The sequence below is a fragment of the Ranitomeya imitator genome, chromosome 2 (assembly GCF_032444005.1).
Source record: "Ranitomeya imitator isolate aRanImi1 chromosome 2, aRanImi1.pri, whole genome shotgun sequence".
NCBI classification, from domain to species: domain Eukaryota; kingdom Metazoa; phylum Chordata; class Amphibia; order Anura; family Dendrobatidae; genus Ranitomeya; species Ranitomeya imitator.
The window spans coordinates 260,034,959-260,107,047 of record NC_091283.1 but is presented as its reverse complement, the minus strand read 5'-3'; the positions used below and the strand labels follow the sequence as shown (position 1 = coordinate 260,107,047).

The window sequence follows — 72,089 nt, the reverse complement described above, 5'->3', positions numbered from 1 at the left end:
AGCGAAGTCTCCCTAAGCTAGAAGATCGTTGGGTACAGCCGGGACCAGCTGCTTCGAAAGCATCACCAAACCAGGGATTCAAGCTTCAGGAGGCTAATTTGCATATTCCAGGTGCCTTCTGGGAGAAGCGAAGTCTCCCTAAGCTAGAAGATCGTTGGGTACAGCCGGGACCAGCTGCTTCGAAAGCATCACCAAACCAGGGATTCAAGCTTCAGGAGGCTAATTTGCATATTCCAGGTGCCTTCTGGGAGAAGCGAAGTCTCCCTAAGCTAGAAGATCGTTGGGTACAGCCGGGACCAGCTGCTTCGAAAGCATCACCAAACCAGGGATTCAAGCTTCAGGAGGCTAATTTGCATATTCCAGGTGCCTTCTGGGAGAAGCGAAGTCTCCCTAAGCTAGAAGATCGTTGGGTACAGCCGGGACCAGCTGCTTCGAAAGCATCACCAAACCAGGGATTCAAGCTTCAGGAGGCTAATTTGCATATTCCAGGTGCCTTCTGGGAGAAGCGAAGTCTCCCTAAGCTAGAAGATCGTTGGGTACAGCCGGGACCAGCTGCTTCGAAAGCATCACCAAACCAGGGATTCAAGCTTCAGGAGGCTAATTTGCATATTCCAGGTGCCTTCTGGGAGAAGCGAAGTCTCCCTAAGCTAGAAGATCGTTGGGTACAGCCGGGACCAGCTGCTTCGAAAGCATCACCAAACCAGGGATTCAAGCTTCAGGAGGCTAATTTGCATATTCCAGGTGCCTTCTGGGAGAAGCGAAGTCTCCCTAAGCTAGAAGATCGTTGGGTACAGCCGGGACCAGCTGCTTCGAAAGCATCACCAAACCAGGGATTCAAGCTTCAGGAGGCTAATTTGCATATTCCAGGTGCCTTCTGGGAGAAGCGAAGTCTCCCTAAGCTAGAAGATCGTTGGGTACAGCCGGGACCAGCTGCTTCGAAAGCATCACCAAACCAGGGATTCAAGCTTCAGGAGGCTAATTTGCATATTCCAGGTGCCTTCTGGGAGAAGCGAAGTCTCCCTAAGCTAGAAGATCGTTGGGTACAGCCGGGACCAGCTGCTTCGAAAGCATCACCAAACCAGGGATTCAAGCTTCAGGAGGCTAATTTGCATATTCCAGGTGCCTTCTGGGAGAAGCGAAGTCTCCCTAAGCTAGAAGATCGTTGGGTACAGCCGGGACCAGCTGCTTCGAAAGCATCACCAAACCAGGGATTCAAGCTTCAGGAGGCTAATTTGCATATTCCAGGTGCCTTCTGGGAGAAGCGAAGTCTCCCTAAGCTAGAAGATCGTTGGGTACAGCCGGGACCAGCTGCTTCGAAAGCATCACCAAACCAGGGATTCAAGCTTCAGGAGGCTAATTTGCATATTCCAGGTGCCTTCTGGGAGAAGCGAAGTCTCCCTAAGCTAGAAGATCGTTGGGTACAGCCGGGACCAGCTGCTTCGAAAGCATCACCAAACCAGGGATTCAAGCTTCAGGAGGCTAATTTGCATATTCCAGGTGCCTTCTGGGAGAAGCGAAGTCTCCCTAAGCTAGAAGATCGTTGGGTACAGCCGGGACCAGCTGCTTCGAAAGCATCACCAAACCAGGGATTCAAGCTTCAGGAGGCTAATTTGCATATTCCAGGTGCCTTCTGGGAGAAGCGAAGTCTCCCTAAGCTAGAAGATCGTTGGGTACAGCCGGGACCAGCTGCTTCGAAAGCATCACCAAACCAGGGATTCAAGCTTCAGGAGGCTAATTTGCATATTCCAGGTGCCTTCTGGGAGAAGCGAAGTCTCCCTAAGCTAGAAGATCGTTGGGTACAGCCGGGACCAGCTGCTTCGAAAGCATCACCAAACCAGGGATTCAAGCTTCAGGAGGCTAATTTGCATATTCCAGGTGCCTTCTGGGAGAAGCGAAGTCTCCCTAAGCTAGAAGATCGTTGGGTACAGCCGGGACCAGCTGCTTCGAAAGCATCACCAAACCAGGGATTCAAGCTTCAGGAGGCTAATTTGCATATTCCAGGTGCCTTCTGGGAGAAGCGAAGTCTCCCTAAGCTAGAAGATCGTTGGGTACAGCCGGGACCAGCTGCTTCGAAAGCATCACCAAACCAGGGATTCAAGCTTCAGGAGGCTAATTTGCATATTCCAGGTGCCTTCTGGGAGAAGCGAAGTCTCCCTAAGCTAGAAGATCGTTGGGTACAGCCGGGACCAGCTGCTTCGAAAGCATCACCAAACCAGGGATTCAAGCTTCAGGAGGCTAATTTGCATATTCCAGGTGCCTTCTGGGAGAAGCGAAGTCTCCCTAAGCTAGAAGATCGTTGGGTACAGCCGGGACCAGCTGCTTCGAAAGCATCACCAAACCAGGGATTCAAGCTTCAGGAGGCTAATTTGCATATTCCAGGTGCCTTCTGGGAGAAGCGAAGTCTCCCTAAGCTAGAAGATCGTTGGGTACAGCCGGGACCAGCTGCTTCGAAAGCATCACCAAACCAGGGATTCAAGCTTCAGGAGGCTAATTTGCATATTCCAGGTGCCTTCTGGGAGAAGCGAAGTCTCCCTAAGCTAGAAGATCGTTGGGTACAGCCGGGACCAGCTGCTTCGAAAGCATCACCAAACCAGGGATTCAAGCTTCAGGAGGCTAATTTGCATATTCCAGGTGCCTTCTGGGAGAAGCGAAGTCTCCCTAAGCTAGAAGATCGTTGGGTACAGCCGGGACCAGCTGCTTCGAAAGCATCACCAAACCAGGGATTCAAGCTTCAGGAGGCTAATTTGCATATTCCAGGTGCCTTCTGGGAGAAGCGAAGTCTCCCTAAGCTAGAAGATCGTTGGGTACAGCCGGGACCAGCTGCTTCGAAAGCATCACCAAACCAGGGATTCAAGCTTCAGGAGGCTAATTTGCATATTCCAGGTGCCTTCTGGGAGAAGCGAAGTCTCCCTAAGCTAGAAGATCGTTGGGTACAGCCGGGACCAGCTGCTTCGAAAGCATCACCAAACCAGGGATTCAAGCTTCAGGAGGCTAATTTGCATATTCCAGGTGCCTTCTGGGAGAAGCGAAGTCTCCCTAAGCTAGAAGATCGTTGGGTACAGCCGGGACCAGCTGCTTCGAAAGCATCACCAAACCAGGGATTCAAGCTTCAGGAGGCTAATTTGCATATTCCAGGTGCCTTCTGGGAGAAGCGAAGTCTCCCTAAGCTAGAAGATCGTTGGGTACAGCCGGGACCAGCTGCTTCGAAAGCATCACCAAACCAGGGATTCAAGCTTCAGGAGGCTAATTTGCATATTCCAGGTGCCTTCTGGGAGAAGCGAAGTCTCCCTAAGCTAGAAGATCGTTGGGTACAGCCGGGACCAGCTGCTTCGAAAGCATCACCAAACCAGGGATTCAAGCTTCAGGAGGCTAATTTGCATATTCCAGGTGCCTTCTGGGAGAAGCGAAGTCTCCCTAAGCTAGAAGATCGTTGGGTACAGCCGGGACCAGCTGCTTCGAAAGCATCACCAAACCAGGGATTCAAGCTTCAGGAGGCTAATTTGCATATTCCAGGTGCCTTCTGGGAGAAGCGAAGTCTCCCTAAGCTAGAAGATCGTTGGGTACAGCCGGGACCAGCTGCTTCGAAAGCATCACCAAACCAGGGATTCAAGCTTCAGGAGGCTAATTTGCATATTCCAGGTGCCTTCTGGGAGAAGCGAAGTCTCCCTAAGCTAGAAGATCGTTGGGTACAGCCGGGACCAGCTGCTTCGAAAGCATCACCAAACCAGGGATTCAAGCTTCAGGAGGCTAATTTGCATATTCCAGGTGCCTTCTGGGAGAAGCGAAGTCTCCCTAAGCTAGAAGATCGTTGGGTACAGCCGGGACCAGCTGCTTCGAAAGCATCACCAAACCAGGGATTCAAGCTTCAGGAGGCTAATTTGCATATTCCAGGTGCCTTCTGGGAGAAGCGAAGTCTCCCTAAGCTAGAAGATCGTTGGGTACAGCCGGGACCAGCTGCTTCGAAAGCATCACCAAACCAGGGATTCAAGCTTCAGGAGGCTAATTTGCATATTCCAGGTGCCTTCTGGGAGAAGCGAAGTCTCCCTAAGCTAGAAGATCGTTGGGTACAGCCGGGACCAGCTGCTTCGAAAGCATCACCAAACCAGGGATTCAAGCTTCAGGAGGCTAATTTGCATATTCCAGGTGCCTTCTGGGAGAAGCGAAGTCTCCCTAAGCTAGAAGATCGTTGGGTACAGCCGGGACCAGCTGCTTCGAAAGCATCACCAAACCAGGGATTCAAGCTTCAGGAGGCTAATTTGCATATTCCAGGTGCCTTCTGGGAGAAGCGAAGTCTCCCTAAGCTAGAAGATCGTTGGGTACAGCCGGGACCAGCTGCTTCGAAAGCATCACCAAACCAGGGATTCAAGCTTCAGGAGGCTAATTTGCATATTCCAGGTGCCTTCTGGGAGAAGCGAAGTCTCCCTAAGCTAGAAGATCGTTGGGTACAGCCGGGACCAGCTGCTTCGAAAGCATCACCAAACCAGGGATTCAAGCTTCAGGAGGCTAATTTGCATATTCCAGGTGCCTTCTGGGAGAAGCGAAGTCTCCCTAAGCTAGAAGATCGTTGGGTACAGCCGGGACCAGCTGCTTCGAAAGCATCACCAAACCAGGGATTCAAGCTTCAGGAGGCTAATTTGCATATTCCAGGTGCCTTCTGGGAGAAGCGAAGTCTCCCTAAGCTAGAAGATCGTTGGGTACAGCCGGGACCAGCTGCTTCGAAAGCATCACCAAACCAGGGATTCAAGCTTCAGGAGGCTAATTTGCATATTCCAGGTGCCTTCTGGGAGAAGCGAAGTCTCCCTAAGCTAGAAGATCGTTGGGTACAGCCGGGACCAGCTGCTTCGAAAGCATCACCAAACCAGGGATTCAAGCTTCAGGAGGCTAATTTGCATATTCCAGGTGCCTTCTGGGAGAAGCGAAGTCTCCCTAAGCTAGAAGATCGTTGGGTACAGCCGGGACCAGCTGCTTCGAAAGCATCACCAAACCAGGGATTCAAGCTTCAGGAGGCTAATTTGCATATTCCAGGTGCCTTCTGGGAGAAGCGAAGTCTCCCTAAGCTAGAAGATCGTTGGGTACAGCCGGGACCAGCTGCTTCGAAAGCATCACCAAACCAGGGATTCAAGCTTCAGGAGGCTAATTTGCATATTCCAGGTGCCTTCTGGGAGAAGCGAAGTCTCCCTAAGCTAGAAGATCGTTGGGTACAGCCGGGACCAGCGAAAGCATCACCAAACCAGGGATTCAAGCTTCAGGAGGCTAATTTGCATATTCCAGGTGCCTTCTGGGAGAAGCGAAGTCTCCCTAAAGCTAGAAGATCGTTGGGGTAGCAGAGCCGGGACCAGTCTTGCTTCGAAAGCATCACCAAACCAGGGATTCAAGCTTCAGGAGGCTAATTTGCATATTCCAGGTGCCTTCTGGGAGAAGCGAAGTCCTCCCTAAGCTAGAAGATCGTTGGTACAGCCGGGACCAGCTGCTTCGAAAGCATCACCAAACCAGGGATTCAAGCTTCAGGAGGCTAATTTGCATATTCCAGGTGCCTTCTGGGAGAAGCGAAGTCTCCCTAAGCTAGAAGATCGTTGGGTACAGCCGGGACCAGCTGCTTCGAAAGCATCACCAAACCAGGGATTCAAGCTTCAGGAGGCTAATTTGCATATTCCAGGTGCCTTCTGGGAGAAGCGAAGTCTCCCTAAGCTAGAAGATCGTTGGGTACAGCCGGGACCAGCTGCTTCGAAAGCATCACCAAACCAGGGATTCAAGCTTCAGGAGGCTAATTTGCATATTCCAGGTGCCTTCTGGGAGAAGCGAAGTCTCCCTAAGCTAGAAGATCGTTGGGTACAGCCGGGACCAGCTGCTTCGAAAGCATCACCAAACCAGGGATTCAAGCTTCAGGAGGCTAATTTGCATATTCCAGGTGCCTTCTGGGAGAAGCGAAGTCTCCCTAAGCTAGAAGATCGTTGGGTACAGCCGGGACCAGCTGCTTCGAAAGCATCACCAAACCAGGGATTCAAGCTTCAGGAGGCTAATTTGCATATTCCAGGTGCCTTCTGGGAGAAGCGAAGTCTCCCTAAGCTAGAAGATCGTTGGGTACAGCCGGGACCAGCTGCTTCGAAAGCATCACCAAACCAGGGATTCAAGCTTCAGGAGGCTAATTTGCATATTCCAGGTGCCTTCTGGGAGAAGCGAAGTCTCCCTAAGCTAGAAGATTGTTGGGTACAGCCGGGACCAGCTGCTTCGAAAGCATCACCAAACCAGGGATTCAAGCTTCAGGAGGCTAATTTGCATATTCCAGGTGCCTTCTGGGAGAAGCGAAGTCTCCCTAAGCTAGAAGATTGTTGGGTACAGCCGGGACCAGCTGCTTCGAAAGCATCACCAAACCAGGGATTCAAGCTTCAGGAGGCTAATTTGCATATTCCAGGTGCCTTCTGGAGAAGCGAAGTCTCCCTAAGCTAGAAGATTGTTGGGTACAGCCGGGACCAGCTGCTTCGAAAGCATCACCAAACCAGGGATTCAAGCTTCAGGAGGCTAATTTGCATATTCCAGGTGCCTTCTGGGAGAAGCGAAGTCTCCCTAAGCTAGAAGATTGTTGGGTACAGCCGGGACCAGCTGCTTCGAAAGCATCACCAAACCAGGGATTCAAGCTTCAGGAGGCTAATTTGCATATTCCAGGTGCCTTCTGGGAGAAGCGAAGTCTCCCTAAGCTAGAAGATTGTTGGGTACAGCCGGGACCAGCTGCTTCGAAAGCATCACCAAACCAGGGATTCAAGCTTCAGGAGGCTAATTTGCATATTCCAGGTGCCTTCTGGGAGAAGCGAAGTCTCCCTAAGCTAGAAGATCTGTTGGGTACAGCCGGACCAGCTGCTTCGAAAGCATCACCAAACCAGGGATTCAAGCTTCAGGAGGCTAATTTGCATATTCCAGGTGCCTTCTGGGAGAAGCGAAGTCTCCCTAAGCTAGAAGATCGTTGGGTACAGCCGGGACCAGCTGCTTCGAAAGCATCACCAAACCAGGGATTCAAGCTTCAGGAGGCTAATTTGCATATTCCAGGTGCCTTCTGGGAGAAGCGAAGTCTCCCTAAGCTAGAAGATCGTTGGGTACAGCCGGGACAGCTGCTTCGAAAGCATCACCAAACCAGGGATTCAAGCTTCAGGAGGCTAATTTGCATATTCCAGGTGCCTTCTGGGAGAAGCGAAGTCTCCCTAAGCTAGAAGATTGTTGGGTACAGCCGGGACCAGCTGCTTCGAAAGCATCACCAAACCAGGGATTCAAGCTTCAGGAGGCTAATTTGCATATTCCAGGTGCCTTCTGGGAGAAGCGAAGTCTCCCTAAGCTAGAAGATTGTTGGGTACAGCCGGGACCAGCTGCTTCGAAAGCATCACCAAACCAGGGATTCAAGCTTCAGGAGGCTAATTTGCATATTCCAGGTGCCTTCTGGGAGAAGCGAAGTCTCCCTAAGCTAGAAGATCGTTGGGTACAGCCGGGACCAGCTGCTTCGAAAGCATCACCAAACCAGGGATTCAAGCTTCAGGAGGCTAATTTGCATATTCCAGGTGCCTTCTGGGAGAAGCGAAGTCTCCCTAAGCTAGAAGATTGTTGGGTACAGCCGGGACCAGCTGCTTCGAAAGCATCACCAAACCAGGGATTCAAGCTTCAGGAGGCTAATTTGCATATTCCAGGTGCCTTCTGGGAGAAGCGAAGTCTCCCTAAGCTAGAAGATTCGTTGGGTACAGCCGGGACCAGCTGCTTCGAAAGCATCACCAAACCAGGGATTCAAGCTTCAGGAGGCTAATTTGCATATTCCAGGTGCCTTCTGGGAGAAGCGAAGTCTCCCTAAGCTAGAAGATTGTTGGGTACAGCCGGGACCAGCTGCTTCGAAAGCATCACCAAACAGGGATTCAAGCTTCAGGAGGCTAATTTGCATATTCCAGGTGCCTTCTGGGAGAAGCGAAGTCTCCCTAAGCTAGAAGATTGTTGGGTACAGCCGGGACCAGCTGCTTCGAAAGCATCACCAAACCAGGGATTCAAGCTTCAGGAGGCTAATTTGCATATTCCAGGTGCCTTCTGGAGAAGCGAAGTCTCCCTAAGCTAGAAGATTGTTGGGTACAGCCGGGACCAGCTGCTTCGAAAGCATCACCAAACCAGGGATTCAAGCTTCAGGAGGCTAATTTGCATATTCCAGGTGCCTTCTGGGAGAAGCGAAGTCTCCCTAAGCTAGAAGATTGTTGGGTACAGCCGGGACAGCTGCTTCGAAAGCATCACCAAACCAGGGATTCAAGCTTCAGGAGGCTAATTTGCATATTCCAGGTGCCTTCTGGGAGAAGCGAAGTCTCCCTAAGCTAGAAGATCGTTGGGTACAGCCGGGACCAGCTGCTTCGAAAGCATCACCAAACCAGGGATTCAAGCTTCAGGAGGCTAATTTGCATATTCCAGGTGCCTTCTGGGAGAAGCGAAGTCTCCCTAAGCTAGAAGATTGTTGGGTACAGCCGGGACCAGCTGCTTCGAAAGCATCACCAAACCAGGGATTCAAGCTTCAGGAGGCTAATTTGCATATTCCAGGTGCCTTCTGGGAGAAGCGAAGTCTCCCTAAGCTAGAAGATTGTTGGGTACAGCCGGGACCAGCTGCTTCGAAAGCATCACCAAACCAGGGATTCAAGCTTCAGGAGGCTAATTTGCATATTCCAGGTGCCTTCTGGGAGAAGCGAAGTCTCCCTAAGCTAGAAGATTGTTGGGTACAGCCGGGACCAGCTGCTTCGAAAGCATCACCAAACCAGGGATTCAAGCTTCAGGAGGCTAATTTGCATATTCCAGGTGCCTTCTGGGAGAAGCGAAGTCTCCCTAAGCTAGAAGATTGTTGGGTACAGCCGGGACCAGCTGCTTCGAAAGCATCACCAAACCAGGGATTCAAGCTTCAGGAGGCTAATTTGCATATTCCAGGTGCCTTCTGGGAGAAGCGAAGTCTCCCTAAGCTAGAAGATCGTTGGGTACAGCCGGGACCAGCTGCTTCGAAAGCATCACCAAACCAGGGATTCAAGCTTCAGGAGGCTAATTTGCATATTCCAGGTGCCTTCTGGGAGAAGCGAAGTCTCCCTAAGCTAGAAGATCGTTGGGTACAGCCGGGACCAGCTGCTTCGAAAGCATCACCAAACCAGGGATTCAAGCTTCAGGAGGCTAATTTGCATATTCCAGGTGCCTTCTGGGAGAAGCGAAGTCTCCCTAAGCTAGAAGATCGTTGGGTACAGCCGGGACCAGCTGCTTCGAAAGCATCACCAAACCAGGGATTCAAGCTTCAGGAGGCTAATTTGCATATTCCAGGTGCCTTCTGGAGAAGCGAAGTCTCCCTAAGCTAGAAGATTGTTGGGTACAGCCGGGACCAGCTGCTTCGAAAGCATCACCAAACCAGGGATTCAAGCTTCAGGAGGCTAATTTGCATATTCCAGGTGCCTTCTGGGAGAAGCGAAGTCTCCCTAAGCTAGAAGATCGTTGGGTACAGCCGGGACCAGCTGCTTCGAAAGCATCACCAAACCAGGGATTCAAGCTTCAGGAGGCTAATTTGCATATTCCAGGTGCCTTCTGGGAGAAGCGAAGTCTCCCTAAGCTAGAAGATCGTTGGGTACAGCCGGGACCAGCTGCTTCGAAAGCATCACCAAACCAGGGATTCAAGCTTCAGGAGGCTAATTTGCATATTCCAGGTGCCTTCTGGGAGAAGCGAAGTCTCCCTAAGCTAGAAGATCGTTGGGTACAGCCGGGACCAGCTGCTTCGAAAGCATCACCAAACCAGGGATTCAAGCTTCAGGAGGCTAATTTGCATATTCCAGGTGCCTTCTGGGAGAAGCGAAGTCTCCCTAAGCTAGAAGATTGTTGGGTACAGCCGGGACCAGCTGCTTCGAAAGCATCACCAAACCAGGGATTCAAGCTTCAGGAGGCTAATTTGCATATTCCAGGTGCCTTCTGGGAGAAGCGAAGTCTCCCTAAGCTAGAAGATCGTTGGGTACAGCCGGGACCAGCTGCTTCGAAAGCATCACCAAACCAGGGATTCAAGCTTCAGGAGGCTAATTTGCATATTCCAGGTGCCTTCTGGGAGAAGCGAAGTCTCCCTAAGCTAGAAGATCGTTGGGTACAGCCGGGACCAGCTGCTTCGAAAGCATCACCAAACCAGGGATTCAAGCTTCAGGAGGCTAATTTGCATATTCCAGGTGCCTTCTGGGAGAAGCGAAGTCTCCCTAAGCTAGAAGATCGTTGGGTACAGCCGGGACCAGCTGCTTCGAAAGCATCACCAAACCAGGGATTCAAGCTTCAGGAGGCTAATTTGCATATTCCAGGTGCCTTCTGGGAGAAGCGAAGTCTCCCTAAGCTAGAAGATTGTTGGGTACAGCCGGGACCCAGCTGCTTCGAAAGCATCACCAAACCAGGGATTCAAGCTTCAGGAGGCTAATTTGCATATTCCAGGTGCCTTCTGGGAGAAGCGAAGTCTCCCTAAGCTAGAAGATTGTTGGGTACAGCCGGGACCAGCTGCTTCGAAAGCATCACCAAACCAGGGATTCAAGCTTCAGGAGGCTAATTTGCATATTCCAGGTGCCTTCTGGGAGAAGCGAAGTCTCCCTAAGCTAGAAGATCGTTGGGTACAGCCGGGACCAGCTGCTTCGAAAGCATCACCAAACCAGGGATTCAAGCTTCAGGAGGCTAATTTGCATATTCCAGGTGCCTTCTGGGAGAAGCGAAGTCTCCCTAAGCTAGAAGATCGTTGGGTACAGCCGGGACCAGCTGCTTCGAAAGCATCACCAAACCAGGGATTCAAGCTTCAGGAGGCTAATTTGCATATTCCAGGTGCCTTCTGGGAGAAGCGAAGTCTCCCTAAGCTAGAAGATCGTTGGGTACAGCCGGGACCAGCTGCTTCGAAAGCATCACCAAACCAGGGATTCAAGCTTCAGGAGGCTAATTTGCATATTCCAGGTGCCTTCTGGGAGAAGCGAAGTCTCCCTAAGCTAGAAGATCGTTGGGTACAGCCGGGACCAGCTGCTTCGAAAGCATCACCAAACCAGGGATTCAAGCTTCAGGAGGCTAATTTGCATATTCCAGGTGCCTTCTGGGAGAAGCGAAGTCTCCCTAAGCTAGAAGATTGTTGGGTACAGCCGGGACCAGCTGCTTCGAAAGCATCACCAAACCAGGGATTCAAGCTTCAGGAGGCTAATTTGCATATTCCAGGTGCCTTCTGGGAGAAGCGAAGTCTCCCTAAGCTAGAAGATTGTTGGGTACAGCCGGGACCAGCTGCTTCGAAAGCATCACCAAACCAGGGATTCAAGCTTCAGGAGGCTAATTTGCATATTCCAGGTGCCTTCTGGGAGAAGCGAAGTCTCCCTAAGCTAGAAGATTGTTGGGTACAGCCGGGACCAGCTGCTTCGAAAGCATCACCAAACCAGGGATTCAAGCTTCAGGAGGCTAATTTGCATATTCCAGGTGCCTTCTGGGAGAAGCGAAGTCTCCCTAAGCTAGAAGATCGTTGGGTACAGCCGGGACCAGCTGCTTCGAAAGCATCACCAAACCAGGGATTCAAGCTTCAGGAGGCTAATTTGCATATTCCAGGTGCCTTCTGGGAGAAGCGAAGTCTCCCTAAGCTAGAAGATCGTTGGGTACAGCCGGGACCAGCTGCTTCGAAAGCATCACCAAACCAGGGATTCAAGCTTCAGGAGGCTAATTTGCATATTCCAGGTGCCTTCTGGGAGAAGCGAAGTCTCCCTAAGCTAGAAGATCGTTGGGTACAGCCGGGACCAGCTGCTTCGAAAGCATCACCAAACCAGGGATTCAAGCTTCAGGAGGCTAATTTGCATATTCCAGGTGCCTTCTGGGAGAAGCGAAGTCTCCCTAAGCTAGAAGATCGTTGGGTACAGCCGGGACCAGCTGCTTCGAAAGCATCACCAAACCAGGGATTCAAGCTTCAGGAGGCTAATTTGCATATTCCAGGTGCCTTCTGGGAGAAGCGAAGTCTCCCTAAGCTAGAAGATCGTTGGGTACAGCCGGGACCAGCTGCTTCGAAAGCATCACCAAACCAGGGATTCAAGCTTCAGGAGGCTAATTTGCATATTCCAGGTGCCTTCTGGGAGAAGCGAAGTCTCCCTAAGCTAGAAGATCGTTGGGTACAGCCGGGACCAGCTGCTTCGAAAGCATCACCAAACCAGGGATTCAAGCTTCAGGAGGCTAATTTGCATATTCCAGGTGCCTTCTGGGAGAAGCGAAGTCTCCCTAAGCTAGAAGATCGTTGGGTACAGCCGGGACCAGCTGCTTCGAAAGCATCACCAAACCAGGGATTCAAGCTTCAGGAGGCTAATTTGCATATTCCAGGTGCCTTCTGGAGAAGCGAAGTCTCCCTAAGCTAGAAGATCGTTGGGTACAGCCGGGACCAGCTGCTTCGAAAGCATCACCAAACCAGGGATTCAAGCTTCAGGAGGCTAATTTGCATATTCCAGGTGCCTTCTGGGAGAAGCGAAGTCTCCCTAAGCTAGAAGATCGTTGGGTACAGCCGGGACCAGCTGCTTCGAAAGCATCACCAAACCAGGGATTCAAGCTTCAGGAGGCTAATTTGCATATTCCAGGTGCCTTCTGGAGAAGCGAAGTCTCCCTAAGCTAGAAGATCGTTGGGTACAGCCGGGACCAGCTGCTTCGAAAGCATCACCAAACCAGGGATTCAAGCTTCAGGAGGCTAATTTGCATATTCCAGGTGCCTTCTGGGAGAAGCGAAGTCTCCCTAAGCTAGAAGATCGTTGGGTACAGCCGGGACCAGCTGCTTCGAAAGCATCACCAAACCAGGGATTCAAGCTTCAGGAGGCTAATTTGCATATTCCAGGTGCCTTCTGGGAGAAGCGAAGTCTCCCTAAGCTAGAAGATCGTTGGGTACAGCCGGGACCAGCTGCTTCGAAAGCATCACCAAACCAGGGATTCAAGCTTCAGGAGGCTAATTTGCATATTCCAGGTGCCTTCTGGGAGAAGCGAAGTCTCCCTAAGCTAGAAGATCGTTGGGTACAGCCGGGACCAGCTGCTTCGAAAGCATCACCAAACCAGGGATTCAAGCTTCAGGAGGCTAATTTGCATATTCCAGGTGCCTTCTGGGAGAAGCGAAGTCTCCCTAAGCTAGAAGATCGTTGGGTACAGCCGGGACCAGCTGCTTCGAAAGCATCACCAAACCAGGGATTCAAGCTTCAGGAGGCTAATTTGCATATTCCAGGTGCCTTCTGGGAGAAGCGAAGTCTCCCTAAGCTAGAAGATTGTTGGGTACAGCCGGGACCAGCTGCTTCGAAAGCATCACCAAACCAGGGATTCAAGCTTCAGGAGGCTAATTTGCATATTCCAGGTGCCTTCTGGGAGAAGCGAAGTCTCCCTAAGCTAGAAGATCGTTGGGTACAGCCGGGACCAGCTGCTTCGAAAGCATCACCAAACCAGGGATTCAAGCTTCAGGAGGCTAATTTGCATATTCCAGGTGCCTTCTGGAGAAGCGAAGTCTCCCTAAGCTAGAAGATCGTTGGGTACAGCCGGGACCAGCTGCTTCGAAAGCATCACCAAACCAGGGATTCAAGCTTCAGGAGGCTAATTTGCATATTCCAGGTGCCTTCTGGGAGAAGCGAAGTCTCCCTAAGCTAGAAGATCGTTGGGTACAGCCGGGACCAGCTGCTTCGAAAGCATCACCAAACCAGGGATTCAAGCTTCAGGAGGCTAATTTGCATATTCCAGGTGCCTTCTGGGAGAAGCGAAGTCTCCCTAAGCTAGAAGATTGTTGGGTACAGCCGGGACCAGCTGCTTCGAAAGCATCACCAAACCAGGGATTCAAGCTTCAGGAGGCTAATTTGCATATTCCAGGTGCCTTCTGGGAGAAGCGAAGTCTCCCTAAGCTAGAAGATTGTTGGGTACAGCCGGGACCAGCTGCTTCGAAAGCATCACCAAACCAGGGATTCAAGCTTCAGGAGGCTAATTTGCATATTCCAGGTGCCTTCTGGGAGAAGCGAAGTCTCCCTAAGCTAGAAGATCGTTGGGTACAGCCGGGACCAGCTGCTTCGAAAGCATCACCAAACCAGGGATTCAAGCTTCAGGAGGCTAATTTGCATATTCCAGGTGCCTTCTGGGAGAAGCGAAGTCTCCCTAAGCTAGAAGATCGTTGGGTACAGCCGGGACCAGCTGCTTCGAAAGCATCACCAAACCAGGGATTCAAGCTTCAGGAGGCTAATTTGCATATTCCAGGTGCCTTCTGGGAGAAGCGAAGTCTCCCTAAGCTAGAAGATCGTTGGGTACAGCCGGGACCAGCTGCTTCGAAAGCATCACCAAACCAGGGATTCAAGCTTCAGGAGGCTAATTTGCATATTCCAGGTGCCTTCTGGGAGAAGCGAAGTCTCCCTAAGCTAGAAGATCGTTGGGTACAGCCGGGACCAGCTGCTTCGAAAGCATCACCAAACCAGGGATTCAAGCTTCAGGAGGCTAATTTGCATATTCCAGGTGCCTTCTGGGAGAAGCGAAGTCTCCCTAAGCTAGAAGATCGTTGGGTACAGCCGGGACCAGCTGCTTCGAAAGCATCACCAAACCAGGGATTCAAGCTTCAGGAGGCTAATTTGCATATTCCAGGTGCCTTCTGGGAGAAGCGAAGTCTCCCTAAGCTAGAAGATCGTTGGGTACAGCCGGGACCAGCTGCTTCGAAAGCATCACCAAACCAGGGATTCAAGCTTCAGGAGGCTAATTTGCATATTCCAGGTGCCTTCTGGGAGAAGCGAAGTCTCCCTAAGCTAGAAGATCGTTGGGTACAGCCGGGACCAGCTGCTTCGAAAGCATCACCAAACCAGGGATTCAAGCTTCAGGAGGCTAATTTGCATATTCCAGGTGCCTTCTGGGAGAAGCGAAGTCTCCCTAAGCTAGAAGATCGTTGGGTACAGCCGGGACCAGCTGCTTCGAAAGCATCACCAAACCAGGGATTCAAGCTTCAGGAGGCTAATTTGCATATTCCAGGTGCCTTCTGGGAGAAGCGAAGTCTCCCTAAGCTAGAAGATCGTTGGGTACAGCCGGGACCAGCTGCTTCGAAAGCATCACCAAACCAGGGATTCAAGCTTCAGGAGGCTAATTTGCATATTCCAGGTGCCTTCTGGGAGAAGCGAAGTCTCCCTAAGCTAGAAGATCGTTGGGTACAGCCGGGACCAGCTGCTTCGAAAGCATCACCAAACCAGGGATTCAAGCTTCAGGAGGCTAATTTGCATATTCCAGGTGCCTTCTGGGAGAAGCGAAGTCTCCCTAAGCTAGAAGATTCGTTGGGTACAGCCGGGACCAGCTGCTTCGAAAGCATCACCAAACCAGGGATTCAAGCTTCAGGAGGCTAATTTGCATATTCCAGGTGCCTTCTGGGAGAAGCGAAGTCTCCCTAAGCTAGAAGATCGTTGGGTACAGCCGGGACCAGCTGCTTCGAAAGCATCACCAAACCAGGGATTCAAGCTTCAGGAGGCTAATTTGCATATTCCAGGTGCCTTCTGGGAGAAGCGAAGTCTCCCTAAGCTAGAAGATCGTTGGGTACAGCCGGGACCAGCTGCTTCGAAAGCATCACCAAACCAGGGATTCAAGCTTCAGGAGGCTAATTTGCATATTCCAGGTGCCTTCTGGGAGAAGCGAAGTCTCCCTAAGCTAGAAGATCGTTGGGTACAGCCGGGACCAGCTGCTTCGAAAGCATCACCAAACCAGGGATTCAAGCTTCAGGAGGCTAATTTGCATATTCCAGGTGCCTTCTGGGAGAAGCGAAGTCTCCCTAAGCTAGAAGATCGTTGGGTACAGCCGGGACCAGCTGCTTCGAAAGCATCACCAAACCAGGGATTCAAGCTTCAGGAGGCTAATTTGCATATTCCAGGTGCCTTCTGGGAGAAGCGAAGTCTCCCTAAGCTAGAAGATCGTTGGGTACAGCCGGGACCAGCTGCTTCGAAAGCATCACCAAACCAGGGATTCAAGCTTCAGGAGGCTAATTTGCATATTCCAGGTGCCTTCTGGGAGAAGCGAAGTCTCCCTAAGCTAGAAGATCTGTTGGGTACAGCCGGGACCAGCTGCTTCGAAAGCATCACCAAACCAGGGATTCAAGCTTCAGGAGGCTAATTTGCATATTCCAGGTGCCTTCTGGGAGAAGCGAAGTCTCCCTAAGCTAGAAGATTGTTGGGTACAGCCGGGACCAGCTGCTTCGAAAGCATCACCAAACCAGGGATTCAAGCTTCAGGAGGCTAATTTGCATATTCCAGGTGCCTTCTGGGAGAAGCGAAGTCTCCCTAAGCTAGAAGATTGTTGGGTACAGCCGGGACCAGCTGCTTCGAAAGCATCACCAAACCAGGGATTCAAGCTTCAGGAGGCTAATTTGCATATTCCAGGTGCCTTCTGGGAGAAGCGAAGTCTCCCTAAGCTAGAAGATTGTTGGGTACAGCCGGGACCAGCTGCTTCGAAAGCATCACCAAACCAGGGATTCAAGCTTCAGGAGGCTAATTTGCATATTCCAGGTGCCTTCTGGGAGAAGCGAAGTCTCCCTAAGCTAGAAGATTGTTGGGTACAGCCGGGACCAGCTGCTTCGAAAGCATCACCAAACCAGGGATTCAAGCTTCAGGAGGCTAATTTGCATATTCCAGGTGCCTTCTGGGAGAAGCGAAGTCTCCCTAAGCTAGAAGATCGTTGGGTACAGCCGGGACCAGCTGCTTCGAAAGCATCACCAAACCAGGGATTCAAGCTTCAGGAGGCTAATTTGCATATTCCAGGTGCCTTCTGGGAGAAGCGAAGTCTCCCTAAGCTAGAAGATCGTTGGGTACAGCCGGGACCAGCTGCTTCGAAAGCATCACCAAACCAGGGATTCAAGCTTCAGGAGGCTAATTTGCATATTCCAGGTGCCTTCTGGGAGAAGCGAAGTCTCCCTAAGCTAGAAGATCGTTGGGTACAGCCGGGACCAGCTGCTTCGAAAGCATCACCAAACCAGGGATTCAAGCTTCAGGAGGCTAATTTGCATATTCCAGGTGCCTTCTGGGAGAAGCGAAGTCTCCCTAAGCTAGAAGATCGTTGGGTACAGCCGGGACCAGCTGCTTCGAAAGCATCACCAAACCAGGGATTCAAGCTTCAGGAGGCTAATTTGCATATTCCAGGTGCCTTCTGGGAGAAGCGAAGTCTCCCTAAGCTAGAAGATCGTTGGGTACAGCCGGGACCAGCTGCTTCGAAAGCATCACCAAACCAGGGATTCAAGCTTCAGGAGGCTAATTTGCATATTCCAGGTGCCTTCTGGGAGAAGCGAAGTCTCCCTAAGCTAGAAGATTGTTGGGTACAGCCGGGACCAGCTGCTTCGAAAGCATCACCAAACCAGGGATTCAAGCTTCAGGAGGCTAATTTGCATATTCCAGGTGCCTTCTGGGAGAAGCGAAGTCTCCCTAAGCTAGAAGATTGTTGGGTACAGCCGGGACCAGCTGCTTCGAAAGCATCACCAAACCAGGGATTCAAGCTTCAGGAGGCTAATTTGCATATTCCAGGTGCCTTCTGGGAGAAGCGAAGTCTCCCTAAGCTAGAAGATTGTTGGGTACAGCCGGGACCAGCTGCTTCGAAAGCATCACCAAACCAGGGATTCAAGCTTCAGGAGGCTAATTTGCATATTCCAGGTGCCTTCTGGGAGAAGCGAAGTCTCCCTAAGCTAGAAGATTGTTGGGTACAGCCGGGACCAGCTGCTTCGAAAGCATCACCAAACCAGGGATTCAAGCTTCAGGAGGCTAATTTGCATATTCCAGGTGCCTTCTGGGAGAAGCGAAGTCTCCCTAAGCTAGAAGATTGTTGGGTACAGCCGGGACCAGCTGCTTCGAAAGCATCACCAAACCAGGGATTCAAGCTTCAGGAGGCTAATTTGCATATTCCAGGTGCCTTCTGGGAGAAGCGAAGTCTCCCTAAGCTAGAAGATCGTTGGGTACAGCCGGGACCAGCTGCTTCGAAAGCATCACCAAACCAGGGATTCAAGCTTCAGGAGGCTAATTTGCATATTCCAGGTGCCTTCTGGGAGAAGCGAAGTCTCCCTAAGCTAGAAGATCGTTGGGTACAGCCGGGACCAGCTGCTTCGAAAGCATCACCAAACCAGGGATTCAAGCTTCAGGAGGCTAATTTGCATATTCCAGGTGCCTTCTGGGAGAAGCGAAGTCTCCCTAAGCTAGAAGATTGTTGGGTACAGCCGGGACCAGCTGCTTCGAAAGCATCACCAAACCAGGGATTCAAGCTTCAGGAGGCTAATTTGCATATTCCAGGTGCCTTCTGGGAGAAGCGAAGTCTCCCTAAGCTAGAAGATTGTTGGGTACAGCCGGGACCAGCTGCTTCGAAAGCATCACCAAACCAGGGATTCAAGCTTCAGGAGGCTAATTTGCATATTCCAGGTGCCTTCTGGGAGAAGCGAAGTCTCCCTAAGCTAGAAGATTGTTGGGTACAGCCGGGACCAGCTGCTTCGAAAGCATCACCAAACCAGGGATTCAAGCTTCAGGAGGCTAATTTGCATATTCCAGGTGCCTTCTGGGAGAAGCGAAGTCTCCCTAAGCTAGAAGATTGTTGGGTACAGCCGGGACCAGCTGCTTCGAAAGCATCACCAAACCAGGGATTCAAGCTTCAGGAGGCTAATTTGCATATTCCAGGTGCCTTCTGGGAGAAGCGAAGTCTCCCTAAGCTAGAAGATTGTTGGGTACAGCCGGGACCAGCTGCTTCGAAAGCATCACCAAACCAGGGATTCAAGCTTCAGGAGGCTAATTTGCATATTCCAGGTGCCTTCTGGGAGAAGCGAAGTCTCCCTAAGCTAGAAGATTGTTGGGTACAGCCGGGACCAGCTGCTTCGAAAGCATCACCAAACCAGGGATTCAAGCTTCAGGAGGCTAATTTGCATATTCCAGGTGCCTTCTGGGAGAAGCGAAGTCTCCCTAAGCTAGAAGATCGTTGGGTACAGCCGGGACCAGCTGCTTCGAAAGCATCACCAAACCAGGGATTCAAGCTTCAGGAGGCTAATTTGCATATTCCAGGTGCCTTCTGGGAGAAGCGAAGTCTCCCTAAGCTAGAAGATCGTTGGGTACAGCCGGGACCAGCTGCTTCGAAAGCATCACCAAACCAGGGATTCAAGCTTCAGGAGGCTAATTTGCATATTCCAGGTGCCTTCTGGGAGAAGCGAAGTCTCCCTAAGCTAGAAGATCGTTGGGTACAGCCGGGACCAGCTGCTTCGAAAGCATCACCAAACCAGGGATTCAAGCTTCAGGAGGCTAATTTGCATATTCCAGGTGCCTTCTGGGAGAAGCGAAGTCTCCCTAAGCTAGAAGATCGTTGGGTACAGCCGGGACCAGCTGCTTCGAAAGCATCACCAAACCAGGGATTCAAGCTTCAGGAGGCTAATTTGCATATTCCAGGTGCCTTCTGGGAGAAGCGAAGTCTCCCTAAGCTAGAAGATCGTTGGGTACAGCCGGGACCAGCTGCTTCGAAAGCATCACCAAACCAGGGATTCAAGCTTCAGGAGGCTAATTTGCATATTCCAGGTGCCTTCTGGGAGAAGCGAAGTCTCCCTAAGCTAGAAGATTGTTGGGTACAGCCGGGACCAGCTGCTTCGAAAGCATCACCAAACCAGGGATTCAAGCTTCAGGAGGCTAATTTGCATATTCCAGGTGCCTTCTGGGAGAAGCGAAGTCTCCCTAAGCTAGAAGATTGTTGGGTACAGCCGGGACCAGCTGCTTCGAAAGCATCACCAAACCAGGGATTCAAGCTTCAGGAGGCTAATTTGCATATTCCAGGTGCCTTCTGGGAGAAGCGAAGTCTCCCTAAGCTAGAAGATCGTTGGGTACAGCCGGGACCAGCTGCTTCGAAAGCATCACCAAACCAGGGATTCAAGCTTCAGGAGGCTAATTTGCATATTCCAGGTGCCTTCTGGGAGAAGCGAAGTCTCCCTAAGCTAGAAGATCGTTGGGTACAGCCGGGACCAGCTGCTTCGAAAGCATCACCAAACCAGGGATTCAAGCTTCAGGAGGCTAATTTGCATATTCCAGGTGCCTTCTGGGAGAAGCGAAGTCTCCCTAAGCTAGAAGATCGTTGGGTACAGCCGGGACCAGCTGCTTCGAAAGCATCACCAAACCAGGGATTCAAGCTTCAGGAGGCTAATTTGCATATTCCAGGTGCCTTCTGGGAGAAGCGAAGTCTCCCTAAGCTAGAAGATCGTTGGGTACAGCCGGGACCAGCTGCTTCGAAAGCATCACCAAACCAGGGATTCAAGCTTCAGGAGGCTAATTTGCATATTCCAGGTGCCTTCTGGGAGAAGCGAAGTCTCCCTAAGCTAGAAGATTGTTGGGTACAGCCGGGACCAGCTGCTTCGAAAGCATCACCAAACCAGGGATTCAAGCTTCAGGAGGCTAATTTGCATATTCCAGGTGCCTTCTGGGAGAAGCGAAGTCTCCCTAAGCTAGAAGATTGTTGGGTACAGCCGGGACCAGCTGCTTCGAAAGCATCACCAAACCAGGGATTCAAGCTTCAGGAGGCTAATTTGCATATTCCAGGTGCCTTCTGGGAGAAGCGAAGTCTCCCTAAGCTAGAAGATTGTTGGGTACAGCCGGGACCAGCTGCTTCGAAAGCATCACCAAACCAGGGATTCAAGCTTCAGGAGGCTAATTTGCATATTCCAGGTGCCTTCTGGGAGAAGCGAAGTCTCCCTAAGCTAGAAGATTGTTGGGTACAGCCGGGACCAGCTGCTTCGAAAGCATCACCAAACCAGGGATTCAAGCTTCAGGAGGCTAATTTGCATATTCCAGGTGCCTTCTGGGAGAAGCGAAGTCTCCCTAAGCTAGAAGATTGTTGGGTACAGCCGGGACCAGCTGCTTCGAAAGCATCACCAAACCGCGCGCCTTACGGCGCGCGAATTTTTGCCTGTAGGACATTATTGCAAGAGAGCTTGGCTGAGTAGATTACACAAGAAGGAAAACACACAGCAAGTCAGCAGGATCTAAGAGCAACATGGCAGATGTGACAACCTACATGGTGAGCTGCAGCATGTGCTACATGTTCACAGATCGACCAGAAGAAGAATCCAATTTCACCTGTCAGAAGTGTAGACTAGTGGCCCTTTTAGAAGAAAAGGTGCAGGGTCTGGAAGAAAGAATAGCAACTTTGAAACTCATCAAAAAGAATGAAGACTTTCTAGACAGAACAGAAGCATCTCTACTGGTCACAGAAGGTGCAAAAAGTGTCAGAGAACCTCCAAAAGCAGATGAGTGGAAGCATGTGACCAAAAGAAGCAAGAAGACCATGGAGAAATCACCAACCACACAACTGAAGAACCGATATCAAATCTTTGTAGAGGATGAAGATGGCACACCTAAGAATGAAGCAATACCAGCAAGCAAAAAAGAAAAGGGCACACAGCAACAAGTGACAGCAAAAAGTACAGCCAAGAAGCAACGAAGAGTGGTGGTGGTGGGAGACTCACTACTGAGAGGCACAGAAGCAGCCATCTGCAGACCGGACATAACTGCAAGAGAAGTATGCTGCCTTCCAGGTGCGATGATCAAGGATGTGACCGATAGGATACCAAAGCTCTTCAGCTCCAAGGACGTCCACCCATTTCTTCTGATACATGTTGGCACCAATGACACGGCAAGGAAGGACCTACCGACAATCTGCAAGGACTTTGAAGAGTTGGGGAAGAAAGTAAAGGAACTGGATGCACAGGTAGTTTTTTCTTCTATCCTTCCAGTAGATGGGCATGGCACCAGGAGATGGAACAGGATCCTTGATGCAAACAACTGGCTAAGACGATGGTGCAGACAACAAGGATTTGGATTCCTGGACCACGGTGTGAATTACTGGTATGATGGACTCCTCGCCAGAGACGGACTACACCTCAACAAACCTGGGAAACACACATTCGCCAGAAGACTCGCTACACTCATCAGGAGGGCGTTAAACTAGAAGAAGAGGGGACGGGAAGAAAAACATTAGACTCGAACAAAGACGACCCAGGAAAACATACTCAGAAGGGAGGTAAGAACATTTCTAAAACAATCCACAGTGAGGAGATTGGAACAAAACAAAATCCTCTAAACTGCATGCTCGCAAACGCCAGAAGCCTGACAAACAAGATGGAAGAACTAGAAGCAGAAATATCTACAGGTAACTTTGACATAGTGGGAATAACCGAGACATGGTTAGATGAAAGCTATGACTGGGCAGTTAACTTACAGGGTTACAGTCTGTTTAGAAAGGATCGTAAAAATCGGAGAGGAGGAGGGGTTTGTCTCTATGTAAAGTCTTGTCTAAAGTCCACTTTAAGGGAGGATATTAGCGAAGGGAATGAGGATGTCGAGTCCATATGGGTTGAAATTCATGGAGGGAAAAATGGTAACAAAATTCTCATTGGGGTCTGTTACAAACCCCCAAATATAACAGAAAGCATGGAAAGTCTACTTCTAAAGCAGATAGATGAAGCTGCAACCCATAATGAGGTCCTGGTTATGGGGGACTTTAACTACCCGGATATTAACTGGGAAACAGAAACCTGTGAACCCATAAAGGCAACAGGTTTCTGCTAATAACCAAGAAAAATTATCTTTCACAATTGGTGCAGAATCCAACCAGAGGAGCAGCACTTTTAGACCTAATACTATCTAATAGACCTGACAGAATAACAAATCTGCAGGTGGTTGGGCATTTAGGAAATAGCGACCACAATATTGTGCAGTTTCACCTGTCTTTCACTAGGGGGACTTGTCAGGGAGTCACAAAAACATTGAACTTTAGGAAGGCAAAGTTTGAACAGCTTAGAGATGCCCTTAATCTGGTAGACTGGGACAATATCCTCAGAAATGAGAATACAGATAATAAATGGGAAATGTTTAAGAACATCCTAAATAGGCAGTGTAAGCGGTTTATACCTTGTGGGAATAAAAGGACTAGAAATAGGAAAAACCCAATGTGGCTAAACAAAGAAGTAAGACAGGCAATTAACAGTAAAAAGAAAGCATTTGCACTACTAAAGCAGGATGGCACCATTGAAGCTCTAAAAAACTATAGGGAGAAAAATACTTTATCTAAAAAACTAATTAAAGCTGCTAAAAAGGAAACAGAGAAGCACATTGCTAAGGAGAGTAAAACTAATCCCAAACTGTTCTTCAACTATATCAATAGTAAAAGAATAAAAACTGAAAATGTAGGCCCCTTAAAAAATAGTGAGGAAAGAATGGTTGTAGATGACGAGGAAAAAGCTAACATATTAAACACCTTCTTCTCCACGGTATTCACGGTGGAAAATGAAATGCTAGGTGAAATCCCAAGAAACAATGAAAACCCTATATTAAGAGTCACCAATCTAACCCAAGAAGAGGTGCGAAACCGGCTAAATAAGATTAAAATAGATAAATCTCCGGGTCCGGATGGCATACACCCACGAGTACTAAGAGAACTAAGTAATGTAATAGATAAACCATTATTTCTTATTTTTAGTGACTCTATAGCGACAGGGTCTGTTCCGCAGGACTGGCGCATAGCAAATGTGGTGCCAATATTCAAAAAGGGCTCTAAAAGTGAACCTGGAAATTATAGGCCAGTAAGTCTAACCTCTATTGTTGGTAAAATATTTGAAGGGTTTCTGAGGGATGTTATTCTGGATTATCTCAATGAGAATAACTGTTTAACTCCATATCAGCATGGGTTTATGAGAAATCGCTCCTGTCAAACCAATCTAATCAATTTTTATGAAGAGGTAAGCTATAGACTGGACCACGGTGAGTCATTGGACGTGGTATATCTCGATTTTTCCAAAGCGTTTGATACCGTGCCGCACAAGAGGTTGGTACACAAAATGAGAATGCTTGGTCTGGGGGAAAATGTGTGTAAATGGGTTAGTAACTGGCTTAGTGATAGAAAGCAGAGGGTGGTTATAAATGGTATAGTCTCTAACTGGGTCGCTGTGACCAGTGGGGTACCGCATGGGTCAGTATTGGGACCTGTTCTCTTCAACATATTCATTAATGATCTGGTAGAAGGTTTACACAGTAAAATATCGATATTTGCAGATGATACAAAACTATGTAAAGCAGTTAATACAAGAGAAGATAGTATTCTGCTACAGATGGATCTGGATAAGTTGGAAACTTGGGCTGAAAGGTGGCAGATGAGGTTTAACAATGATAAATGTAAGGTTATACACATGGGAAGAGGGAATCAATATCACCATTACACACTGAACGGGAAACCACTGGGTAAATCTGACAGGGAGAAGGACTTGGGGATCCTAGTTAATGATAAACTTACCTGGAGCAGCCAGTGCCAGGCAGCAGCTGCCAAGGCAAACAGGATCATGGGGTGCATTAAAAGAGGTCTGGATACACATGATGAGAGCATTATACTGCCTCTGTACAAATCCCTAGTTAGACCGCACATGGAGTACTGTGTCCAGTTTTGGGCACCGGTGCTCAGGAAGGATATAATGGAACTAGAGAGAGTACAAAGGAGGGCAACAAAATTAATAAAGGGGATGGGAGAACTACAATACCCAGATAGATTAGCGAAATTAGGATTATTTAGTCTAGAAAAAAGACGACTGAGGGGCGATCTAATAACCATGTATAAGTATATAAGGGGACAATACAAATATCTCGCTGAGGATCTGTTTATACCAAGGAAGGTGACGGGCACAAGGGGGCATTCTTTGCGTCTGGAGGAGAGAAGGTTTTTCCACCAACATAGAAGAGGATTCTTTACTGTTAGGGCAGTGAGAATCTGGAATTGCTTGCCTGAGGAGGTGGTGATGGCGAACTCAGTCGAGGGGTTCAAGAGAGGCCTGGATGTCTTCCTGGAGCAGAACAATATTGTATCATACAATTATTAGGTTCTGTAGAAGGACGTAGATCTGGGGATTTATTATGATGGAATATAGGCTGAACTGGATGGACAAATGTCTTTTTTCGGCCTTACTAACTATGTTACTATGTTATACGCCAGAAAATACGGTAACAAGAAAGTGTGAAACAACTGAAATTATGTCTTATATTCTAGGTTCTTCAAAGTAGCCACCTTTTGCTTTGATGACTGCTTTACACACTATTGGCATTCTCTTGATGAGCTTCAAGAGGTAGTCACCGGAAATGGTTTTCACTTCACAGGTGTGCCCTGTCAGGTTTACTAAGTGGGATTTCTTGCCTTATAAATGGGGTTGGGGCCATCAGTTGTGTTGTGCAGAAGTCTGGTGGATACACAGTTGATAGTCCTACTGAATAGACTGTTAGAATTTGTATTATGGCAAGAAAAAAGCAGCTAAGTAAAGAAAAATGAGTGGCCATCATTACTTTAAGAAATGAAGGTCAGTCAGTCCGAAAAATTGGGAAAACTTTGAAACCATCAAGCGCTACAAAGAAACTGGCTCACATGAGGACCGCCCCAGGAAAGGAAGACCAAGAGTCAACTCTGTTTCTGAGGATAAATTTATCCGAGTCACCAGCCTCAGAAATCGCAGGTTAACAGCAGCGCAGATTAGAGACCAGGTCAATACCACACAGAGTTCTAGCAGCAGACACATCTCTACAACAACTGTTAAGAGGAGACTTTGTGCAGCAGGCTTTCATGGGAAAATAGCTGCTAGGAAACCACTGCCAAGGACAGGCAACAAGCAGAAGAGACTTGTTTGGGCTAAAGAACACAAGGAATGGACATTAGACCAGTGGAAATCTGTGCTTTGGTCTGATGAGTCCAAATTTGAGATCTTTGGTTCCAACCACCGTGTCTTTGTGCAACGCAAAAGGTGAACGGATGGACTCTACATGCCTGGTTCCCACCGTGAAGCATGGAGGAGGAGGTGTGATGGTGTAGAGGTGCTTTGCTGGTGACACTGTTGGGGATTTATTCAAAATTGAAGGCACACTGAACCAGCATGGCTACCACGGCATCTTGCAGCGGCATGTATTCCATCCGGTTTGCGTTTAGTTGGACCATCATTTATTTTTCAACAGGACAATGACCTCAAACACACCTCCAGGCTGTGTAAGGGCTATTTGACCAAGAACGAGAGTGATGGGGTGCTACGCCAGATGACCTGGCCTCCACAGTCACCAGACCTGAACCCAATCGAGATGGTTTGGGGTGAGCTGGACGCAGAGTGAAGGCAAAAGGGCCAACAAGTGCTAAGCATCTCTGGGAACTCAAGATTGTTGGAAGAACGTTCCCGGTGACTACCTCTTGAAGCTCATCAAGAGAATGCCAAGAGTGTGCAAAGCAGTCATCAAAGCAAAAGGTGGCTACTTTAAAGAACCTAGAATATAAGACATAATTTCAGTTGTTTCACACTTTTTTGTTAAGTATATAATTCCACAGGTGTTAATTCATAGTTTTGATGCCTTCAGTGTGAATGTACAATTTTCATAGTCATGTAAATACAGAAAAATCTTTGAATGAGAAGGTGTGTTCAAACTTTTGGTCTGTACTGTGTGTGTATGTGTATATATATATAAGTGGCGCGGTGACCCACATTACAGCTAGGGGGCGATGTGTTCGCTTCAGGATGCGCCTGGAGGACAAAGTCTGGCAAGATTGTAAATGGCCGGTATGTGTGTCACCAAGAAAGAAACTCTGCGCTGTCAGCCTAAAGTAATGTTGTGTTCTGTGACCTGTAGTCCCACAAGGATAGTGTTTGTATAGTTGTTCTAAAGGGAGGCTGTTAGGGCTTGTTACGAGAGATGGGCGGGTCAAACGCCACACACACCCACTTATGGGAATGGTTACAGGTATGTAATGTGACCAGGGTGTGGGTCACATGGTTCCTGTGTTTGCATCTGAATGGTCCAGGTGCATGGTCCTGGAAGCCTGTGTTGGAAGTCCTGGGGATAGGATTCCTGAACAACACATGGTTGGGCTTTGGCACTGAGTGGCCTGTGTCCTGAACAGTTGGTGTTGGACTGTCCTGGGATGGACTGGAATCCTGGAAGCACCTGAGAGACCGTGGACTGTGACAGTTGGTGTTGGAAGCTCCTGACAGTGGAGTCTTCCTGGAGCACCTGGAAAGACTGTGTAACTACAGAGCCTGGGACGGCTTCTGTGCTGGCGAAGCCAGGACTGACATGGAGTCAGCGTGAGGAGTGGACCTCCTGAAAGGTAACCCCTGGTCGGGGGAAAGAACTGTGTGCGTTAACAAAGGACAGTTGCTGAACTGTGCAGTCACCTGGTGACTGGAGAAAGATACAGCCTTAACTAGTAAATGTATTGTATTTGTAATGCCACATGTGATAAAGCAATGGACTATGTGTAAGCCGGTGATGTGTATCCTGGTTTACGGTGCGGTTTATGACACTTAATAAACCAAATAAGACTGATTTGTGTGAGATATCGTGCATGAGTGCTTGAATCCTGTGCTAAGCGAGTGTCCCCCAACACACTCAGGTAGCGTATCACATATATATACACACAAACACACACACACACTCTTTTGGTATCGCCGTGTTCCGAAACGCCCAATCTATCAAAATATAAAATCAATCTGATCGGTAAACGGCATAACATACCATACATATGCATGACGATAAATACTGAAAAAACATTTAAAATTGCAATATGATGTGCCATTGAGCAACCAGTAAATGATGATAATTAATCTTAAAAAAAGAAAATGATAAAATACCTATGACCAATAAGGAACAAAATTAGGAGGCAAGACCTTCAAAAGCTTGCTACTTAATTTTTACTATGCATTTCCTAGGCACCCTACCCTACATACAATTGCATACTACTCTCTGGGCACACGGCAGTGTTCAGAAGGGAAGGAGCGCCATTTAGCTGTTTGAATGCAGATCTAGGTGTAATAGTTTGTAGACACAATGTATTGGGAGCACTGTTTGTGGTCAACTGGCAGCTCAAAAGATCTCCACCATGCTTGGCACTATCTTCTCTGCTTTCCATTTATCAAGGATTGCCTTGCTAATCGCCCTTTAACACCCTTTAACACCATTACATGGATCTAGACTTACACTGGGACCCCTAGGCTTGGACCATGGTGTTACCTGCTATTGTGTGGTATTAGATGGCAAGAATAATAGTCAGGTAGCTGGGTCAGAACCGGAAGGACAGAATACAGAATCAGAAGACACAAGAGTAGTCACTAAACGGGACACGGTCACAACAGGAAACAAATACACAAGCCGCAAGCTGAGTACAGAGGACTGAACCAGAGGAGAACAACGCTGTTTCTGGCAGATGCCGGCCATGTGCTTTGAGCTTTACTAAGGTGTGGTACTTTCCAATAGGCTGTAGTAGGGAGCTGTCAGGACTCTGAACATTTTTTATTACCTTTTGTGCATTACTGCCCTTTTCCAAGATGGTGTCTTTGGTCTCATGTGCACTGTGTCTTCCTGTTATAAAACTCCACCCCAGCCTTCAGTCTGTGCTAGAGTATTCTGCTTTGCATCCAGCTCCTGACCCTGGTGACTCCCTGGCTATATACCTGCTCCTGTGAACCTGTGTGGGGATCCTGCTACTCTGCTCTGAGTTCCTGCTGCATACACCAGTTTCCAGCAATCCTCCTTCATCTGCTGCTTGTGTTTTCTCCATCTGCATTTGCTGGACATGTAAGCTGTTGCTGCTCTGCAAAAATCGGAGACTATTGCCCAGGCCTTCCTTGTTGTGCTAAGATATTATTTAAACTGCCTTATAAGCATAGCTCTCTGTGTTTGGACTAAACAAGGACTTATTCGTGTCAAGTATCCTCAAGAATAATTGTGCTTCATAGACTTTCTGCGTGATTGCATTTTCCTCTGAAGTTTCCTATAGACTGTTAAGCTGCGATAATATTTACACCAAGTGTTGTGGACTTGAGTTTCTCTCTGCACCTGTTTGAATCATCATGTGATAATATAAACTTTACCACTTATAAAACTGTGTCCTGTAGTTGTCTTGTTCCACGTAGAGTCTCCGGAGTTATCCCCTATAATTATTACAGGATACTCTAGCCAGAAAAGAGGAGACTGCTGGAACAATGACTACAGAGAGCAGATTAGAGCAGGTGTTTTCCATAACACAATCAACAAGTGTTTGGACAAACTTTGCAGGACTTAAGCACCCGCATGGCAGCCCAGGAAAACAAACTTGCTGGCATGGAGTCCCAGTATGGATGGGCTTTTCAGGACATAAGCACGTAAATAGCTGCACAAGTGACTTTACCCTCTGGGCAACCGCCACCAGCTAGCCCACCTAAGTTGCCCCCATTCAGATTTAATGGTGATCGCGACAAATTTCGTGGATTTGTGAATCAATGTAAGCTATATTTTGATGTGCATGCTGACCGTTTTCCTACTGATAGATCCAAAGTATTGTGTGTAATAATGCTACTGACCTCACGAGCGCTCGCCTGGGCGAATCCGATGATTGAGTCTCGTGACCCACGGGTAAATAACTTGGATGATTTCTTGGCCGCTATGGCATTAATGTTTGATGACCCTAATCACCGTGCAACCGCTGAATCTGCTTTGTTGTCTTTACGCCAGGCTAAACGTTCTGTTATTGAGTATTCTACTGAATTCAGGAGATTGGCGGTAGATACCAATTGGGACAGTTATGCACAATTGCCTATCTTTAAAAGGGGTCTGTCTAGTATTGTAAAAGATGAATTAGCTTGCTCAGAGTCACCACAAGAGCTAGAAACGTTTATACAACATTGTGTGCGCATAGACATTCGCCTTACTGAGCGTAGGCAGGAGAAGTTTGCTGCCTTTAACCGTATTTCTAACTTTTCCCTTCCTTCCAAAGAGCCTGCAGGTAAAACATCTCGGGAGGTGGAGGAGGTGCCCATGCAAATTGATTCCGTTCAGAGGCGCGAGATAATGAGCGCCGGGAGCATCGCCTTCGAGAAAGTCTATGTTTCTACTGCGGTCAGTCTGACCACTTTCTGATCAATTGTCCTAAGTGTCCTAGACGGCCTAACAAGGTGCTAGCAGCGGTAGGAGAGTGTGACAACTGTGATGATGAATCTGACATCTCTGAATGTAGCCTGCCTTTAAACGCTCTATTCCATTCACTTTCTATGACTTCACCCCCCAAGGAGCTCTCACTGTTCTCTTCCTATTAAGATCCTGTGTTCAGGAAAGTGGATTTCCAGTTCAGCTATGATTGACTCTGGTGCAGGTGGCAATTTCATGGATATCACATTTGCCAAGGAACATGGTATTAAAATTCAGCAAAGAGCCTCTCCAATTACCATGGAAACAGTGGATGGGTCACCTTTAATCTCTGGGCCTGTGGATCAGGAGACCGTACCCCTTGAAATTTTGTTGGAGCCTAATCATCAGAAGCAACTTTCTTTCTTGCTAATTTCTTCTCATTTTCCTGTGATTTTAGGCATTCCTTGGTTGCATTCTCAGAACCCAATTATCAACTGGGAGACCAAGGAGATTATCTTTCCAACAAGGAGCAACTCAGCATTAACAGAAGCTGTCCCTGAGTCCACGGCTATGGAACCACATATACAGGTATTTACTTTACCTTCAGCATATAAAGAGTTCTCTGACTTCTGTGACAAGAAGAATGCAGATCAGCTTCCTCCACACGGGCATTATGACTGTCCCATTGAGCTGCTTCCTGGGGCAGCCGTTCCTTTTGGTAACGTATACCCTTTGGTGGCACCTGAGCTTCAAGCCTTAAAGGAGTATATTGATGAAAATCTAGCCAAAGGCTTCATACGTCCTTCTTCCTCACCAGCTGGGGCACCTATCTTTTTTGTAAAAAAGAAGGATAGGACCCTGAGACCCTGTGTTGACTATCAGGAACTCAATAAGGTAACCGTACGAAACCGTTACCCTTTGCATCTGATTCCCAAATTACTGGAAAGAGTCCGCCATGCTAAGGTGTTCTCTAAACTGGATCTTCGTGGGGCTTATAATTTGGTGCGTATTCGTCCAGGGGATGAGTGGAAGACAGCATTCAGATGCCGGTATGGACACTTTGAATATCTTGTGATGCTCTTCGGGCTTTGTAACGCCCCTGCAACGTTTCAACACCTTGCTAATGACATTTTCAGACATTTGTTGGACCAGTTTGTGGTGATCTATTTGGACGATATACTAATCTTTCCAGGTCACCACCTGACAGCACACTGGGGAGGACGTCCTTCTTATCGTTGATGGGACAGGAAACACGAGAGGTTAAAAGGACCCTCCCCCTACCACCCTTCAGTGTTTTTCCTGTCCCATCATGGATAGGAACGGACGAGAGGATCTACCGTTCTGTGCGGGGGGGATGTGGATCGGGGGGGCTCTGCCTCACCCTTCCCTCCATGAGACACCCGCTGGCTGACACCCGCCCGAGGGTCCCTCGGCCTACCAGTGTAGTGCTGCTCCTGGTATGGGGATCGCTTCTCCCTGGCGGGGGCTCTCGATCCTTCCGTCGCGTCCCCTGGTGCGAGCGATCCCAGTGGCGGCCTCTGCAGATGCCGGCGTCTCCATGCGGCCGCTGGGGGAACCAAATTCTCACCGCACCTTCCTCTCTTTCCGGCCGCGTGTCACTTCCGGTTTGCGGCTGAGGGGGACGGACGGCGTCTCTGCAACAGGAAGTGCAGAGAGAGAGCGGTGGAGAGCGCGGGAGCGCTGATTTGAACAGAGGAACAGAATAAAAAGATATGGTGCAGGGGCAGTAGCGATCTCTAGATAATCATGGAGGACGCAGCTAGAGCAGAGGGGCAGGAGTCGGCAGCGCTAGTAAGTAGGGAAGCCCTGGAAAAAAAAAAGGGGACGCTAGTGTTTGATATATATATATATATATATATATATATATATATATATATATTTTTTTTATAGGCAGCCTCCTTGTCCGAGAAATCGGTAAAGAAGCCCGGTAGGAATAAGAAGTGTCCTATCTGTGCGGTTAAACTAAAGGATTCCTGGCAGAAACCCCTATGTGAAGCATGCACCTGCAAAATCATAGGAGAGGAACAGGCGTCTCTTATGACAAATATGAGAGCCATGATAACGGAGGAATTTCAGGCTTCAGTTTCAAGTCTGGTACTCCCTCAAGTCTCACCTTCACCTTCTGAGAGGCCAAGGAAAAGACCGAGGGTCGATTACTCTTCTGAAGACTCATCATCCTGTGGGTCGGAGGTAGAGGAGGAAGATGAGAGTAGAGATCCTCCGGAGAAAGGGAGAAGATATCTGTTCTCCGCTGCAGACACAGGAGAACTGTTGGAGGCAGTGCGGCATACCATGCAGATCGAGGAGCCTCAGCCGTCTTGTTCGGTTCAGGATGAGATGTTCGGGGGCTTGCGCTCGCAGACCTCTAAAGTCTTCCCTGTAAACTCCCATATCAGATCCATAATTCTGGAGGAATGGGAGGAAGCCGAGAAAAGACTGACTATCCCTAAGGACTTCAGACTTCGCTTGCCATTTGATCCAGACGAAGTTAAAGAGTGGGTCGATATACCGAAGATAGACATACCTTTGGCTAAAGTATCCAAAAGGACTGCAATTCCTTTTGAAGACTCTTCCAATCTAAAAGAGCCCATGGACAGGAAGGCAGACGGCCTTTTAAAAAGGGCCTGGGAAAGTTCTTTGGCGATTATTGGGGCTCATATTGCAGCGACATCAGTGTCTCACTCCATGGACCTTTGGTTAGATGATCTTCGAAATCAACTGATAGCCAAAACTCCCAGGGAAACTATCCTGAAATCCCTACCTTTGCTAAAGTTAGCAACCACCTTTTTGGCAGACGCGTCTGCAGAGTCTGTTAGGTTTGTGGCTAGGGGTCAATCCCTATCTAATGCAGCCCGAAGAGCTATTTGGCTCAAAAGCTGGTCGGGTGACATGCATTCTAAAAACAAATTGTGTTCTATACCCTTTTCCGGGGGCAGGGTCTTTGGACCGGTCCTCGACGATATTTTAGAAAAAGCCGCAGACGTAAAGAAAGGGTTTCCAGAAGAAAAACCTAAAAAATTCCAGCCCTTTCGGAGACCACCGCTATAATCAAAAACCCGATTTACAGGGGTAAGGGAAAACAGGGTAGATGGAGCTACCAGAAAGGAGGGGATAACAGGCCTAAAAACAAAGAAGCGAGCGACTCGGGACCAGGGTCTAGCTACCGCAGGAAATGACGCCATCAGAGTAGGGGGTCGTCTGTCCGGATTCCTGGGAGGATGGAGGGAGATTACAACAAGTCCATGGGTCTTACAGATAGTATCCCAGGGGTACAAAATAGAATTTACATCCCTTCCTCCCGAAAGATTCCTGGTGTCCAGTTCCCATCTAAAATTATCATCCCCCATGTGGTCAGATATTCAAGACCTCTTAAAAATGGCGGCTATTGTTCCGGTACCCCCTCGGGAAGAGTGCAGGGGTCACTACTCCAATCTCTTCTCGATAACAAAACCGTCGGGAGAATCAAGGACAATTATAAACTTGAAACATCTGAACAATTGGGTCCTTTTACAAAAGGTTCAAAATGGAGTCGATTCGGTCTACCATCCCTCTGTTGGGAAGAGACATGGTAATGTGCACTCTAGATTTAAAGAGTGCATATTACCATGTACCCATTTACCTAAGTCATCAGAGGTTCCTGCGGTTCGCGGTAAACTTGGAAGGAAAGATCTACCATTTCCAATTCCGCTGTCTTCCCTTCGGCCTGGCTTCCGCTCCCAGGGTTATTATAAAACTTATGGTGGAAGTAGTCGCTTACCTGAGGAATCAGGATATAATGGTGATTCCCTACTTAGACGACTTTTTAGTAGCGGCAGACTCAGAAGTCCAGATCAGGATCAACTGTCAGTCCCTCATCTCAACACTAGAGAATCTGGGATGGATTATAAATTGGGAAAAATCAGATCTAATTCCAAAACCCAGAATAAAATTCTTGGGAGTCATGCTCGATTCGCAAGCAAGAATGTCCTTTCTTCCAGAAGACAGGCTAAAGGGTATAATAAAGAAGATCCGTCACTTTTCTCAAGGCCGAAATACGATAAGAGACGGGATGAAAGTACTAGGTCTGATGACGGCCTGTATCCCTTGCGTATGATGGAGCCAATTTCACGCTCGACAGCTTCAGCAGGGAGTTCTGAGGAGCTGGAACAGAAGGCAGAACTCACTGAACCGGACCCTGAACCTTACTTCTCAGGTCAAAAGATCTCTGGTGTGGTGGACTCTTTCCAGAAACCTCCGACTGGGGGTGCCATGGCTTCAAACACCGAGCATATCCGTTACGACAGATGCCAGTCAGCTCGGTTGGGGAGGTCATGTCCAAGGAAGATATTTTCAAGGTAGCTGGGAAAGGAAAGACAGCAACCAGTCATCGAACCACAGAGAACTACATGCGGTTTGGAAGGTCTTAACGGCAGCGCAACATCTGCTGCAGAACAAACATGTGAAGGTCTTCTCAGACAACACAACAACTGTAGCCTTCCTGCGGCATCAAGGGGGCCCAAGACATCTGGCATTACAGGACCTGGCGGAACAGATCTTCAGGTGGGCAGAAAGGTCGGTTCTGTCAATCTCAGCGGTCCACCTGGAGGGTTCCAAGAACCAGTTGGCAGATTTCCTCAGCAGGAAAAGCGTATCCCCTATGGAGTGGGAACTGAACAACGAGGTGTTCAGAGATCTGTGTCAACGTTGGGGGAAGCCAACAGTGGACCTATTTGATACAAAAGAAAATGCAAAGGTCAAGATCTTCTACTCCCTAAACCCCTGGGAAAATCCAGCCGCGATCGATGCCTTTTCACAACCCTGGAACCGCGGTTTTCTGTATGCATTCCCTCCTCTAGCAATGATCCCGAGGACGAGACCAAAGTCATCCTCATAGCTCCTCACTGGCCGAAACGAAGTTGGTTTCCTTTGTTAAGGAAACTGTCAGTGGAAAAACCCCTCCGGTTACCAGAAAGAGAGGATCTTCTTCTACAGGGTCCAGTTCTACACCAGAATCCAAGAGCACTTCAGCTGGCGGCCTGGATTCTGAACGGAAGGTCTTGAGGGCAAAAGGGCGTTCAGATGACGTCATTTCTACCCTTCAAGCCAGCAGGAAGCCGGTGACATCGGCTATCTATACAAAAATATGGAAGCGATTCTGTGGGTTTTGCGGAGAGATGACAGTTGATACTGACCATCCAAATATCCCCAAAATTCTTGACTTTTTGCAGTCAGGGTTTCAAAAAGGTCTTAGACCGAGTACATTAAGGGTCCAAATAGCGGCCCTGAGTGTATTCTTCGATTCTTCCCTATCTGCCCATCCCTGGATTAGTCGTTTTTCTAGAGCAGTCCAGAGATTAAAACCATTGATTAGAAGATCAGTCCCGCCATGGGATCTGAACTTGGTTCTAAATTTCCTATGTGAACAGGCGTGGGATGTAACAGGGGATATAGAAATCAACAAACTCTCCCTTAAAACCGCATTTTTAGTTGATCACGTCGGCAAAAAGATTGGGGGAATTGCAGGCTCTATCGGTGCAGAATCCATATTTGCAGATCTTCCAGGATAAATTAGTACTTAGACTCGATCCGGCTTTTCTCCCTAAGGTCGTTTCAGATACTAATATGAATCAGGAGATTGTTTTACCGTCGTTTTGCCAATTTCCTAAAAATCCAAAGGAAAGATTTTACCACAACTTAGACGTAAGAGACTCGGTATTTAGGTACCTTGATTTATCTAGACCCTGGAGACGGGACAACAATTTGTTCGTCCAGTTCAGGGGTCCAAATAAAGGGAGAAAAGCGCCTAAAGTGACTATCGCACGGTGGATAAAATCCACAATCAGTTTAGCCTATAAAGCTAGAGGGCAAAATTCCCCGGTCAACATCAAAGCCCATTCATCTAGGGCCATGGCCACGTCATGGGCAGAGAAAGGGGGGCTACGGCAGATCAGATCTGCAGAGCTGCATCATGGTCTAGCCTTAGTACCTTTTCTAAACACTATAAATTAGATGTAGTGTCTCCTCAGTTGGCTTTCGGTAGAAAGGTACTTCAAGCAGTGGTCCCTCCCTAAATACCAGTCTCCTTTGGTATTTCTCCAGTGTGCTGTCAGGTGGTGACCTGGAAAACAGTAATTAGACCTACTGGTAATTGTATTTCCAGGAATCCATCCTGACAGCACTATTAGTTCCCTCCCTAATGTATGATCTTTATACTCATGTGATGTAACATTTGTATGATTGATTATTTTGTTGGAATAAACCTTTGTTTTTGCATCCATCGAGATGTGTTACTTTGGAAAAGCACTGAAGGGTGGTAGGGGGAGGGTCCTTTTAACCTCTCGTGTTTCCTGGCCCATCAAGGATAAGAAGGACGTCCTCCCCAGTGTGCTGTCAGGATGGATTCCTGGAAATACAATTACCAGTAGGTCTAATTACTGTTTTTCTGACTCTCTACAGGAACATGCAGAACATGTCAAAACTGTTTTAAGACGTCTGAAAGAGAACCATCTGTATATTAAGCCAGAGAAATACGAGTTCCATCATTCTGAGATACAGTTCTTAGGTTATATAATCTCTCCCCAGGGGCTGAACATGGAATCTGGTAAAATTCAGGCTAGCATTGACTGGCCGGTACCCAAGAACCTTAAGGAGGTCCAACGTTTTATTGGTTTTGCAAATTTCTACTGACACTTCATTCGAAATTTTTCGGATATTGTCCGTCCCATTACTTCCTTGACAAAGAAGGAAAAGCCCTTTAAGTGGTCATCACAGGCTCAAGAAGCTTTTGATCGGCTTAAGATCTGTTTCACCTCAGCACCGCTGTTGATACACCCAGATCCAACTCTTTCTTTCATTGTGGAGGTGGACGCTTCTGATAATGCTTTGGGGGCTATTCTCTCCCAAAGAACTGGAGAGAAGGGTCTGCTACATCCTTGTGCTTTCTTTTCCCATAGACTAACCTCAGCAGAGAAGAATTACGACATGGGAAACAAGGAATTGTTGGCTATTATTGCGGCTTTCAAAGAATGGAGGCATCATCTGCAAGGAGCTGCGCAAGAGATCATAGTGCTAACTGACCATCGCAATTTAGAGTTCCTTAGATCCGCTAGATGTCTTTCTCCTTGTCAGGCTCATTGGAACTTATTTTTAAATCAATTTAACTTTGTTATCTCATACCATCAAGGTTCTCGTAATGGGAAGGCTGATGCTTTATCCCGAATCCATGCTGCGGATTCCGTACCTGGAGCCCCGTCCAAGACCATTCTATCTGATGCCAATTTCATCGAAGTTATCCACGATCAGGACTTGTGGAAGGAGTTTAGGGAGGCTTATGACGGTGATGTATTTCTGGCCAACCCACCTGTGGATATTAATCTTGTCTTTAAGGGTGGCATGTGGTTCAGAGATCGACGTATCTACGTCCCTGAGGTCGTCCGTTTGCAGATCCTCAAGTTGGTACATGACTCCAAGTTGGCTGGTCACAGGGGGGGTACAGAAGACACGAGTTCCTGAGCCGAATCTTCTGGTGGCCAACTTGCCTGAAGGATACCAAGGACTATGTTCTCTCTTGTGAGGTATGTGCTCATTACAAGACTCCTCAAGTGGCACCTACGGGTCTTCTACAACCATTACCTGTTCCGTCCCGCCCTTGGGGGTCTATATCAATGGACTTTATTGTGGAGCTGCCTACATCAGGGGGCATGAACACAATCATGGTGGTAGTTGATCGCCTGACTAAAGCTGCTCATTTTGTTCTGTGCACCGGCCTCCCCTCAGCTAAAGATACAGTGAACTTAGTTATACAGAATGTCTTTCGGTTGCATGGGGTTCCGGATGAGATCATCTGTGACCATGGAATACAGTTCACTTAAAGATTCTGGAAGGGGTTTTGCTCTGCACTCAATATTAATGTCTGTCTCTCTTCCGCTTACCATCCCCAGACAAATGGTCAGACTGAGCGTACCAACCAGACACTGGAACAATATCTAAGATGCTATGTCAGCCATCTCCAGGATGATTGGTTAGAGTTGCTGCCGTTAGCCGAATTTTCATATAATAATTCTCAGAGCGCCTCCACTTAATGTACACCATTCTTTGCCAATCTGGGTTATTATCCGTGTATCTTACCTAGGTCTCCAATTAATTCTCCGGTTCCGGCAGTGGAGGAAAGGCTAACTGCGATGAGGCAAAATCTGAAGGTTCTGAAGGAATCCCTGACCACAGCTCAAGAACGTTATAACAGATCGGCTGATAGATTCCGTAAACCTGCACCCATGTTCAAGGTAGGAGATTCTGTGTGGTTAGCAACTAAGAATCTGAAGTTAAACATTCCTCCACAAAAACTTGGACAGAAATTCATTGGCCCTTTCAAGATCAACGGTATTGTGAGCTCTGTGGCCTGCCAGCTGAAGCTGCCTAGGACTATGAACGTACACCCAGTCTTTCATGTATCTTTACTAAAGCCTGTATCTCCTAATACCTTCCAGGGACGTGTTGTGCCACCTCTGCAGTCTGTGGTGATTGAAGGGCAAGAACAATTTGTGGTGGAGGAAATTATTGATTCCTGGATTCGCAGGAATCGGCTCCAATATCTGATAAGATGGCAGGGATATCCCCCTGAGGAAGACTCTTGGGAACCTGTGAAAAATATCAATGCCCAACAGAAGATTTCTTGTTTTCATCAGAGATTCCTTGAGAAACCAGGTCCAGGATCATCCTGAGGCCGCTTCTAAGGAGGGAGTAATGTCAGGACTCTGAACATTTTTATTACCTTTTGTGCATTACTGCCCTTTTCCAAGATGGTGTCTTTGGTCTCATGTGCACTGTGTCTTCCTGCTATAAGACTCCACCCCAGGCTTCAGTCTGTGCTAGAGTATTCTGCCTTGCATCCTGCTCCTGACCCTGGTGACTCCCTGGCTATATACCTGCTCCTGAGAACCTGTGTGGTGATCCTGCTACTCTGCTCTGAGCTCCTGCTGCAAACACCAGTTTCCAGTAATCCTCCTTCATCTGCTGCTTGTGTTTTCTTCCATCTGCATTTGTTGGACATGTAAGCTGTTGCTGCTCTGCAAAAATCTGAGACTATTACCCAGGCCTTCCTGGTTGAGCTAAGATATTATTTGAACTGCCTTATAAGCATAGCTCTCTCTGTTTGGACTAAACAAGGACTTATTCGTGTCAAGTATCCTCAAGAATAATTGTGCTTCATAGACTTTCTGCATGATTGCATTTTCCTCTGAAGTTCCCTATAGACTGTTAAGCTGCGTTTAATATTTACACCAAGTGTTGTGGACTTGAGTTTCTCTCTGCACCTGTTTGAATCACCGTGTGATAATATAGACTTTACCACTTATAAAACGGTGTCCTGTAGTTGTCTTGTTCCACGCAAAGAGTCTCCTGAGTTATCTCCTATAATGATTACAGGAGCAAACTACTCCAGCTGGACAGCAGGAACAGATCCCAGATGAGATTGGACACACCATATGCAGGAGCACTAATATGACTAAATGACAGAAAACCAGAATAGTCGAAATCCCCATAAAGTGATTCCATTTAAAAAGGAATTCACTGAGGGTTATAATCTATACATGTGGTCAAAATTGTTGATTTCCCTCGTTTAATGACAGAAAAGCCAACAATGGTCACAGAAATAACTTGAATCTGACAAAAGTAATAAGAAATAAAAGATCTATGAAAATGAACAAATGACAGTCAGTCATTGCTTTTCAGCCATGCTTCCACAGACTTCTAAAAAATAAAACCCATGAAATTAGCCTGGACAGAAATGATGTTATCCCTGAAAATAATGTGACAAAAGGGACATGTTAGATTGTGGTGTGTCCACTAACTAGCATCACAGGGGTCTACAATTGTGGAATCATTGAGTGGCTTGTATATAGGGCTACAGATACTCACTGTGCTGTTTGGTAACATGATTTGTATCACACTCAACATAGACCAGAGGAAGCGAAGGAAAGAGTTGTCTGAGGAGATTAGAAAGAAAATTATAGACAAACATGTTAAAGGTAAAAGTTATAAGACCATCTCCAAGCAGCTTGATGTTCCTGTGACTACAGTTGCATATGTTATTCAGAAATGTAACATTCATGGGACTGTAGCCAACCTCCCTGGACGTGGCCGCAGGAGGAAAATTGATGGCAAATCAAAGAGACTTATAATACGAATGGTAACAAGAGTCCATAAAAACTTCTAAACAGATTAAAGGTGAACTTCAAGCTCAAGGAACATCAGTGTCAGATCGCACCATCTGTCATTGTATGAGCCAAAGTGGACTTCATGGGAGACGACCAAGGAGGACACCATTGTTGAAAAAAAATCATAAAAAAGCCAGACTGGAATTTGCCAAACTACATGTTGACAAGCCGCAAAGCTTCTGGGAGAATGTCCTATGGACAGATGAGACAAAAATTGATCTTTTTAGCAAGGCACATCAGCTCTATGTTCACAGACGGAAAAATGAAGCATATCAAGAAAAGAACGCTGTCCCTACTGTGAAACATGGAGGAGGCTCTGTTATGTTCTGGGGCTGATTTGTTGCATCTGGCGCAGAGTGTCTAGAATCTGTGCAGGATACAATGAAATCAAGACTATCAAGGGATTCTAGAGAGAAATGTGCTGCCCAGTGTCAGAAAGCTTGGTCTCAGTTGCAGGTCATGGATCTTGCAACAGGATAATGACCCAAAACACACAGCTAAAAACACCCAAAAATGGCTAAGAGAGAAAATTGGACTATTCTAAAGTGGCCTTCTATGAGCCCTGACATTAATCCTATCGAACATCTTTGGAAATAGCTGAAACATGCCGTCTGGAAAAGCCAATCTTCTAACACGAGACAACCGGAGCAGTTTGCTCTTGAGGAGTGGGCCAAAATACCTGTCGAGAGGTGCAGAAGTCTACAGTTTACAGTTACAGGAATCATGTGATTGCCTCAAAAGGTTGTGCAGAAAAATATTAACCCTTTCGCGCCAGAGCCTGTTTTTGCCTTCAAGACCGGGCCAATTTTTTCAATTCTGACCAGTGTCACTTTATGAGGTCATAATTCTAATGCTTCAACGAATCCTGGTGATTGAGATTTTTTCTTGTGACATATTGTACTTTGAAAGACATTCTGTATCCCGTTATGGCGTAATTCTTTCAGAGTCTGAACCAACTGCACATAGTTTTTAGCCTTGTGATTACCTGGAAGCCATGAACCACTGTAAGGAAACTGTTCCAAGCCGTTTTCTCTATCCTGTTCAGCAGCTTGGCGAACTCATCACATTACATAACATAGTAACATAGTAACATAGTTAGTAAGGCCGAAAAAAGACATTTGTCCATCCAGTTCAGCCTATATTCCATCATAATAAATCCCCAGATCTACGTCCTTCTACAGAACCTAATAATTGTATGATACAATATTGTTCTGCTCCAGGAAGACATCCAGGCCTCTCTTGAACCCCTCGACTGAGTTCGCCATCACCACCTCCTCAGGCAAGCAATTCCAGATTCTCACTGCCCTAACAGTAAAGAATCCTCTTCTATGTTGGTGGAAAAACCTTCTCTCCTCCAGACGCAAAGAATGCCCCCTTGTGCCCGTCACCTTCCTTGGTATAAACAGATCCTCAGCGAGATATTTGTATTGTCCCCTTATATACTTATACATGGTTATTAGATCGCCCCTCAGTCGTCTTTTTTCTAGACTAAATAATCCTAATTTCGCTAATCTATCTGGGTATTGTAGTTCTCCCATCCCCTTTATTAATTTTGTTGCCCTCCTTTGTACTCTCTCTAGTTCCATTATATCACATTCTATGATCTTCTTGATTTGCGGTCCGACGATGATAACAACCTTGACCTTTGCCTCAGACAGCTTTGGAAAGACACCTTGGAGGTACTTGAAAGCTGCTGACTCCTTGTCAAGAGCCGTGACAAATTGCTTGATGAGGCCTAACTTAATGTGCAGTGGTGGCATCAGCACCTTCAGAGGTTCTATCAGTGGTTCCAACTTGATGTTGCTCTTCCCCCACAGAGAACTCGGTCCGCTGTGCCCGGTCCTTTCTATGATAGTGTGCCTTAGTGTCACGGCTGTCCCAGAGGCAAAGGAAATTTTGTGAAACCGCCTTGGAGGCGAATCAGGAATGACACCATTTTGAAGTCTCTGATGACCTCCCATCCATTGTCATCATACTTCAAGGCACTCTGCAACATCTTGTCACTGGTGTAGTCCTCTTTGAGATACAAAGAGTGAGCTATAGGGATAGATGGGTAGTTGTTTCCGTTGTGAAACAGCACGGCTTTGAGGCTCCGGGATGAATTGTCTGTGAATAGGCGCCATTCACTCGGGTTACAGGTGATACCTATAGCCTCAAAAAGACCGGCCACATTGTTGCAGAAGCACAACCCTTCTTCTCAACAGAAGACGTTGGAAAATGTTTGACGCTTTCTTGGATCTGTAGCTTGCACGTTTTCATCCAACAAGTTCCACTGCTTGAGCCTGGATGTCAGAAGCTCGGCATTGGACTTGGTACGACGAAGGTCTCTGATTAGATTGTTGACGTCTTTCTGGTTAGGAAAGTATGGCCTTCTCTCCTCAACCGCATCTGTGAAAACGTAATCTTGATCTCCAATATCTTCCTCGCTGTCCGACTTGCTGCTTTTTCCTGAAGATGGCTGATCCCTCTTCGGGGGAGTTGGAACAGGCATCTCGGGGCAGTGTGCTACTGGGGAAATGGAAGAAGGAAGGTCTGGATAAACTATTTGAGGCGCATTCTTGCCTGTGCGACATTTGGCAGGATCCACCATGCAGAAGTAGCAGTTGCTTAAGTGGTCGGTCGGTTGCCGCCAAATTTGCGGGATAGGAAACTTCAAGGCTCTTTTCGCCCCTCTACCAAACTGTAACATAGCAGATGTAATTATATAAATTTAAAAGCATGAAATTTTACACATTACTTAATACATATTTTACTATAGTGCATTGACATATGTGAAAATGTTGTCAATTGCAACTCCTTAAACTGTACTAGATCTAAATCATTGAAATTCTACAAAAGAAAGCACTGCCATCAAAATGAGCAGCAATTGTTCACCTTACATTCAAGAGTTTTCTTGCAATATTCGCATGTGAAATGAGGTACCCAGGACTTGTCTTGATCCCCGATAGGTATGCCGTAATATGACTTGTAGGCCTCGCACATCTTATGACATACTTTCTCGCTCTTGTCTTTATAAATTGTCCCCACATGTAGCAAAATGCATCTGCTGAGCGCAAACAACCTCTTGATGCCATCTAAAAAAAAATTGTGCTTTAATTACGATTCATTATTCTCTTACTCAGCAATAACATAAACTGAACTGTTGGTTCGAGTCACCTGTGCTTTTTAGGCCATGTTCACACAGTGCGTTTTTTTCTGCGGAACCGCAGCATTTTTGCCGCTGCGGTTCCGCAGCTGTTTTCCATGCAGGGTACAGTACAATGTACCCTATGGAAAACAGGAACCACTGTGCACATGATGCGGGAATCGGGAAAAAAAGCCGCGCTGAATAGCCGCGGTAAAAAAGAAGTACCATGTCACTTCTTTTTTCGGAGCCGCAGCGGTTCTGCACCCATAGACCTCCATTGTGAGGTCAAACCCGCAGTAAAACCCGCAGATCAAAAATATATCTGCGGGTTTTATTGCGGTTTGTGGTGCCGAACCGCTGCAGCAGGAAGTGCGGGGAAGCGGACGGAAGTGCGTGGGCGGAGTGTGGCTGCCCCGATCCCACCCCCCCATGCTCCGATGCCCCCCCCGTGCTCCGATGCCCCCCCCTGTGCTCCGATGCCCCCCCCGTGCCCTAATCTCCCCCCCTTAAACTTACTCGGCCTCCCGGCGTCCGTCCGGCCGTCTTCTCCCTGGGCACCGCCATCTTGCAAAATGGCGGGCGCATGCGCAGTGCGCCCGCCGAATCTGCCGGCCAGCAGATTCGTTCCAAAGTGCATTTTGATCACTGAGATATAACCTATCTCAGTGATCAAAATAAAAAAAATAGTAAATGACACCCCCCCCCCCTTTGTCACCCCCATAGGTAGGGACAATAAAAAAATTAAGAATTTTTTTTCTTTTTTCCACTAAGGTTAGAATAGGGTTAGGGATAGGGGTAGGGTTAGGGTATTTTCAGCCATTTTAACCCTAAAAAACTTCCTAGAAAACACACAGACTCTGCATAGAAAACTGCATAAAAAAACGCATAAAAAAACGCATCAAAAAAGCACCAAAAAAGCACCAAAAAAAGGACCTGCGTTTTCTGCAAAGAGCTGCGGTTTCAGTCCTGAAAAAAAAAGGAGGGAAATCAGGAACGTGTGAACATACCCTTATACTTGTGTGACAACTATTGAACAGTCAAATAATGTGCTAGAAAGTTCTAAAAGTTTCTAGAAACTTCTAGATAATTATGGAAAATTGTTGAAACTTCTGCACAATTCTAGCAGTTCAAGAATATTCTAGACTACTCAGTATTTAATAAGAATCGAGATTTTTACCGAAAACAGACAAATTTCAAAATGTCATTGTCCTGAGCACAGAAGTAAAGTTTTGGTGGAGCAACAACTATTTTATATTTGTTTTTGGCATAGCGTGTTAGGAAAACACACTCTCTACCCAGGAAAAAAAATTGTTATATAGTGTAATTAAAGTTTTTTTTACATAGCTTGCCATTTTTATGGACAGTTTAAGTAGAAATGTTCAAAAATATAAAACTCAAGGATATTGTCACGATCCAATTTTGGATTTGTGGCAGATCTGGTTTGCTTTAGTTTAATATCTTTTTTCCTTTTTGGTCATCGGGGGTTAATGCAGTTTTTCCCCCTCTGGTGGCCGCTTGTGTTATTGCATTGCTGCTGGCTCAGCTGATGTTTGTGGTGACCACTCCCTCCATCCTTTAAAAGGTCATTTGGTTCATCAGCTGACTGTCGGTGTTAGTGCATTCTTCAGAGACCAAGCAAGGAGTAGGAGCTAGCTGGGAACTGTTGTTCTACTGCTGTGTCCATTTCATCTGGTGTTTCTTCCTGCTGTGCTGTGCCTTGCAGCATTAAGCTAAGTGTGGTTTACCTTTTCCTTTTCTGTATACTCTGTTTAGGTGATATTTTTACTCTGGTGCAGTCCACCTCTCTTGGGGGGGAGAGGGGGTCACTGATAGGGTCTGCACAGGAGACAGGGATACGCTGGTGGCTCGGGCCTCCTAACCTTCATAGGTACCTCCGAGATAAGGGAAAGTCAGGGTCCCCTATAGTGGCAGGGACAGGTGCGGGTTCCAATACGCCGTCCTGCCCCTTTATCGCCGTAGACGGCGTGACAGATATTTTATTAAAAAATAATTGTTTATTATCTTAGCAGGTGACTTTGCCAGGAGATCAGAGGGACAGCGTGCATATTCAATTTTTAAATCTGATGATCTTGAGATCCTACAAGATACAACTGAAGTGAATGCCATTACTCCAGATATATCATCCATTCACAGCAAAGATCTATCATCTGATCCTATGAAACAGGTCCCATCTTCTGATTCATTACTGACTACTAAGAAAAATCAAAGTCACAAAAGAGGCATTAAAAAGCAAACTGCTCATAAAGCCAAGAAGTCATTTTCATGTTCAGCATGTGGGAAGTGTTTTAACAGCAAATCACATTTTGTTAGACACAAAAGAACTCACACAGGGGAGAAGCCTTTTTCCTGTTCAGAATGTGGGAAATGTTTTATCCAGAAATCAGATTTGGTTAATCATCATAGAACTCACACAGGGGAGAAGCCTTTTTACTGTTCAGAATGTGGGAAATGTTTTGCAGATAAATCATATTTTGTTAGACACCAAAGAACTCACACAGGGGAGAAGCCTTTTTCCTGTTCAGAATGTGGGAAATGTTTTATCCAGAAATCAGATTTGGTTAATCATCATAGAACTCACACAGAGAAGAAGCCTTTTTCCTGTTCAGAATGTGGGAAATGTTTTAACCAGAAAGCTCTTCTTGTTAGACATCAAATAACTCACAAAGGAAAGAAGCCTTTTTCATGCTTAGAATGTGGGAAATGTTTTAACCAGAAATGGGTTCTTGCTTGTCACCAAAGAACCCACACAGGGGAGAAGCCTTTTTCATGTTCAGAATGTGGGAAATGTTTTAACCAGAAATCAGATTTGGTTAATCACCATATAACTCACACAGGAGAGAACCATTTTTGCTGTTCAGAATGTGGGAAATGTTTTAACAAGCAAGTGAATCTTGTTAATCACCAGAGAACTCACACAGGGGAGAAGCCTTTTTCCTGTTCAGAATGTGGGAAATGTTTTGCATATAAATCATATCTTGATAGACACCAAAGAACTCACACAGGGGAGAAGCCTTTTTCATGTTCAGAATGTGGGAAATGTTTTAATCAGAAATCAGATTTGGTTAAACACCATAGAACTCATACAGGGGAGAAGCCTTTTTCCTGTTCAGAATATGGGAAATGTTTTATCCAGAAATCAGATTTGGTTAATCATCATAGAACTCACACAGGGGAGAAGACTGTTTCCTGTTCAGAATATGGGAAATGTTTTAACCGGAAAGCGCTTCTTGTTAGACATCAGAGCAGTCACTCAGGGGAGAAGCCTTTTTCATTTTCTTAATGTGAGGAATATGTTACTTGGAAATCAACTGTTAATAAACATCAGAAACGTCAAATAGGGGAGAAGTCTTTTTTATGTTCATAATGTTGGAATAGTTTTCATCAAAATTGAATCTTCTTAAGAGAAACCCTATTTGTCATTCCTCATGTTTGCTGACAAAAGGATACAACTAAACCTTATTAATTCCAAATGTAAAACTATACCCATAATAAATGCACTACTAATTAACAGCTGTTACAATACCAAACTAGGGCAGTCCCTCTAGGAGAAAAACACAAGAATTGTACTGTATTTTCACATACTATCTATTCCTGACTCTGGAGTGGCCTATAAACTTATGAAGTATATAGTTTGAGGTCTGGGATCTGCCAATATGTGGCTGGTTTTCTCACTGTTTTGGATAATATGATACATGACTTTAGGTTGTTTTTATTTTTTTTGTCTAGTCCCGCTTAGACCAATATAGGTCAATATTAAATAGTCTCCTGATGAGTCGCCTTTGGTGAGGATGATGAAACCCGAACAAATGAGAGGCTTGGAGAGTGAGCGTGTATACGTCACCTCACCCTATATAATGAAATATGGGGTTCATGTTTTTTCTATTACTCACCCACTGACTAACCTTCAGAGGGGTGAATTATGGATATAGTTTTACATTTGGAATTAATAAAGTTTAGTTTTATCCTTTTGTCCGTGAATCTTCTAATCAAGGGATCATTTTTATATATAATTATATCTTATTAGAATGTTTTTTTCTCAGTGAACTCATTCCTCATGTTTGGCCTCATTAAAATAAAAGCACTCATACTCCTCTGGCGGCCGGCTCCACTTCAGCAGGGGCTTATGTGAGGTTGTTACATCACACGAGCCCTGCACCTGATCAGCGGCAGCTTCACTGCACCTTCCTTCAGACGTATTGATCATGAACAGGAAGCCTGGGCCGTGGCTGCTCTCTGCCTCATGATGCTTGATTTGTCCGAAGGTGGGGACAGTGACGTCAGCGCTGATTGGGCACAGGGATCACATGACGTAAAACCTCAGAAGAGCCCCAAGAGCACAAGCGCCAAGCCAAGCGCTCGAGTTCATAAGAGGGCGCCCTCTGCTGGTTGTCCTCATATGAACTCGAGCCTGGGAGCTTTCTAGGAAAGTTCCCACGATCTAGGGACAACCAGCAGAGGGCGCCTCACCGCAAATGAAGGTAAATATAGGTCATTGACCTACTTTACCTTCATTCCCCGGGGTTTTGCAGCCACGAACAACGCTGCATTAGCAGAGCTCTTGGCTGCAAAATATTTTAACCCCTTCAGATGGATTTACATCGTGGGACGTTACAGATCTTCGGAAGGTATGTATATTGTTGGTTTTTTTTTTTTTTTTGTTACAGATCGAGGGTCTTCAGTGAGTGGATTGAGCGTAGAATAAATTATTACAACAACCTTTGTGATTTTTTCATTAAAATAATTTTTAATAATGTGTGTGTTTATTTTGTAACTCTTTCATACAATTGGATTAATAATGGATAGGTGTCATAATTGATGCCTCTCCATTATTAATCTGGCTTAATGTCACCTTACAATAGCAAGGTGGCATTAACCCTTCACTACCCCATATCCCACCGCTACACGGGAATGGGAAGAGAGTGGCCAAGTGCCAGAATAGGCGCATCTTACAGATGTGCCTTTTCTGGGGTGGCTGGGGGCAGATGTTTTTAGCCAGGGGGGGGGCAATAACTATGGACCCTCTCCAGGCTATTAATATCTGCCCTCAGTCACTAGCTTTACTACTCTGGCGGAGAAAATTGTGCGGGAGCCCACGCCAATTTTTTCCGCCATTTAACCCTTTAATTTAATAGCTAGAACGGCCAAATTTTGCACATACACACTACTAACATTAGTAGTGTGGAATATGCAAAAAAATGGTGATATGAGATGGTTTACTGTATGTAAACCATGTCTCATATCATGTCGGGTTTAGGAAGGAGATAGCAAAAGCCGGTAATTGAATTACCGGCTTTAAAGCTATCTAGCGCTGTATGAAGTAATAATATATATACATATATGTGTCTACTGACATATATATATATATATATATAGACAGTATATATGTTTTTTTTTTTTTTTTACACATGGATCCCTTGTATAGCCGTATGTTGGTTTTGCAAGCCTGCGATAAAAACACGCAGTACGGATGCTATATGGATTACATACGGAGGATGCCATGCGCAAAAGACGCTGACACACCCTGCCTAAGGAGGAGCTACGGACCACTATTTTGGGGACTTTTCAGCGTATTACGGCCGTAATATACGGACCGTATTTTCATACGCTGAGTGTGACTCCAGCCTTATGGAGCCAGGTTTTTGACTTTGAAAGCAGAGAGGGAAAAACTATGCAAATAATTTAAATAATCGAGTAATGCTACTTGATCTCATCTCCATTCTTACCCTTTATGTAGAAAGTGAATGAGGGACACTTGTTTAGTCTAAACATAGGTTATGTGCCTCTATATAAAGAGACTGAGAGAAACAGAGAGACTCTGCCAAGACATCCATACATCCAAAGGACCAGACACAGGACAGCAGCCATTTTACATCATGGCTCCATCACGAGGTTCATGGATCTATCATTCTACAGGAAACAACCTAGGGGTTTTCAGCCTCGGTTGGAAGAATACAGATCTGCTCCATTGACCATCACTGAACCATGGATACATTTGGAGAAGCCAGGTTGTGATCCTCGGATCAAATAGCCTTATACCTTGTATGGACTTAATGGACTGTCCTCTTCCTATGCTTGTTGTTACCTCCTCTCAATATGTGCCACAAGTGGAGTAACCGACCCTGGAAGATGAAGCCAGGTTGTGATCCTCTGATCAAATAGCCTTGTATGGACTGATTGGACTGTCATCTTCCTATGATTGTTGTTACCTCCTCTCTGTGTACGTGCCACAAGTGGAGTAACTGACCATGGAAGATGAAGCCAGGTTGTGATCCTCTGATCAACTGGCCTTGTATGGACTTAAGGGACTGTTATCTTCCTACTGTAGTAGTTGCCTTCTCTCTGTGTGTGTTCCACATGTGAGGTAGCGACCCTGGAAGATCTGAAGTCACAGCTGCTATCATCCTGGCGAGTCAGTAGAAGGGCGAGACTCTGTAATGTGCACCATCTTGGGTATTTTGCTGTGACTGTTCTATGTGCTATCTGCCTGTTTTGTGGTTCAATAAAGCATTGCCACACTGTTTCACCCTCAATCTGTGTTGTCTGAGTACCGTTTTTCCAATGTTAAAATTAATGCGGGTGTGCGGTGGGACGATCCTTGGTCCATGCAGTTTTGACTAGGCCCCCAACCCCCCCCTCTTCCTCCCCCATGTCTCCACAGGCATGCTTCAGTAGTGTCCATGGGAGACTAGAAGCTGTCATAACCCGATTGGCTCTGCTTCATACAGGCGATGATCAGATCGCCTGTATGTAGCAGATTTGATCAGTTTGCTATGAGTGCTGTCCACCGGGCAATGCTCATGGCAATCCGGCAGTGACAACCACAGATGTCTGCTGGAGACCACTGGTTGTCATACCAACCCATCGGTGACCAGCGATCATGCGATGGGGTCACTGATGGGCAGGATTTCCGGAGCACATGCCGAGAGTGCACATTAAATGCTGCTGTCAGAGGCTGTTCAAAACAGCTGACGTGCTGGAAAAGATGTGACTTAGCGCCGGAGCCCACATCAAAGGGAAGGAGTCCGACATCGGCATACATTTACCCCCTATGTGGGAAAGGCATTACAGGGGATGGTTTTAGAGACAGAAGTGGTAATCAATCATGTATACATACAGATAATTACAAAAACACAAAGCTTATAATAAATAGTATATAGTTAAGACAATAAAATATAATCTGGGTAAACCATGTGTAGATATAAAAAGTCAGGCAAATGTCAAATGTCTCTCCATCTAGTGGCTATGTGCAAAAGTGCCATCATAGAGTAAAATGTAAGAGAGTGTCACTATCAAGGTTGAAATGAGATTAAGTGCAGCAAACAGTTGTGCTCAAAGGTTTACACACCCCAGCAGCATTGTTGCTTTCTTGGCTTTTTTTGAGAGAATATGATTGATAACACCAAATCTTTTTCTCCACTCAGGGTTAGTGGTTAGGTGAAGCCATTTATTGTCAAACTAGATGGTGGCCCGATTCTAACGCATCGAGTATTCTAGAATATGCATGTCCGCTTAGTATATTGCACAGCTCACGTGGTATATTGCACAGTCCACGTAGTATATTGCACAGCCCACGTAGTACATTGTCCAGCCCACGCAGTATATTGCCCAGCTGCGTAGTATATTGCCCAGTGACGTAGTATATTGCCCAGCCACGTAGTATATTGCCCAGTCACGTAGTATATTGCCCAGTCACGTAGTATATTGCCCAGTCACGTAGTATATTGCCCAGCCACGTAGTATATTGCCCAGCCACGTTGTATATTGACCAGTGATGTAGTATGTTGTCCAGCCACACAGTATATTGCCCAGTCACGCAGTTTATTGCCCAGTCACGTAGTATTTTGCCCAACCACGTAGTATATTGCCCAGCCACATAGTATATTGCCCAGCCACGTAGTATATTGCCCAGTCACGTATATTGCCCAGCCACGTATATTGCCCAGCCACGTAGTATATTGCCCAGTCACGTAGTATATTGCCCAGCCACATAGTATATTGCTCAGCCACATAGTATATTTCCCAGCCACGTAGTATATTGCCCAGCCGCATAGTATATTGCCCAGTCGCGTAGTATATTGCCCAACCGCGTAGTATATTGCCCAGCCGCGTAGTATATTGCCCTGTCATGTAGTATATTGCCCAGCTACGTATGTAACAGGTTAAAAAATAAACATATACTCACCTTCCGAGGGGCCCCTTGTAGTTCTGGCGCCTGTGTGCGGTGCACGCGGCAGCTTCCGGTCCCAGGGTTAGTATGAGCGCAGGACCTGTGATGACGTCGCGGTCACATGACCGTGACGTCATGGCAGGTCCTTCTCGCATAGCATCCTTAGCACCGGAACCTGTCGCTTGCACTACCGAGGACAGGACGCCACGTCGGAGGGTGAGAATAACGTTTTTTTTAGTATTATTCTTATTTGTAACATTAGATCTTTGTAATATTGTATTGATGCTGCATATGCAGCATCAATATTAAAAAAATGTTTGCACAGGGTTAATAGCTGCGTAACCGGAGTGCGTTACACCGCACTCCGGTAACGCTGGCTTTAACCCTGTGTGAGGGTTGACTAGATGACTGGAGGGGAGTATGGAGCGGGCACTGACTGCGGGGAGGAAAGAGCGGCCATATTGCCGCCGGACTGTGGCCGTCGCTGATTGGTCGTGGCAATGGTCGTGGGCGTTTTGCGACTTGGATTCCATGACAGACAGAGGCCGCGACCAATGAATATCCGTGACAGACAGACAGAAGGACAGACAGAAAGACGGAAGTGACCCTTAGACAATTATATAGTAGATATGATGCCACTCACACAGTATAATGTTTCCACAGCACTGGCATCTCTCGTAAAAAAGGTATTTTCACACTACCGCCATACCCCCCCCACACAGTATAATGTTCTCATAGTACCGCCATACCCCCACACAGAATAATGTTCCTACAGTACCGCCATACCCCCACACACAGTATAATGCTCCTACAGTATTGGCATCTCTCATAAAAAAGGTATTTTCACACTACTGCCATACCCCCACACAGTATAATGTTCCTACAGTACCGCCATACCCCCACACACAGTATAATGTTTCTACAGTACTGCCATACCCCCACACACAGTATAATGTTCCTACAGTACCATCATCCCACCACACACAGTATAATGTTCCTACAGTACCGCTATACCCCCACACACAGTATAATCTTCTCATAGTACCGCCATACCCCCACACATAGTATAATGTTCCTACAGTACCGCCATACCCCCCACACACAGTATAATGTTCCTACAGTGCCATCATCCCACCACATACAGTATAATATTCTCATAGTACTGCCATACCCCCACACACAGTATAATGTTCCTACAGTGCCATCATCCCACCACATACAGTATAATATTCTCATAGAACCGCCATACCCCCACACACAGTATAATATTCTCATAGTACCTCCATACCCCCACACACAGTATAATGTTCTCATAGTACAGCCATACCCCACGCACACGGTATAATGTTCTCACAGTACCAATATACCCCCACACACAGTATAATGTTCTCACACTACCGCCATAACCCCAGACACAGTATAATGTTCCTACAGTACCGCCATATCTCCCACACACAGTATAATGTTCTCATAGTACCACCATACCCCCACACACAGTATAATGTTCGTTCCTACAGTACCGCCATACCCCCACACACAGTATAATCTTCTCATAGTACCGTCATAACCCCAAACACACATTATAATGTTCCTACAGTACCTCCATACCCCCACACACAGTATAATGTTCTCACAATACTGCCATACCCCCACACAGTATAATGGTCCTACAATACCGCCATACCCCCACACACTGTATAATCTCATAGTACCACCATACCCCCACACACAGTATAATGTTCTCACAATACTGCCATACCCCCACACAGTATAATGGTCCTACAATACCGCCATACCCCCACACACTGTATAATCTCATAGTACTGCCATACCCCCACACACAGTATAATGTTCCTACAGTACCGTCATACACCCACACACAGTATAATATTCCGACAGTACCGCTATACCCCCACACACAATATAATCTTCTCATAGTACCGCCATACCACCACACTCAGTGATATGGAAATTTGGGTTGGATAAATCTATCCTGTGTGTGTGCTGTGGCCGTTCCCAATAAGACTGAGTATTTTGAGCGCTCATCAAGAATGAGTCTGTACACGATTGTGACAGGAAAGCATTCCATCAATACTGACACTTTATTTCCTGATACATAGTTTTATAATTGCATATAGAAAGGAGTGGTTAGGGGTGCTTAGCTAATTAACATATTGTCTAGCTCCTCTGTTATTGGTTATCTGAATATATATGGAATATTGTGAATAATGCACATATGACTGCTGATTAAGCAACTAAAATGAAGTTCTCTGCATCTGGGACAAAGTTGAGACATCTCATCAGCACTTAATACATCTGGAGTTCTTCTGCTTTTCGGGTGGAAATCACCGAACTGTCTGTCTGGCTTATATCAGTTTATGTCAGCCATTTTAAGCAATTGATTATAATGTATATAGATATATTTGCGTTTATATGAGTATATATGATTATAGAGGAGTATACATGCAAGTGAGATCTACATGATATAAATATTTCTATCACAAGCCCCCCTTAGATATCACTTGCCCTAATCCTAGCCTCCTGTCCCAAAGCGCTGCAACTCTTTTGTGCTGCCGGCGAACTGACACAATCCTAGCGCCTACGCCCTACACAGTACAGACTTTTCGCAAATGGGCGGTCAGGAGATCTGTCCCTAACGGGGGTTAGTTGCAAACAGTCTCTTAGTCAATAGCATGTGTAGTGTATTCTTTATCAGGTAGGTCATCTATTCGGTCAGGCAGGGCATCCACAACATCATTCTGGCTTGGGTGTCATCCTCTGGTAGGGGAGCATTCTTGCAATGCGATGCATGGATCCAAGTGGGTCTTCCCTCCAGCTTCACAGAGGTTGGTGTCATCAGCGGCACTTGGACAGGACCATCAGATCTGGGATCGAGTGGTGTTCTCCTTAGAAACTTTTTTCACCAACACCCAGTCTCCTGGCTTCAAGGAGTGCGTACCGGACACTAAATCTGGATCTGGCAATGAAGAAAAAACTCGAGAATGGATATTAGCAAGTTTCTTGGTGAGTTCAGTTACATAGGCAGACAAAGTATCATATTACATAGTCAGTTGCTGAGGGAAAGAATACCCCTAACCTGGGACTAGACCCAAACAAAATTTCATATGGTGACAGCTTTTCTGGGCCTCTGGGAGTGTGTCTAACACTAAGTAGCGTGATTGGGAGTGTGTCCTGCCATGGTTTGCGTGTCTCTTGGGCAACTTTCAACATCCTGTTCTTAAGTGTCCCATTCAGTCTATCCACTTTCTCGCTACTCTGGGGATTGTAGGGAGTGTGTAGGCCTAAGTCTGACCCTACTGCTGACCAGATCTCTCGTGTGAGATTTGCTGTGAATGCGGTTCCCTGGTCACTGCCTATCACTTCTCGGACCCCATATCTGCATATCTCATCTCTGAGAGTAGCTTCTTTGCAGTAGTCTTTGCTGACTGGGTCCTCACTGGGAAAGCTTCTGGCCATCCTGAGAACACGTCCACGACCACAAGGGCATATTCAAAACCTCCACCTGGCAGCATCTGGATGTGGTCTATCTGGATCCTCTGGAAGTGATACAACGGGCTGGCAAGATGATGTGTGGGAACTTTCTCCATTCTTCCAGGGTTGCATTTGCCGCAGGTCAGACAGCTGCTAGTGAACTTGGCTGTTAGGGTGGAGATCCCTGGAGCGAACTAGTAAGCACCAATCAGATCATTCATCTGTGTCTTTGATCTGTGTGTGGCCCACGTGCCCACTGGACCACCATTGGATACATGCTTCGGGATAAACAGGGTTTGTAGTCCATTGCGTATACCCTTCCTTCTTCATGTGTTGCTCCATTCCGCATCCAGCATTCCTTCTTGTCCTTTTTTAGGGCATGCTCTTGCAGCTTTTTGAGCAGATCCCAGGATGTCATCTGGTCAGGTTTCTTGTCTTCAGTCGTCATGTAGTAGCCGTCCAGCTCTATGACGGCTCCCACTTCTCCATTTTGCCTTCCTTTGGCTGCTTCTTTGGCTGTTATATCTGCCATGTTGTTACCCCATACCTCTGTGTTCAATTTTCTGTGTGCTTTGACTTTTAGTACTGCCACCATTTTTTGGAAGTTGGAGTGCAACCAGCAGGTCCTTGATGGCTCCATGATGCTTCACGGTTGTTCCGCTTGCTGTGATGAAGTCTCTTGCAGTCCAGACGGGTCCAGAGTCGTGTGCTATGCCATGCGAGTACCTTGAATCGGTGTATATGATCGCAGTTTTGCATTCTGCAATCTGGCAGGCCTTCGTCAGCGCTATCAGTTCTGCTTCCTGAGCTGACAGACTAGGCGGCAGACTTCTGGACCACAGGATCTCTTGATTGCTGGTCACTGCACATCCCGTGTGGAATCTTCCTTCGTCATCTGCAAATCTGGAGCCATCCATGTAGAGGATCAACTCTGGTTTGGTCAGTGGCTCTTCTGCCACCTTAGGTAGTCCTGCTGTTTCCTGTTGCATGATACTGAAGCAATCATGGTCATCCGTCCGGAGCAAATCCAGATCCCTGCGGAAGGTATCATGCAGATTTTGATCAGAATTTTGATCTGAGGGTCCATATCTGTATCCCCCTTGGGAGTGGGAGTAGAGTGGACGGGTTGAGGACTGTGAATCTGGAGATGGTGACATTGTTGGGCAGGAGTAGAGAGCACAGGAGGCGGAGATGCCTGGCGGTGGAGAGATGTTTTGGCTGGGTTTCGTTGAGGATTGCTGAGATGTCATGCAGGAGGGGGCTTCCCTTGCAACTGGATCCAAGCAAGCTGAAAATTAGTCCAAAGGTCTCGGCTTTCCCCCCTGAAGCTGCGTCAGGACTCCAGTAGCAAGGTCTTCTTTTTCCATCAGGTAGAGACGGAATGGCTTCTTGTAGTCAGGTAAGCCTAGTGCTGGCACTGGGACTACAGAGTCTTTTAACTTCTTGAACGAGCTGAAGGCAGCATCTGTCAGGAGGAACGGAGTTATGTTGACACAGTCATACAGAGGCTGCATTAGGACTGAAGCATCAGGGATCCAGGCTCTGCAATACGAAACTAGACCAAGGAAGGCCTGTAGCGCCTTTGGAGTTGTTAGAGGAACCATCTTCTCCACTGTGGTCTTCCGGTCATCTGACAGGTGTTTCATCTGGTAAGCAATACAGTGTCTCTGGAACGTAACTCGCTTCAGACACCACTGGACTTGGTTCTTTGAGACCTTGCAATGCTGCTCCACCAGGTAGAGTAGGAGAGACAAGGAATGGGCTTTACACGTGCACAAAGGAGTAGATTGTCCACATATTGTAGCAGGGTTACTTCTGCATTTTCTGTGACCCAGTTGGTGAGGACTGTGGACATTGCTTTGGTGAACTGTGAAAGGCTGTTCTGGGCCCGCTGTGGCATCACTGTCCATGTGTGGTGTCCCCCCTGGTGCGTTAAAGCAAACAGGTACTGGTCTTCTGGATGAAGTGAACACTGGAGAAAGCATTAGCCAGGTCGGTCACTGTGAACACTTTTGCTGTGGAAGGCACATTTGAGAGCAGAGTGTGCGGATTTGGCACAATTGGAGTTTCAAACACCGTGGGGTCATTCACGTCACTCAGGTCATGTACCATTTTGAACTTGGCTGGCTTTCCTTTTACAGTCTTTTTTTTTTTCCTTGACCAGGAAAAGCGGGGTATTGCAAGGCGATGTGCAAGGAACAATGATTCCTATTTCCAAGTAAACCTTCAGTTGGTCAGAGGCAGCTTGACTCTAGGCCTGGCCTGGGCCTTACGAGGGTACGGGGTACCTGGCATGAGTGACAGCCGTACTGGGGCAACTTGAGGTTTTCCCATGTCCTGGGGTCCCTTAGACCATAGACTCTCTGGTACTATGTCCAGTACCTCCTTAGGTAGGCCTCATCGGTTGTTTTGAGGTTCTTGTAGGGCCGCCAGCATGACCATGATTACTCTTGGTTCAGGGATGAAGAAAGTGTCATGGTCCCATCTTCCTGGAACACTGTGGTTGCCTTCAGCTTCTGCAGTAGGTCCGCTCCCAGCAGGTTGAGTGGCAGGTTCTTGACACCACAAACTGGGACAGGATAGAGGTATTTGAGGTATTGGTCCTGCAGACGTGGTTTTACATGTCAGGAGCGTAGTGTCTTGCAGACCTGGCTTGCTTACCCCTGTCCCATGGACGGGGTACTTCACTGCCTTCTGTACTTCTTCTTTGACCTGTTTCTCTGGACCAACTCTTGGGTTGCATGGGTGCTCTGCACTGGTTCCAGAAATGGCCAAACTTGCCATAGATGTAACACGTGACACTTCCTCTGTCTTTGTAGGGTGGTTGCGCTTCCAGGTCAGTAGTCACCATGAGAGGGGCTGTCTTCTGCACTCCTGGTTGGGACTCAATCCCTTTGGATACTGTGGACAACGGCATGATGGACACTGTAGCAGCAGTGGGGTCCGGCCTGCAGGTGCGTCCGTGGCGAGGCCCGAGGGTGCTATGAGACCGGTGGCTGCATCCAACCCAAGGTCTTGGGGCATTACAGGGGCTGCGGCTGCATCTGCCATCACTTCTTCCCCCTGCTTTGACATAGCTTCTCCCCTTTGCTAACCTTATTGAGGTTGGTGTCTCCTCTCCGGAGTCTGCAGCGGTTCTTCCGGTGTGTAGTTCGGCACTTTGCAGCGTCTTCACCTCTGGCTCCCCTTCCGGCGTTCTCAGCAGCATGGCACCCGTTTCCTTCTTCGCGCTCTTTGTGGCGCTATAATGGCAGCGGTTTTGGTGACAATTGGCAATAAACAGTCTCCCAGGCGCACATAACCCGTTTTGCTGGGTCAGTCCACTGCTATTGTCCTGTTCTCGGGCCTAGCCACTATCAATGGTTTCCTGATTGGCTGTCTCAGTCCATGCACAAAGGCCTGTGCCAACATTTGCGTGTGTATCTGGTCATGAATGGTGAAGCCCAAGTCTTGGAATACTTGCATTTCTCTGCTATGAAACTTCTTTACAGACTCTGTCTTGTCTTGGCTCATGTCATGTAAGCTGAGGGCTTGTCCTGCCAATCTGCCTTTGACCCACTCTCTGAGCTGTTCAATTAGCTGTGGCCCTGACTCCCAAGCGTGTACATCTAATTCTGCTGGAAGTTTGAATTGTTCCTTCATGATTGGCCAGAGTGCATCACCTGTTTTTCAGTTCCATTTATGGCCCAGAGATCATTCCAGGTGGCTATATATGTTCGCTGGTTCTGCTACATTCTTCAGTAAAATGGCATGGGATGCATCCCTGGGTCTGGAAGATTGTCACCTGACTTGAAGTGCACATAGTGTAATGGTGGTGCCTCTATCTGCCCCTGCATTCTTGGTGCCTGTGGGTTTCTTTTCCTAGTACTGGGCAGCATGTATGATGTTCCCTCCACATCTTCATCAGAGGAATACTTGTGATAGCATGTGCTGGGGTCATACACTGGCTGATTTTTGGACTTAGAAGCTGCCTTTTTGTGTGAGGATGTCTCCCTCCTTGCTGAAGCTGTGGTGGACTAGACTTATAGCTCTATGTTGATGTGAATGTAGGCAGCTCTGACCGGTGCTGAAGTTGCACATTATCAACAGATGATGATGATGTCAGTCCTCCCTCCCTCTGCACCCAGGGCTGTCAGCTGCCTGATGTGTCTATATCTTGGGGGGTGCCTTCTACTGGGGGATCTCCACCTTCCTCCCCCGATACCATGACTGTCAGAGGCTTGGCTGTATTGGAAACATTTAATGTGCCTTGTGCTGTGAGCGCCGGATACAGAGACACCTCACTGCTTGAATCTGGCATCTGCCCAACAGGCAACAAAGCAGGAGAAGGAGAGTGTGAAACAGGAAGAGATACATGGTGCAGAGGAAAAGAAGGAGCTAGAGATGTAAGGTGCGCAGAAGGCGGGACGCGCGGAGGTGAAGGGTGAGGGAGGGGAGCTGATAGAGCAAAAGACGGGTGGTTTTAGAGAAGGGGGAGAGAGAGAGAGAGAAGGAGGCAAAGGGTGTGGCGAAAGAGAAGGAGGAGGTGTGGAGTGTGATGTAGAAGGAGGGAGGAGAGAGAGAGAGGCAAAGGGTGTGGTGAAAGAGAAGGAGGAGGTGTGGAGTGTGATGTAGAAGGAGGGAGGAGAAGATGGGAGGTGTGGAGGAGAGAGAGGAGGAGGAGAAAAGAGGCGTGGAGATCGATGTGGAGAAGGAAGAGCAGGAGGAGATAGGTGTGGTGGGGGTGTGGAGAAGGAGGAGGAGATGTGTAGAGGAGATAGAGAGGGAGAGGAAAAGAGAGTGAGAGAGGAGAAGGAGAGAAAGAGTGACAGAGAAAAAGGAGGCTAGAGAGAAGAAAGATGGAGGAGAAAGACAAGAAGAAAATACCTTCTTCTTTGATGGCAGATGCAGCCTGAGACTGCATGGTCAGAGCAACAGCGCCATCTCCATGTACAAAGGTTGGACGGGGCGCACCACATACTGTGCAAAAACTCCCTATACCATGGAATCTGTTGAGAGCATGGGGAGGCACTGATGGCTTAAAGGGAACCTGTCACCCCGTTTTTTCAGATTGAGCTATAAATACTGTTAAATAGGGCCTGCGCTGTGCGTTACTATAGTGTATGTAGTGTACCCTGATTCCCCATGTATGCTGAGAAATACATTACCAAAGTCGCCGTTTTCGCCTGTCAATCAGGCTGGTCTGGTCAGGTGGGCGTGTTCACAGCGCTCTTTTCTTCCCCAGCTTTCCGTTGGTGGCGTAGTGGTGTGCGCATGTCCAAGGTCTGAATTCCCTGCGCCCACGTGAAGACACAGCGCGCGATCTGCGCTGTAATCCCTTGCATCGGTGGGGGCGGCCATCTTCCTGGGGCCGCGCGTGCGCAGATGGAATGCTCTGCTGCACGGGGCTTCAGGAAAATGGCCGCGGGATGCCGCGCGTGCGCACAAGAGATCGCGGCGGCCATTTTCCCAAAGCCGAGTTTGCATCTCGGCTTTGGGAAAATGGCAGCCGCGATCTCTAATGCGCACGTGCGGCATCCCGCTGCCATTTTCCTGTGTCTTCACGTGGGCGCAGGGAATTCGGACCTTGGACATGCGCACACCACTACGCCACCAACGGAAAGCTGGGGAAGAAAAGAGCGCTGTGAACACACCCACCTGACCAGACCAGCCTGATTGACAGGTGAAAACGGCGACTTTGGTAATGTATTTCTCAGCATACATGGGGAATCAGGGTACACTACATACACTATAGTAACGCACAGCGCAGGCCCTATTTAACAGTATTTATAGCTCAATCTGAAAAAACGGGGTGACAGGTTCCCTTTAATACCTTTCCCCATTTTATATACATAAAAATCACTTCCTGGTTTGCTCACATATCTCTCTGTACCACCTAAACGTTGTAAGCTCTGCTGCTACTGTATACTATGTATCAGCATTCAGCAATGTAACATCAGCTAACTTCCCTTATTTTCCTTTCTACGTCATGCCATTCCGCAGCTTGAGGTCTGCCGTTCTGATGAATTTCACATACTTTATACCTTCTAAAATTCTTCACGTACTTAACACCTTCGTGTTCTACCACTATCTGGTTGGCCATTTTCTCATCAGGAAGTAAAAGACCCTCCTGCTGCTTGGCCACCTTATTTCCCATTACAAAAAGAAAAAGAAAAAACACACAACAAAAAACTTCAAACAAATGGGTATATAAAAACACAAAAAATAATAAAATAAAAAAAAGAAAGGAACACTTCCAAAAATTGGTGCAAGATGTTGAAATCAAAACATAAAAAAAACCATCAAAAACTCGGTACACGATCCAAAACTCAGGATCTTTACAGAAAAGGAGAGAAAAAAAAAAAAACAAAAAAAGAAACAACCCCTTTTAAACAAAAAAGTGAAGAGGCAGAAAAGAAAAGAAACTTTGAAAACTTAAAAAAAAGTCTAAAAACTTCAAAATGCAACAAAAACAGAAGGATAGAAGGAAAAAAAGCCCTTCAAAAGAGTAATAAAAAAAGATTAAAACAACTTCTCTTCTCCCTTTTTCCCTTCTCCTGAACTGTCTGCGCTCAAACACAGTTAACAACTTCTCTTCTCCCTTTTTCCCTTCTCCTGAACTGTCTGCGCTCAAACACAGTTAGAGACACACTTCCCCTTTTTATAAGCAGCTGCTGTTTTACCAAAAATCACGTATGTCACATAAAAAATGATAGATATCATTTAGTTTCCCCTCTTCAAATAACTGTTATACCATAGCCAGATATACGCAAAAATAGGAAATTTGGCAACAAGGAAAAAGAAAAAAACAGATATGACATTGTGATTTACAATGGATATATCTCTGCCAGCAGCGTGGAGAAGGGAAAAAAAAGAGGAAGAGAAAAAAAACTTCTCTATACAATTATGTGCTCTTAAAGCAGCGATACATGAATCGAACCAAACAGATAGACGTCCGGGAGATGCCCATTTAATTATTCTGTGACACGTGCAGGTTGCGCTGGGAACAGACTACTGCCAATCGCACTGGGCACACCTGTGCCCGGGCCGCCTGAGTGAGAAACACAAGCGGGAAATCTACCACCCCGGTCCGTCATCCTAACTGGATAGCCGGCACTACGGGAATCTGTAGTAGCCCTCTAAGTTATCCCTACCCGTGCCTGGAGCCTGGGACCACCTGCCCCGGGACTACCTGTCCCTCCTATGCATGGGAATCCTGCAATAACTTATCAAGCAATTTGACCTCCTGCGGTCTGTTACCCAGCAACCACAAACAGTCACTGTTCCTTGCTTCTCCCGGATCTTACACAAACACAGAACACATACACGGCACACAGCAGACACCTTGATCCCAGGGTTTTGATACGGGCTTTGGACTTTTTACACTACCTGGGAATGCGGTGGTGACCACACCTGACCGGCAAGAGGTATAGACCCGGACTGGGCACAGGGGACTTTCAGGTAAGATGATAACATTTTCTTACCTTACTTATGTTAGCTGCGCAGTCTCCGTCCCGGGAACCAAGGCCGTGGCCAACACCTCTGTCTCTCCGGTCAGCGGGGTCGCCGTGTGTTTCGTCCACGCCGCGCAGTTGGGGGCCATTTGATATGGAAATTTGGGTTGGATAAATCTATCCCGTGTGTGCTGCGGCCATTCCCAATAAGACTGAGTATTTTGAGCGCTCATCAAGAATGAGTCTGTACACAATTGTGACAGGAAAGCATTCCATAAATACTGACACTTTATTTCCTGATACATAGTTTTATAATTGCATATAGAAAAGAATGGTTCCTACAGTACCGCCATACCCCCACACACAGTGTAATGTTCCTACAGTAGAGCTTTACCCCCACACACAGTATAATGTTCTCATAGTACCGCCATACCCCCACACACAGTATAATGTTCTCATAGTACCGCCATACCCCCACACACAGTTTAATGTTCTCATAGTACCGCCATTCCCCCACACACAGTATAATGTTCTCATAGTACCGCCATCCCACCACACACAGTATAATCTCATAGTACCGCCATACCCCCACACACAGTATAATATTCCTACAGTACCGCCATACCCCCACACACAGTATAATACTCCTACAGTACCGCTATACCCCCACACACAATATAATCTTCTCATAGTACCGCCATACCCCCACACACAGTATAATGTTCCTACAGTACCGCCATACCCCCACACACAGTATAATCTTCTCATAGTACTGCCATACCCCTTCACACAGTATAATGTTCCTACAGTACCGCCATCCCACTAAACACAGTATAATGTTCTCATAGTACCGCCATACCCCCACACAGTGTAATGTTCCTACAGTGCCATCATCCCACTACATACAGTATAATGTTCTTATAGTACCGCCATACCCCCACACACAGTATAATATTCTCATAGTACCTCCATACCCCCACACACGTATAATGTTCCTACAGTACCTCCATAACCCCACACACAGTATAATGTTCTCATAGTACCGCCAAACCCCCATACACAGTATAATGTTCCTACAGTACCTCCATACCCCCACACACAGTATAATGTTCATACAGTACCTCCATACCCCCAAACACAGTATAATGTTCTCACACTACCGCCATAACCCCAGACACAGTATAATGTTCGTACAGTACCGCCATATCCCCCACACACAGTATAATGTTCCTACAGTACCGCCATACCCCCACACACAGTATAATCTTCTCATAGTACCACCATACCCCCACACACACAGTATAATATTCCTACAGTACCTCCATACCCCCACACACAGTATAATGTTCTCAAAATACTGCCATACCCCCACACAGTATAATGTTCCTACAGTACCACCATACCCCCACACACAGTATAATGTTCTCATAGTACCGCCATACCCCCACACACAGTATAATCTCATAGTACCGCCATCCCACCACACAAAGTATAATCTCATAGTACTGCCATACCCCCACACACAGTATAATATTCCTACAGTACCGCTATACCCCCACACACAATATAATTTTCTCATAGTACCGCCATACTACCACACACAGAACAATGTTCCTACAGTACCACCATACCCCCACACACAGTATAATGTTCTCACAGTACCGCCATACCCCCACACACAGTATAATATTCTCACAGTACCGCCATACCCCCATACACAGTATAATGTTCTCATAGTACCGCCATACCCCCACACACAGTATAATGTTCTCATAGTACCGCCATACCCCCACACACATTATAATGTTTCTACAGTACCGCCATACCCCCACACACAGTATAATGTTCCTACAGTAGAGTTATACCCCCACACACAGTATAATCTTTTCATAGTACTGCCATACCCCCTCACACAGTATAATGTTCCTACAGTACCGCCATCCCACTACACACAGTATAATGTTCTCATAGTACCGCCATACCCCCACACACAGTATAATGTTCCTACAGTACCGCCATCCCACTACATACAGTATAAAGTTCTCATAGTACCACCATACCCCCCACACACATTATAATATTCTCATAGTACCTCCATACTCCCACTCACAGTATAATGTTCTCATAGTACCGCTATACCCCACACACAGTATAGTGTTCCTACATAACCGCCATACCCCCAGACACGGTATAATGTTCTCATAGTACCGCCATACCCCACACAGTATAATGTCCTCATAGTACCGCCATACCCCCACACACAGTATAATGTTCTCACAGTATTGCCATACCCCCACACACAGTATAATGTTCTCATAGTACCGCCATACCCTCAAACAGTATAATGTTCTCATAGTACCAACATACCCCCACACACAATATAATGTTCTCATAGTACCGCCATACCCCACACAGTATAATGTCCTCATAGTACCGCCATACCCCCACACACAGTATAATGTTCTCACAGTATTGCCATACCCCCACACACAGTATAATGTTCTCATAGTACCGCCATACCCTCAAACAGTATAATGTTCTCATAGTACCGCCATACCCCCACACACAGTATAATGTTCCTACAGTAATAATAATAATAATCTTTATTTATATAGCGCCAACATATTCCGCAGTGCTTTACAGTTTAACAGTTTCAAACACAAAAGTCATAAGTAACAACGTTAACAATACAATAATTAAAGCGAAATAAGACGACCCTGCTCGTGAGAGCTTACAATCTACAAACACCGCCATACCCCCACACACAGTATAATGTTCTCATAGTACTGCCATACCCTCACACAGTATAATGTTCCTACAGTACCGCCATACCCCCACACACAGTATAATGTTCTCATAGAACCGCCATACCCTCACACAGTATAATGTTCCTACAGTACCGCCATACCCCCACACACAGTATAATGTTCTCATAGAACCGCCATACCCTCACACAGTATAATGTTCTCATAGAACCGCCACACCCTCACACTGTATAATGTTCTCATAGTACCGCCATACCCCCACACACAGTATAATGTTCTCATAGAACCGCCATACCCTCACACAGTATAATGTTCCTACAGTACCGCCATACCCCCACACACAGTATAATGTTCTCATAGAACCGCCATACCCTCACACAGCATAATGTTCTCATAGAACCGCCATACCCTCACACAGTATAATGTTCTCATAGTACCGCCATACCCTCACACAGTATAATGTTCTCATAGTACCGCCATACCCTCACACAGTATAATGTTCTCATAGTACCGCCATACCCTCACACAGTATAATGTTCCTACAGTACCGCCATACCCCCACACACAGTATAATGTTCCTACAGTACCATCATACCCCCACACACAGTATAATGTTCTCATAGAACCGCCATACCCTCACACAGCATAATGTTCTCATAGAACCGCCATACCCTCACACAGTATAATGTTCTCATAGAACCGCCATACCCTCACACAGTATAATGTTCTCATAGTACCGCCATACCCTCACACAGTATAATGTTCTCATAGTACCGCCATACCCTCACACAGTATAATGTTCCTACAGTACCGCCATACCCCCACACACAGTATAATGTTCCTACAGTACCATCATACCCCCACACACAGTATAATGTTCTCATAGTACCTCCATACCCCCACACACAGTATAATGTTCCTACAGTACCGCCATACCCCCACACACAGTATAATGTTCCTACAGTACCGCCATACCGCCACACACAGTATAATGTTCTCATAGTACCGCCATACCATCACACACAGTATTTTGTTCCCACAATAGTGGCTTCCCAGCGACACAGGGTAATGTTTTCACAGGACTGGCATCCCCTTCACACATAGTGTGTCCCCACAGTACTGCCATCCCCCACTTTCTATTGTTCCCACAGTACTGCCCCCTACATGCACAATATGGTACCATCCACCTCACTGACTACCTCCGACCACTGACAATTAATACTCACTTAGCCTCATTCTTGGTGCAGATACTAATGAACCCAGGATCTATGAGATATTTACCATACGATAGTTGGATAGGCAGGAGTGTATCATCCATAAAGGTAGCCCACTCGGTTGCTATGATGCCTATGAATTGACAGGGCTCGGTGGGGTGTGGTATTGGTCACCCTCTCCTTCCCATGATCACAATTTCAGCGATATCCACATTCCCATGACGGTGATAGCGCTGAATAGATTAGTGAATCAGGGAGTGGAAAGCTCCTGATCCACCATTCAGCCTTCACTTCTGAGTCTGAGACTCCGTGCACTGCAGGCACAATGACGTCACTACATCACACCTGTAGTACGGAGCCTCAGTACTCACACCGCACAGACCAGAGCAGCGCTCATCAGGAACCGGGTTGGCTGAGTAGTGTGTGTGTCACTGACCTCTATATACAGTGGGGCAAAAAAGTATTTAGTCAGTCAGCAATAGTGCAAGTTCCACCACTTAAAAAGATGAGAGGCGTCTGTAATTTACATCATAGGTAGACCTCAACTATGGGAGACAAACTGAGAAAAAAAAATCCAGAAAATCACATTGTCTGTTTTTTTATCATTTTATTTGCATATTATGGTGGAAAATAAGTATTTGGTCAGAAACAAACAATCAAGATTTCTGGCTCTCACAGACCTGTAACTTCTTCTTTAAGAGTCTCCTCTTTCCTCCACTCATTACCTGTAGTAATGGCACCTGTTTAAACTTGTTATCAGTATAAAAAGACACCTGTGCACACCCTCAAACAGTCTGACTCCAAACTCCACTATGGTGAAGACCAAAGAGCTGTCAAAGGACACCAGAAACAAAATTGTAGCCCTGCACCAGGCTGGGAAGACTGAATCTGCAATAGCCAACCAGCTTGGAGTGAAGAAATCAACAGTGGGAGCAATAATTAGAAAATGGAAGACATACAAGACCACTGATAATCTCCCTCGATCTGGGGCTCCACGCAAAATCCCACCCCGTGGGGTCAGAATGATCACAAGAACGGTGAGCAAAAATCCCAGAACCACGCGGGGGGACCTAGTGAATGAACTGCAGAGAGCTGGGACCAATGTAACAAGGCCTACCATAAGTAACACACTACGCCACCATGGACTCAGATCCTGCAGTGCCAGACGTGTCCCACTGCTTAAGCCAGTACATGTCTGGGCCCGTCTGAAGTTTGCTAGAGTGCATTTGGATGATCCAGAGGAGTTTTGGGAGAATGTCCTATGGTCTGATGAAACCAAACTGCAACTGTTTGGTAGAAACACAACTTGTCGTGTTTGGAGGAAAAAGAATACTGAGTTGCATCCATCAAACACCATACCTACTGTAAAACATGGTGGTGGAAACATCATGCTTTGGGGCTGTTTCTCTGCAAAGGGGCCAGGACGACTGATCCGGGTACATGAAAGAATGAATGGGGCCATGTATCGTGAGATTTTGAGTGCAAACCTCCTTCCATCAGCAAGGGCATTGAAGATGAAACGTGGCTGGGTCTTTCAACATGACAATGATCCAAAGCACACCGCCAGGGCAACGAAGGAGTGGCTTCGTAAGAAGCATTTCAAGGTCCTGGAGTGGCCTAGGCAGTCTCCAGATCTCAACCCTATAGAAAACCTTTGGAGGGAGTTGAAAGTCCGTGTTGCCAAGCGAAAAGCCAAAAACATCACTGCTCTAGAGGAGATCTGCATGGAGGAATGGGCCAACATACCAACAACAGTGTGTGGCAACCTTGTGAAGACTTACAGAAAACGTTTGACCTCTGTCATTGCCAACAAAGGATATATTACAAAGTATTGAGATGAAATTTTGTTTCTGACCAAATACTTATTTTCCACCATAATATGCAAATAAAATGTTAAATAAACAGACAATGTGATTTTCTGGATATTTTTGTTCTCAGTTTGTCTCCCATAGTTGAGGTCTACCTATGATGTAAATTACAGACGCCTCTCATCTTTTTAAGTGGTGGAACTTGCACTATTGCTGACTGACTAAATACTTTTTTGCCCCACTGTATCTGTGTATTCTATGTGTATATACCTGTTCTATCTATTCTATCATGTCATGCTGTGATTTTACTGAACGCCGCACATGAATTTCCGGCTTTTGGGGGGACCCTTCTATTCTTGATAACCAGCCTGGCTGAAGCTGACGGCTGAGGGTTGCAGCTGTGAGTTTTTCCTGGCTGGTTATCAAATACAGGGGAACCCACACAGTTTCTTTTTTTAGTATTTATTTACAGCACAGTAGCGTATGATGAATACACCCATCAGCTGCAGGTGTCGGATGATGGGAGCTGTAGTCCCATCAGCTGTGAATACGTAGAGGGTGCAGTCCTATTACAATCACATATAACACTAAGGCCGGCGTCACACTTGCGAGTTTTACGGACGTAAGAGCGCAGAAACTACGTCCGTAAAACTCGCATAACATACGGCACAATTATTCTCTATGCCCCTGCTCCTATCTGCCGTATTTTACTGATCAGTATTATACGGTCTTCTACGGCCGTAGAAAATCGCAGCATGCTACGTTTGTCACCGTATTGCGCAAATAAAACGCCAATGAAAGTCTATGGAAGCCCCAAAAATACGGATTACACACGGACCAGCAGTGTGACTTGCGAGGAATACGCAGCGCTCTTAGAGAGAAAAGCCTGCAATTCAGTGCGGTGTACAGTAAAATCACACTGACAGCTTACAATAGAATAGGTAGAATAAATGTGTACACATAGAATAGGTATATATATATATATATATATATATATATATATGTCAGGCTCGAGATCATAAGAGGGCGCCCTCTGCTGGTTGTCCTCATATGAACTCGAGCCTGGGAGCTTTCTAGGAAAGTTCCCACGATCTAGGGACAGCCAGCAGAGGGCGCCTCACCGCAAATGAAGGTAAATATAGGTCATTGACCTACTTTACCTTCATTCCCCGGGGTTTTGCAGCCATGAGCAGCTGCATTAGCGGAGCTCGTGGCTGCAAAATATTTTAACCCATTCAGATGGATTTACATTGTGGGACGTTACAGATCTTCGGAAGGTATGGATATTGTTGGTTTATTATTTTTTTTTAGTTACAGATCGAGGGTCTTCAGTGAGTGGATTGAGCGTAGAATAAATTATTACAACCTTTGTGATTTTTTCATTAAAATAATTTTTAACCCCTTACCGGCATCGGACGTACTATACCGTCCGATGCCGGCTCCCCTGCTTTGATGCAGGGCTCCGCGGTGTGCCCGCACCAAAGCCGGGACATGTCAGCTGTTTTGAACAGCTGACATGTGCCCGTAATAGGCGCGGGCAGAATCGCGATTTGCCCGCACCTATTAACTAGTTAAATGCCGCTGTCAAACGCAGACAGCGGCATTTAACTACCGCTTCCGGCCGGGCGGCCGGAAATGATGTCATCGCCGACCCCCGTCACATGATCGGGGGTCGGCGATGCTTGTGAATGGTAACCATAGAGGTCCTTGAGACCTCTATGGTTACTGATTGCCCGTCGCTGTGAGCGCCACCCTGTGGTCGGCGCTCACAGCACACGTGCAATTCTGCTACATAGCAGCGATCAGCATGGCAAAAGTTAAAAAAAAAAGTTAAAAAAAATGTGAAAAAAATAAAAAAAACATAAAAGTTTAAATCACCCCCCTTTCGCCCCAATCAAAATAAATCAATAAAAAAAATATCAAATCTACGCATATTTGGTATCGCCGCGCTCAGAATCGCCCGATCAATCAATTAAAAAAAAGTATTAACCTGATCGCTAAACAGCGTAGCGGGAAAAAAATTCGAAACGCCAGAATTACGTTTTTTTGGTCGCCGCGACATTGCATTAAAATGCAATAACGGGCGATCAAAAGAACGTATCTGCACCGAAATGCTATCATTAAAAACGTCATCTCGGCACGCAAAAAATAAGCCCTCAACCGACCCCAGATCACAAAAAATGGAGACGCTACGAGTATCGGAAAATGGCGCAATTTGTTTTTGTTTTTTTTTTAGCAGAGTTTGGAATTTTTTTTCACCACTTAGATAAAAAATAACCTAGTCATGTTTGGTGTCTATGAACTCGTAATGACCTGGAGAATCATAATGGCAGGTCATTTTTAGCATTTAGTGAACCTAGCAAAAAAGCCAAACAAAAAACCAATGTGGGATTGCACTTTTTTTGCAATTTCACCGCACTTGGAATTTTTTTCCCGTTTTCTAGTACACGACATGCTAAAACCAATGATGTCGTTCAAAAGTACAACTCGTTCCGCAAAAAATAAGCCCTCACATGGCCAAATTGACGGAAAAATAAAAAAGTTATGGCTCTGGGAAGGAGGGGAGCGAAAAACGAACACGGAAAAATGAAAAATCCCCTGGTCATGAAGGGGTTAATAATGTGTTTGTGTTTTTTTAACCCTTTACTAGTATTGGATTAATAATGGATAGGTGTCATAATTGATGCCTCTCCATTATTAATTTGGCTTAATGTCACCTTACAATAGCAAGGTGGCATTAACCCTTCATTACCCCATATCCCACCGCTACATGGGAATGGGAAGAGAGTGGCTAATTGCCAGAATAGGAGCATCTTCCAGATGTGCCTTTTCTGGGGTGGCTGGGGGCAGGTGTTTTTAGCCAGGGGGGGGGGGGGGGGGCAATAACCATGGACCCTCTCCAGGCTATTAATATCTGCCCTCAGTCACTGGCTTTACTACTCTGGCGGAGAAAATTGTGCGGGAGCCCACGCCAATTTTTTCCGCCATTTAACCCTTTAATTTAATAGCTAGAACGGACAAATTTTGCATATACACACTACTAACATTAGTAGTGTGGAATATGCAAAAAAATGGTGATATGAGATGGTTTACTGTATGTAATCATGTCTCATATCATGTCGGGTTTAGGAAGGAGAAAGCAAAAGCCGGTAATTGAATTACCGGCTTTAAAGCTATCTCGCGCTGTATGAAGTAATAATATATATACATATATGTGTCTACTGACATATATATATATATATATATATATATATATATATATATATATATATAGACAGTATATATGTTTGTTTTGTTTTTTTTACACATGGATCCCTTGTATAGCCGTATGTCGGTTTTGCAAGCCTGCGATAAAAACACGCAGTACGGATGCCATACGGATTACATACGGAGGATGCCATGCGCAAAAAACGCTGACACACCCTGCCTACGGAGGACCTACGGACCACTATTTTGGGGACTTTTCAGCGTATTACGGCCGTAATATACGGACCGTATTTTCATACGCTGTGTGTGACGCCGGCCTAACAGTACGGGGTGCAGAGCCTAGTCTGTATAAACCACGAAGTAAAGAAACAGAAGACTAGGCTAATAATGGTATGCACATCCACCATATGTAAGAAATCAGAAAAAGCCTAGACCCTGGTGTATTTATACACTTTAGTGTGTTATTGCTGTAGATATGCTGGGTCACCCAATGATTCCATGGAAGAGAGAGGATAATGATCCAATATTGTGTTTTGGCCTCGTTCCCGGGGACTTTCCTTCTACATTTCCTCCTTTTCCCTCCCCCCCTTTTTTGCATAACCGTAGGAATTACCGTATAAGCCAACCCGAGTATAAGCCGACCCCCCCCCCCCCTCCTAATTTTGCCACAAAAAACTGGGAAAACAGCTACTGGTAAATGTCAAAAGTAAAAATAGATACCAATAAGAGTAAAATTGATTGAGACATCAGTAGGTTAAGTGTTTTTGA

The 72,089-nt window shown here is 46.7% G+C and overlaps 1 protein-coding gene across 1 annotated transcript; it reads left to right on the top strand.

Moving 5' to 3' along the window:
* The first annotated feature begins 29,020 nt into the window (after positions 1-29,020).
* On the top strand, positions 29,021-48,478 carry LOC138662991 (oocyte zinc finger protein XlCOF22-like). Its single transcript, XM_069749024.1, has 2 exons — positions 29,021-30,461; positions 45,242-48,478. Exon 2 carries the CDS (start codon positions 45,391-45,393, stop codon positions 46,513-46,515), a length of 1,125 nt encoding a protein of 374 aa, XP_069605125.1. The 5' UTR covers positions 29,021-30,461; positions 45,242-45,390; the 3' UTR covers positions 46,516-48,478.
* The last annotated feature ends 23,611 nt before the right edge of the window (positions 48,479-72,089 follow it).

Bases quoted from the DNA above. Each gene is read 5' to 3' on its own strand.
- LOC138662991 (XM_069749024.1), top strand. From the start codon at position 45,391: ATGAAACAGGTCCCATCTTCTGATTCATTACTGACTACTAAGAAAAAT.